Consider the following 72,089-nt stretch of genomic DNA (forward strand, 5'->3'; position numbering starts at 1 on the left):
CTCCTGTGCCGCTGCCTGACTGGCTGCAACCTTATAGGACCCCTAGTCAGGGAAGCCCCGCCCACTAATCAGGCTCAGCTTCTTTCCCAGCACAAAGCTCCTCCAAGCCTCTACACATACAGATACCACCAATACAAAACCAAACACACACACAAATACCTTCTCCTCCAACAGTACTCGCACTCAAACTCCCTGTTTACAGCTCTGTTTGCTAGCTCCTGTGCCGCTGCCTGACTGGCTGCTACCTTTATAGGACCCCTAGTCAGGGAAGCCCCGCCCCTAATCAGGGCTCAGCTTCTCTCCCAGCACAAAGCCCCTACACATACAGATACTAACAATACAAAACCAAGCACACACAAATACCTTCTCCTCCGAAAGAACTCCCACTCAAACTCCCCTGTTTACAGCTCTGTTTGCTAGCTCCTGTGCTGCTGCAGCTGTCTGTGCCACTACCTGACTGGCTGCTACCTTTATAGGACCCCTCGTCAGTGAAGCCCCGCCCCCTAATCAGGGCTCAGCTTCTGTCTCAGCACAAAGCCCCTACACACACAGATATTACCAATACAAAACCAAACACACACAAATACCTTCTACTCCAACAGTACTCCCACTCAAACTCCCCTGTTTACAGCTCTGTTTGCTAGCTCCTGTGCCGCTGTCTGACTGGCTGCTACCTTTATAGGACCCCTAGTCAGGGAAGCCCCGCCCCCTAATCAGGGCTCAGCTTCTCTCCCAGCACAAAGCCTCTACACATACAAATACTACCAATACAAATCCAAACACACACAAATACCTTCTCCTCCAACAGAACTCCCACTCAAACTCCCCTGTTTACATCTCTGTGTGCTAGCTCCTGTGCCGCTGCCTCACTGGCTGCTACCTTTATAGGACCCCTAGTCAGGGAAGCCCCGCCCCCTAATCAGGGCTCAGCTTCTCTCCCAGCACAAAGCCTCTACACATACAAATACTACCAATACAAATCGAAACACACACAAATACCTTCTCCTCCAGCAGAACTCTCACTCCAACTCCCCTGTTTACAGCTCTGTTTGCTAGCTCCTGTGCCGCTGCAGCTGTCTGTGCCGCTGCCTGACTGGCTGCTGCCTTTATAGGACCCCTAGTCAGTCAAGCCCCGCCCCCTAATCAGGGCTCAGATTCTCTCCCAGCACAAACCCCCTCCAAGCCTCTACACATACCGATAATACCAATACAAAAACACACACAAATACCTTCTCCTCCAACAGAACTCCCACTCAAACTCCCCTGTTTACAGCTCTGTTTGCTAGTTCCTGTGCCGCTGCCTGACTGGCTGCTACCTTTATAGGACCCCTAGTCAGTGAAGCCCCGCCCCCTAATCAGGACCCAGCTTCTCTCCCAGCACAAAGCCCCTCCAAGCCTCTACACATACCGATAATACCAATACAAAAACACACACAAATACCTTCTCCTCCAACAGAACTCCCACTCAAACTCCCCTGTTTACAGCTCTGTTTGCTAGCTCCTGTGCCGCTGCAGCTGTCTGTGCCGCTGCCTAATCAGGGCTCAGCTTCTCTCCCAGCACAAAGCCCCTGCACATACAGTTACTGACAATAGAAAACCAAACACACACAAATACCATCTCCTCCAAGAGAACTCCCACTCAAACTCCCCTGTTTACAGCTGTGTTTGCTAGCTCCTGTGCCGCTGCAGCTGTCTGTGCCGCTGCCTGACTGGCTGCTCCCTTTATAGGACCCCTAGTCAGTGAAGCCCCGCCCCCTAATCAGGACCCAGCTTCTCTCCCAGCACAAAGCCCCTCCAAGCCTCTACACATACCGATAATACCAATACAAAAACACACACAAATACCTTCTCCTCCAACAGAACTCCCACTCCAACTCCCCTGTTAAAAGCTCTGTTTGCTAGCTCCTGTGCCGCTGCCTGACTGGCTCCTACCTTTATAGGACGCCTAGTCAGTGAAGCCCCGCCCCCTAATCAGGGCTCAGCTTCTCTCCCAGCACAAAACCCCTTCAAACCTCTACACATACAGATACTACCAATACAAAACCAAATACACACAAATACCTTCTCCTCCAACAGAACTCCCACTCAAACTCCCCTGTTTACAGCTCCGTTTGCCAGCTCCTGTGCCGCTGCAGCTGTCTGTGCCGCTGCCTGACTGGCTGCTACCTTTATAGGACCCCTACTCAGTGAAGCCCCTCCCCCTAATCAGGGCTCAGCTTCTCTCCCAGCACAAAACCCCTTCAAACCTCTACACATACAGATACTACCAATACAAAAACACACACAAATACCTTCTCCTCCAACAGAACTCCCACTCAAACTCCCCTGTTTAGAGCTCTGTTTGCAAGCTCCTGTGCCGCTGCAGCTGTCTGTTCCGCTGCCTGACTGCCTGCTACCTTTATAGGACGCCGAGTCAGTGAAGCCCCGCCCCCTAATCAGGGCTCAGCTTCTCTCCCAGCACAAAACCCCTACACATACAGATACTACCAATACAAAACCAAACACACACACAAATACCTTCTCCTCCAGCAGAACTCCCACTCAAACTCCCCTGTTTACAGCTCTGTTTGCTAGCTCCTGTGCCGCTGCAGCTGTCTGTGCCGCTGGCTGACTGGCTGCTACCTTTATAGGACCCCTAGTCAGTGAAGCCCCGCCCCCTAATCAGGGCTCAGCTTCTTTCCCAGCACAAAGCCCCTCCAAGACTCTACACATACAGATACTACCAATACAAAACCAAATACACACAAATACCTTCTCCTCCAACAGAACTCCCACTCAAACTCCCCTGTTTACAGCTCCGTTTGCCAGCTCCTGTGCCGCTGCAGCTGTCTGTGCCGCTGCCTGACTGGCTGCTACCTTTATAGGACCCCTAGTCAGTGAAGCCCCGCCCCCTAATCAGGGCTCAGCTTCTCTCCCAGCACAAAACCCCTTCAAACCTCTACACATACAGATACTACCAATACAAAAACACACACAAATACCTTCTCCTCCAACAGAACTCCCACTCAAACTCCCCTGTTTAGAGCTCTGTTTGCAAGCTCCTGTGCCGCTGCAGCTGTCTGTTCCGCTGCCTGACTGCCTGCTACCTTTATAGGACGCCGAGTCAGTGAAGCCCCGCCCCCTAATCAGGCCTCAGCTTCTCTCCCAGCACAAAGTCCCTACACATACAGATACTACCAATACAAAACCAAACACACACACAAATACCTTCTCCTCCAACAGAACTCCCACTCAAACTCCCCTGTTTACAGCTCTGTTTGCTAGCTCCTGTGCCGCTGCAGCTGTCTGTGCCGCTGCCTGACTGGCTGCTACCTTTATAGGACCGCTAGTCAGTGAAGCCCCGCCCCCTAATCAGGGCTCAGCTTCTCTCCCAGCACAAAACCCCTTCAAACCTCTACAAATACAGATACTACCAATACAAAAACACACACAAATACCTTCTCCTCCAACAGAACTCCCACTCAAACTCCCCTGTTTAGAGCTCTGTTTGCTAGCTCCTGTGCCGCTGCAGCTCTCTGTTCCGCTGCCTGACTGGCTGCTACCTTTATAGAACCCCTAGTCAGTGAAGCCCCGCCCCCTAATCAGGGCTCAGCTTCTCTCCAAGCACAAAGCCCCGCCAAACCCCTACACATACAGATACTACCAATACAAAACCAAACACACACAAATACCATCTCCTCCAACAGAACTCCCACTCAAACTCCCCTGTTTACAGCTCTGTTTGCTAGCTCCTTTGCCGCTGCCTGACTGGCTGCTACCTTTATAGGACCCCTAGTCAGTGAAGCCCCGCTCCCTAATCAGAGCTCAGCTTCTCTCCCAGCACAAAGCCCGTACACATACAGATACTGCCAATACAAAACCGAACACACACAAATACCATCTCCTCCAAGAGAACTCCCACTCAAACTCCCCTGTTCACAGCTCTGTTTGCTAGCTCCTGTGCCACTGCAGCTGTCTGTTCCGCTGCCTGACTGGCTGCTACCTTTATAGGACCCCTAGTCAGTGAAGCCCCGCCCCCTAATCAGGGCTCAGCTTCTCTCCCAGCACAAAGCCCCTCCAAGCCTCTACACATACAGATACTACCAATACAAAAACAGACACAAATACCTTCTCCTCCATCAGAACTCCCACTCCAACTCCCCTGTTAAAAGCTCTGTTTGCTAGCTCCTGTGCCGCTGCCTGACTGGCTCCTACCTTTATAGGACGCCTAGTCAGTGAAGCCCCGCCCCCTAATCAGGGCTCAGCTTCTCTCCCAGCACAAAGCCCCTCCAAGCCTCTACACATACAGATACTACCAATACAAAAACAGACACAAATACCTTCTCCTCCATCAGAACTCCCAGTCAAACTCCCCTGTTTACAGCTCTGTTTGCTAGCTCCTGTGCCGCTGCAGCTGTCTGTGCCGCTGCCTAATCAGGGCTCAGCTTCTCTCCCAGCACAAAGCCCCTGCACATACAGTTACTGACAATAGAAAACCAAACACACACAAATACCATCTCCTCCAACAGAACTCCCACTCAAACTCCCCTGTTTACAGCTCTGTTTGCTAGGTCTTGTGCCGCTGCAGCTGTCTGTGCCGCTGCCTGACTGGCTGCTACCTTTATAGGACCCCTAGTCAGTGAAGCCCCGCCCCCTAATCAGGGCTCAGCTTCTCTCCCAGCACCTAGTCCCTCCAAGCCTCTACACATACAGACACTACCAATACAAAAACACACACAAATACCTTCTCCTCCAACAGAACTCCCACTCAAACTCCCCTGCTTACAGCTCTGTTTGCTAGCTCCTTTGCCGCTGCCTGACTGGCTGCTACCTTTATAGGACCCCTAGTCAGTGAAGCCCCGCCCCCTAATCAGAGCTCAGCTTCTCTCCCAGCACAAAGCCCGTACACATACAGATACTGCCAATACAAAACCGAACACACACAAATACCATCTCCTCCAAGAGAACTCCCACTCAAACTCCCCTGTTCACAGCTCTGTTTGCTAGCTCCTGTGCCACTGCAGCTGTCTGTTCCGCTGCCTGACTGGCTGCTACCTTTATAGGACCCCTAGTCAGTGAAGCCCCGCCCCCTAATCAGGGCTCAGCTTCTCTCCCAGCACAAAGCCCTTCCAAGGCTCTACACATACAGATACTACCAATACAAAAACAGACACAAATACCTTCTCCTCCATCAGAACTCCCAGTCAAACTCCCCTGTTTACAGCTCTGTTTGCTAGCTCCTGTGCCGCTGCAGCTGTCTGTGCCGCTGCCTAATCAGGGCTCAGCTTCTCTCCCAGCACAAAGCCCCTGCACATACAGTTACTGACAATAGAAAACCAAACACACACAAATACCATCTCCTCCAACAGAACTCCCACTCAAACTCCCCTGTTTACAGCTCTGTTTGCTAGGTCTTGTGCCGCTGCAGCTGTCTGTGCCGCTGCCTGACTGGCTGCTACCTTTATAGGACCCCTAGTCAGTGAAGCCCCGCCCCCTAATCGGGGCTCAGCTTCTCTCCCAGCACCTAGTCCCTCCAAGCCTCTACACATACAGACACTACCAATACAAAAACACACACAAATACCTTCTCCTCCAACAGAACTCCCACTCAAACTCCCCTGCTTACAGCTCTGTTTGCTAGCTCCTGTGCCGCTGCAGCTGTCTGTGCCGCTGCCTGACTGGCTGCTACCTTTATAAGACCCCTAGTCAGGGAAGCCCCGCCCCCTAATCAGGGCTCAGCTTCTCTCCCAGCACAAAGCCCCTCCAAGCCTCTACACATACAGATACTACCAAGGCAAAACCAAACACACACAAATACCTTCTCCTCCAACAGAACTCCCACACAAACTCCCCTGTTTACAGCTCTGTTTGCTAGCTCCTGTGCCGCTGCAGCTGTCTGCCGCTGCCTCACTGGCTGCTACCTTTATAGGACCCCTAGTCAGTGAAGCCCCGCCCCCTAATCAGGGCTCAGCTTTTCTCCCAGCACAAAGCCCCTCCAAGCCTCTACACATACAGATACTACCAATACAAAAAAAACACACAAATACCTTCTCCTCCAACAGAACTCCCACTCAAACTCCCCTGTTCACAGCTCTCTTTGCTAGCTCCTGTGCCGCTGCCTGACTGGCTGCGACCTTTATAGGCCCCTAGTCAGTGAAGCCCCGCCCCCTAATCAGGGCTCAGCTTCTCTCCCAGCACAAAACCCCTTCAAACCTCTACACATACAGATACTACCAATACAAAAACACACACAAATACCTTCTCCTCCAACAGAACTCCCACTCAAACTCCCCTGTTTAGAGATCTGTTTGCTAGCTCCTGTGCCGCTGCAGCTGTCTGTTCCGCTGCCTGACTGGCTGCTACCTTTATAGGACCCCTAGTCAGTGAAGCCCCGCCCCCTAATCAGGGCTCAGCTTCTCTCGAAGCACAAAGCCCCGCCAAACCCCTACACATACAGATACTACCAATACAAAACCAAACACACACACAAATACCTTCTCCTCCAACAGAACTCCCACTCAAACTCCCCTGTTTACAGCTCTGTTTGATAGCTCCTGTGCCGCTGCAGCTGTCTGTGCCGCTGCCTGACTGGCTGCTACCTTTATAGGACCCCTAGTCAGTGAAGCCCCGCCCCCTAATCAGGGCTCAGCTTCTTTCCCAGCACAAAGCCCCTCCAAGCCTCTACACATACAGATACTACCAATACAAAAACACACACAAATACCTTCTCCTCCAACAGAACTCCCACTGAAACTCCCCTGTTTAGAGCTCTGTTTGCTAGCTCCTGTGCCGCTGCAGCTCTCTGTTCCGCTGCCTGACTGGCTGCTACCTTTATAGGACGCCTAGTCAGTGAAGCCCCGCCCCCTAATCAGGGCTCAGCTTCTCTCCCAGCACAAAGCCCCTACACATACAGATACTACCAATACAAAACCAAACACACACACAAATACCTTCTCCTCCAACAGAACTCCCACTCAAACTCCCCTGTTTACAGCTCCGTTTGCCAGCTCCTGTGCCGCTGCCTGACTGGCTGCTACCTTTCTAGGACCCCTAGTCAGTGAAGCCCCGCCCCCTAATCAGGGCCCAGCTTCTCTCCCAGCACAAAGCCCCTCCAAGCCTCTACACATACCGATAATACCAATACAAAAACACACACAAATACCTTCTCCTCCAACAGAACTCCCACTCAAACTCCCCTGTTTACAGCTCTGTTTGCTAGTTCCTGTGCCGCTGCCTGACTGGCTGCTACCTTTATAGGACCCCTAGTCAGTGAAGCCCCACGCCCTAATCAGGGCCCAGCTTCTCTCCCAGCACAAAGCCCCTCCAAGCCTCTACACATACAGATACTACCAATACAAAAACAGACACGAATACCTTCTCCTCCATCAGAACTCCCACTCCAACTCCCCTGTTAAAAGCTCTGTTTGCTAGCTCCTGTGCCGCTGCCTGACTGGCTCCTACCTTTATAGGACGCCTAGTAAGTGAAGCCCCGCCCCCTAATCAGGGCTCAGCTTCTCTCCCAGCACAAAGCCCCTACACATACAGATACTACCAATACAAAACCAAACACACACACAAATACCTTCTCCTCCAACAGAACTCCCACTCAAACTCCCCTGTTTACAGCTCCGTTTGCCAGCTCCTGTGCCGCTGCAGCTGTCTGTGCCGCTGCCTGACTGGCTGCTACCTTTATAGGACCCCTAGTCAGTGAAGCCCCGCCCCCTAGTCAGGGCTCAGCTTCTCTCCCAGCACAAAACCCCTTCAAACCTCTACACATACAGATACTACCAATACAACACCAAACACACACAAATACCATCTCCTCCAACAGAACTCCCACTCAAACTCCCCTGTTTACAGCTCTGTTTGCTAGTTCCTGTGCCGCTGCCTGACTGGCTGCTACCTTTATAGGACCCCTAGTCAGTGAAGCCCCGCCCCCTAATCAGGGCCCAGCTTCTCTCCCAGCACAAAGCCCCTCCAAGCCTCTACACATACCGATAATACCAATACAGAAACACACACAAATACCTTCTCCTCCAACAGAACTCCCACTCAAACTCCCCTGTTTAGAGCTCTGTTTGCAAGCTCCTGTGCCGCTGCAGCTGTCTGTTCCGCTGCCTGACTGCCTGCTACCTTTATAGGACGCCGAGTCAGTGAAGCCCCGCCCCCTAATCAGGGCTCAGCTTCTTTCCCAGCACAAAGCCCCTCCAAGCCTCTACACATAGAGATACTACCAATACAAAACCAAATACACACAAATACCTTCTCCTCCAACAGAACTCCCACTCAAACTCCCCTGTTTACAGCTCCGTTTGCCAGCTCCTGTGCCGCTGCAGCTGTCTGTGCCGCTGCCTGACTGGCTGCTACCTTTATAGGACCCCAAGTCAGTGAAGCCCCGCCCCCTAATCAGGGCTCAGCTTCTCTCCCAGCACAAAACCCCTTCAAACCTCTACAAATACAGATACTACCAATACAAAAACACACACAAATACCTTCTCCTCCAACAGAACTCCCACTCAAACTCCCCTGTTTAGAGCTCTGTTTGCTAGCTCCTGTGCCGCTGCAGCTCTCTGTTCCGCTGCCTGACTGGCTGCTACCTTTATAGAACCCCTAGTCAGTGAAGCCCCGCCCCCTAATCAGGGCTCAGCTTCTCTCCAAGCACAAAGCCCCGCCAAACCCCTACACATACAGATACTACCAATACAAAACCAAACACACACAAATACCATCTCCTCTAACAGAACTCCCACTCAAACTCCCCTGTTTACAGCTCTGTTTGCTAGCTCCTTTGCCGCTGCCTGACTGGCTGCTACCTTTATAGGACCCCTAGTCAGTGAAGCCCCGCCCCCTAATCAGAGCTCAGCTTCTCTCCCAGCACAAAGCCCGTACACATACAGATACTGCCAATACAAAACCGAACACACACAAATACCATCTCCTCCAAGAGAACTCCCACTCAAACTCCCCTGTTCACAGCTCTGTTTGCTAGCTCCTGTGCCACTGCAGCTGTCTGTTCCGCTGCCTGACTGGCTGCTACCTTTATAGGACCCCTAGTCAGTGAAGCCCCGCCCCCTAATCAGGGCTCAGCTTCTCTCCCAGCACAAAGCCCTTCCAAGGCTCTACACATACAGATACTACCAATACAAAAACAGACACAAATACCTTCTCCTCCATCAGAACTCCCAGTCAAACTCCCCTGTTTACAGCTCTGTTTGCTAGCTCCTGTGCCGCTGCATCTGTCTGTGCCGCTGCCTAATCAGGGCTCAGCTTCTCTCCCAGCACAAAGCCCCTGCACATACAGTTACTGACAATAGAAAACCAAACACACACAAATACCATCTCCTCCAACAGAACTCCCACTCAAACTCCCCTGTTTACAGCTCTGTTTGCTAGGTCTTGTGCCGCTGCAGCTGTCTGTGCCGCTGCCTGACTGGCTGCTACCTTTATAGGACCCCTAGTCAGTGAAGCCCCGCCCCCTAATCAGGGCTCAGCTTCTCTCCCAGCACCTAGTCCCTTCAAGCCTCTACACATACAGACACTACCAATACAAAAACACACACAAATACCTTCTCCTCCAACAGAACTCCCACTCAAACTCCCCTGCTTACAGCTCTGTTTGCTAGCTCCTGTGCCGCTGCAGCTGTCTGTGCCGCTGCCTGACTGGCTGCTACCTTTATAAGACCCCTAGTCAGGGAAGCCCCGCCCCCTAATCAGGGTTCAGCTTCTCTCCCAGCACAAAGCCCCTCCAAGCCTCTACACATACAGATACTACCAAGGCAAAACCAAACACACACAAATACCTTCTCCTCCAACAGAACTCCCACACAAACTCCCCTGTTCACAGCTCTCTTTGCTAGCTCCTGTGCCGCTGCCTGACTGGCTGCGACCTTTATAGGCCCCTAGTCAGTGAAGCCCCGCCCCCTAATCAGGGCTCAGCTTCTCTCCCAGCACAAAACCCCTTCAAACCTCTACACATACAGATACTACCAATACAAAAACACACACAAATACCTTCTCCTCCAACAGAACTCCCACTCAAACTCCCCTGTTTAGAGCTCTGTTTGCTAGCTCCTGTGCCGCTGCAGCTGTCTGTTCCGCTGCCTGACTGGCTGCTACCTTTATAGGACGCCTAGTCAGTGAAGCCCCGCCCCCTAATCAGGGCTCAGCTTCTCTCCCAGCACAAAGCCCCTACACATACAGATACTACCAATACAAAACCAAACACACACACAAATACCTTCTCCTCCAACAGAACTCCCACTCAAACTCCCCTGTTTACAGCTCTGTTTGATAGCTCCTGTGCCGCTGCAGCTGTCTGTGCCGCTGCCTGACTGGCTGCTACCTTTATAGGACCCCTAGTCAGTGAAGCCCCGCCCCCTAATCAGGGCTCAGCTTCTTTCCCAGCACAAAGCCCCTCCAAGCCTCTACACATACAGATACTACCAATACAAAAACACACACAAATACCTTCTCCTCCAACAGAACTCCCACTGAAACTCCCCTGTTTAGAGCTCTGTTTGCTAGCTCCTGTGCCGCTGCAGCTCTCTGTTCCGCTGCCTGACTGGCTGCTACCTTTATAGGACCCCTAGTCAGTGAAGCCCCGCCCCCTAATCAGGGCTCAGCTTCTCTCGAAGCACAAAGCCCCGCCAAACCCCTACACATACAGATACTACCAATACAAAACCAAACACACACAAATACCATCTCCTCCAACAGAACTCCCATTCAAACTCCCCTGTTTACAGCTCTGTTTGCTAGCTCCTTTGCCGCTGCCTGACTGGCTGCTACCTTTATAGGACCCCTAGTCAGTGAAGCCCCGCCCCCTAATCAGAGCTCAGCTTCTCTCCCAGCACAAAGCCCGTACACATACAGATACTGCCAATACAAAACCGAACACACACAAATACCATCTCCTCCAAGAGAACTCCCACTCAAACTCCCCTGTTCACAGCTCTGTTTGCTAGCTCCTGTGCCGCTGCAGCTGTCTGTGCCGCTGCCTGACTGGCTTCTCCCTTTATAGGACCCCTAGTCAGTGAAGCCCCGCCCCCTAATCAGGGCTCAGCTTCTCTCCCAGCACAAAGCCCCTCCAAGCCTCTACACATACAGATACTACCAATACAAAACCAAACACACACAAATACCTTCTCCTCCAACAGAACTCCCACTCAAACTCCCCTGTTAAAAGCTCTGTTTGCTAGCTCCTGTGCCGCTGCCTGACTGGCTCCTACCTTTATAGGACGCCTAGTCAGTGAAGCCCCGCCCCCTAATCAGGGCTCAGCTTCTCTCCCAGCACAAAACCCCTTCAAACCTCTACACATACAGATACTACCAATACAAAAACACACACAAATACCTTCTCCTCCAACAGAACTCCCACTCAAACTCCCCTGTTTACAGCTCTGTTTGCTAGCTCCTGTGCCGCTGCAGCTGTCTGTTCCACTGCCTGACTGGCTGCTACCTTTATAGGACGCCTAGTTAGTGAAGCCCCGCCCCCTAATCAGGGCTCAGCTTCTCTCCCAGCACAAAGCCCCTACACATACAGATACTACCAATACAAAACCAAACACACACACAAATACCTTCTCCTCCAACAGAACTCCCACTCAAACTCCCCTGTTTACAGCTCCGTTTGCCAGCTCCTGTGCCGCTGCCTGACTGGCTGCTACCTTTCTAGGACCCCTAGTCAGTGAATCCCCGCCCCCTAATCAGGGCTCAGCTTCTCTCCCAGCACAAAACCCCTTCAAACCTCTACACATACAGATACTACCAATACAAAAACACACACAAATACCTTCTCCTCCAAGAGAACTCCCACTCAAACTCCCCTGTTTAGAGCTCTGTTTGCTAGCTCCTGTGCCACTGCAGCTGTCTGTTCCGCCGCCTGACTGGCTGCTACCTTTATGGGAACCCTAGTCAGTGATGCCCCGCCCCCTAATCAGGGCTCAGCTTCTCTCCAAGCACAAAGCCCCGCCAAACCAATACACATACAGATAATACCAATACAAAAACACACACGAATACCATCTCCTCCAACAGAACTCCCACTCAAACTCCCCTGTTTACAGCTCTGTTTGCTAGCTCCTGTGCCGCTGCAGCTGTCTGTGCCGCTGCCTGACTGGCTGCTACCTTTATAGGACCCCTAGTCAGTGAAGCCCCGCCCCCTAATCAGGGCCCAGCTTCTCTCCCAGCACAAAGCCCCTCCAAGCCTCTACACATACCGATAATACCAATACAAAAACACACACAAATACCTTCTCCTCCAACAGAACTCCCACTCAAACTCCCCTGTTTACAGCTCTGTTTGCTAGTTCCTGTGCCGCTGCCTGACTGGCTGCTACCTTTATAGGACCCCTAGTCAGTGAAGCCCCACGCCCTAATCAGGGCCCAGCTTCTCTCCCAGCACAAAGCCCCTCCAAGCCTCTACACATACAGATACTACCAATACAAAAACAGACACGAATACCTTCTCCTCCATCAGAACTCCCACTCCAACTCCCCTGTTAAAAGCTCTGTTTGCTAGCTCCTGTGCCGCTGCCTGACTGGCTCCTACCTTTATAGGACGCCTAGTAAGTGAAGCCCCGCCCCCTAATCAGGGCTCAGCTTCTCTCCCAGCACAAAGCCCCTACACATACAGATACTACCAATACAAAACCAAACACACACACAAATACCTTCTCCTCCAACAGAACTCCCACTCAAACTCCCCTGTTTACAGCTCCGTTTGCCAGCTCCTGTGCCGCTGAAGCTGTCTGTGCCGCTGCCTGACTGGCTGCTACCTTTATAGGACCCCTAGTCAGTGAAGCCCCGCCCCCTAGTCAGGGCTCAGCTTCTCTCCCAGCACAAAACCCCTTCAAACCTCTACACATACAGATACTACCAATACAAAAACACACACAAATACCTTCTCCTCCAACAGAACTCCCACTCAAACTCCCCTGTTTAGAGCTCTGTTTGCAAGCTCCTGTGCCGCTGCAGCTGTCTGTTCCGCTGCCTGACTGCCTGCTACCTTTATAGGACGCCGAGTCAGTGAAGCCCCGCCCCCTAATCAGGCCTCAGCTTCTCTCCCAGCACAAAGTCCCTACACATACAGATACTACCAATACAAAACCAAACACACACACAAATACCTTCTCCTCCAACAGAACTCCCACTCAAACTCCCCTGTTTACAGCTCTGTTTGCTAGCTCCTGTGCCGCTGCAGCTCTCTGTTCCACTGCCTGACTGGCTGCTACCTTTATAGAACCCCTAGTCAGTGAAGCCCCGCCCCCTAATCAGGGCTCAGCTTCTCTCCAAGCACAAAGCCCCGCCAAACCCCTACACATACAGATACTACCAATACAAAACCAAACACACACAAATACCATCTCCTCCAACAGAACTCCCACTCAAACTCCCCTGTTTACAGCTCTGTTTGCTAGCTCCTTTGCCGCTGCCTGACTGGCTGCTACCTTTATAGGACCCCTAGTCAGTGAAGCCCCGCTCCCTAATCAGAGCTCAGCTTCTCTCCCAGCACAAAGCCCGTACACATACAGATACTGCCAATACAAAACCGAACACACACAAATACCATCTCCTCCAAGAGAACTCCCACTCAAACTCCCCTGTTCACAGCTCTGTTTGCTAGCTCCTGTGCCACTGCAGCTGTCTGTTCCGCTGCCTGACTGGCTGCTACCTTTATAGGACCCCTAGTCAGTGAAGCCCCGCCCCCTAATCAGGGCTCAGCTTCTCTCCCAGCACAAAGCCCCTCCAAGCCTCTACACATACAGATACTACCAATACAAAAACAGACACAAATACCTTCTCCTCCATCAGAACTCCCACTCCAACTCCCCTGTTAAAAGCTCTGTTTGCTAGCTCCTGTGCCGCTGCCTGACTGGCTCCTACCTTTATAGGACGCCTAGTCAGTGAAGCCCCGCCCCCTAATCAGGGCTCAGCTTCTCTCCCAGCACAAAGCCCCTCCAAGCCTCTACACATACAGATACTACCAATACAAAAACAGACACAAATACCTTCTCCTCCATCAGAACTCCCAGTCAAACTCCCCTGTTTACAGCTCTGTTTGCTAGCTCCTGTGCCGCTGCAGCTGTCTGTGCCGCTGCCTGACTGGCTGCTACCTTTATAAGACCCCTAGTCAGGGAAGCCCCGCCCCCTAATCAGGGCTCAGCTTCTCTCCCAGCACAAAGCCCCTCCAAGCCTCTACACATACAGATACTACCAAGGCAAAACCAAACACACACAAATACCTTCTCCTCCAACAGAACTCCCACACAAACTCCCCTGTTTACAGCTCTGTTTGCTAGCTCCTGTGCCGCTGCAGCTGTCTGCCGCTGCCTCACTGGCTGCTACCTTTATAGGACCCCTAGTCAGTGAAGCCCCGCCCCCTAATCAGGGCTCAGCTTTTCTCCCAGCACAAAGCCCCTCCAAGCCTCTACACATACAGATACTACCAATACAAAAAAAACACACAAATACCTTCTCCTCCAACAGAACTCCCACTCAAACTCCCCTGTTCACAGCTCTCTTTGCTAGCTCCTGTGCCGCTGCCTGACTGGCTGCGACCTTTATAGGCCCCTAGTCAGTGAAGCCCCGCCCCCTAATCAGGGCTCAGCTTCTCTCCCAGCACAAAACCCCTTCAAACCTCTACACATACAGATACTACCAATACAAAAACACACACAAATACCTTCTCCTCCAACAGAACTCCCACTCAAACTCCCCTGTTTAGAGATCTGTTTGCTAGCTCCTGTGCCGCTGCAGCTGTCTGTTCCGCTGCCTGACTGGCTGCTACCTTTATAGGACCCCTAGTCAGTGAAGCCCCGCCCCCTAATCAGGGCTCAGCTTCTCTCGAAGCACAAAGCCCCGCCAAACCCCTACACATACAGATACTACCAATACAAAACCAAACACACACACAAATACCTTCTCCTCCAACAGAACTCCCACTCAAACTCCCCTGTTTACAGCTCTGTTTGATAGCTCCTGTGCCGCTGCAGCTGTCTGTGCCGCTGCCTGACTGGCTGCTACCTTTATAGGACCCCTAGTCAGTGAAGCCCCGCCCCCTAATCAGGGCTCAGCTTCTTTCCCAGCACAAAGCCCCTCCAAGCCTCTACACATACAGATACTACCAATACAAAAACACACACAAATACCTTCTCCTCCAACAGAACTCCCACTGAAACTCCCCTGTTTAGAGCTCTGTTTGCTAGCTCCTGTGCCGCTGCAGCTCTCTGTTCCGCTGCCTGACTGGCTGCTACCTTTATAGGACGCCTAGTCAGTGAAGCCCCGCCCCCTAATCAGGGCTCAGCTTCTCTCCCAGCACAAAGCCCCTACACATACAGATACTACCAATACAAAACCAAACACACACACAAATACCTTCTCCTCCAACAGAACTCCCACTCAAACTCCCCTGTTTACAGCTCCGTTTGCCAGCTCCTGTGCCGCTGCCTGACTGGCTGCTACCTTTCTAGGACCCCTAGTCAGTGAATCCCCGCCCCCTAATCAGGGCTCAGCTTCTCTCCCAGCACAAAACCCCTTCAAACCTCTACACATACAGATACTACCAATACAAAAACACACACAAATACCTTCTCCTCCAAGAGAACTCCCACTCAAACTCCCCTGTTTACAGCTCTGTTTGCTAGCTCCTGTGCCGCTGCAGCTGTCTGTGCCGCTGCCTGACTGGCTGCTACCTTTATAGGACCCCTAGTCAGTGAAGCCCCGCCCCCTAATCAGGGCCCAGCTTCTCTCCCAGCACAAAGCCCCTCCAAGCCTCTACACATACCGATAATACCAATACAAAAACACACACAAATACCTTCTCCTCCAACAGAACTCCCACTCAAACTCCCCTGTTTACAGCTCTGTTTGCTAGTTCCTGTGCCGCTGCCTGACTGGCTGCTACCTTTATAGGACCCCTAGTCAGTGAAGCCCCACGCCCTAATCAGGGCCCAGCTTCTCTCCCAGCACAAAGCCCCTCCAAGCCTCTACACATACAGATACTACCAATACAAAAACAGACACGAATACCTTCTCCTCCATCAGAACTCCCACTCCAACTCCCCTGTTAAAAGCTCTGTTTGCTAGCTCCTGTGCCGCTGCCTGACTGGCTCCTACCTTTATAGGACGCCTAGTAAGTGAAGCCCCGCCCCCTAATCAGGGCTCAGCTTCTCTCCCAGCACAAAGCCCCTACACATACAGATACTACCAATACAAAACCAAACACACACACAAATACCTTCTCCTCCAACAGAACTCCCACTCAAACTCCCCTGTTTACAGCTCCGTTTGCCAGCTCCTGTGCCGCTGCAGCTGTCTGTGCCGCTGCCTGACTGGCTGCTACCTTTATAGGACCCCTAGTCAGTGAAGCCCCGCCCCCTAGTCAGGGCTCAGCTTCTCTCCCAGCACAAAACCCCTTCAAACCTCTACACATACAGATACTACCAATACAACACCAAACACACACAAATACCATCTCCTCCAACAGAACTCCCACTCAAACTCCCCTGTTTACAGCTCTGTTTGCTAGTTCCTGTGCCGCTGCCTGACTGGCTGCTACCTTTATAGGACCCCTAGTCAGTGAAGCCCCGCCCCCTAATCAGGGCCCAGCTTCTCTCCCAGCACAAAGCCCCTCCAAGCCTCTACACATACCGATAATACCAATACAGAAACACACACAAATACCTTCTCCTCCAACAGAACTCCCACTCAAACTCCCCTGTTTAGAGCTCTGTTTGCAAGCTCCTGTGCCGCTGCAGCTGTCTGTTCCGCTGCCTGACTGCCTGCTACCTTTATAGGACGCCGAGTCAGTGAAGCCCCGCCCCCTAATCAGGGCTCAGCTTCTTTCCCAGCACAAAGCCCCTCCAAGCCTCTACACATAGAGATACTACCAATACAAAACCAAATACACACAAATACCTTCTCCTCCAACAGAACTCCCACTCAAACTCCCCTGTTTACAGCTCCGTTTGCCAGCTCCTGTGCCGCTGCAGCTGTCTGTGCCGCTGCCTGACTGGCTGCTACCTTTATAGGACCCCAAGTCAGTGAAGCCCCGCCCCCTAATCAGGGCTCAGCTTCTCTCCCAGCACAAAACCCCTTCAAACCTCTACAAATACAGATACTACCAATACAAAAACACACACAAATACCTTCTCCTCCAACAGAACTCCCACTCAAACTCCCCTGTTTAGAGCTCTGTTTGCTAGCTCCTGTGCCGCTGCAGCTCTCTGTTCCGCTGCCTGACTGGCTGCTACCTTTATAGAACCCCTAGTCAGTGAAGCCCCGCCCCCTAATCAGGGCTCAGCTTCTCTCCAAGCACAAAGCCCCGCCAAACCCCTACACATACAGATACTACCAATACAAAACCAAACACACACAAATACCATCTCCTCTAACAGAACTCCCACTCAAACTCCCCTGTTTACAGCTCTGTTTGCTAGCTCCTTTGCCGCTGCCTGACTGGCTGCTACCTTTATAGGACCCCTAGTCAGTGAAGCCCCGCCCCCTAATCAGAGCTCAGCTTCTCTCCCAGCACAAAGCCCGTACACATACAGATACTGCCAATACAAAACCGAACACACACAAATACCATCTCCTCCAAGAGAACTCCCACTCAAACTCCCCTGTTCACAGCTCTGTTTGCTAGCTCCTGTGCCACTGCAGCTGTCTGTTCCGCTGCCTGACTGGCTGCTACCTTTATAGGACCCCTAGTCAGTGAAGCCCCGCCCCCTAATCAGGGCTCAGCTTCTCTCCCAGCACAAAGCCCTTCCAAGGCTCTACACATACAGATACTACCAATACAAAAACAGACACAAATACCTTCTCCTCCATCAGAACTCCCAGTCAAACTCCCCTGTTTACAGCTCTGTTTGCTAGCTCCTGTGCCGCTGCATCTGTCTGTGCCGCTGCCTAATCAGGGCTCAGCTTCTCTCCCAGCACAAAGCCCCTGCACATACAGTTACTGACAATAGAAAACCAAACACACACAAATACCATCTCCTCCAACAGAACTCCCACTCAAACTCCCCTGTTTACAGCTCTGTTTGCTAGGTCTTGTGCCGCTGCAGCTGTCTGTGCCGCTGCCTGACTGGCTGCTACCTTTATAGGACCCCTAGTCAGTGAAGCCCCGCCCCCTAATCAGGGCTCAGCTTCTCTCCCAGCACCTAGTCCCTTCAAGCCTCTACACATACAGACACTACCAATACAAAAACACACACAAATACCTTCTCCTCCAACAGAACTCCCACTCAAACTCCCCTGCTTACAGCTCTGTTTGCTAGCTCCTGTGCCGCTGCAGCTGTCTGTGCCGCTGCCTGACTGGCTGCTACCTTTATAAGACCCCTAGTCAGGGAAGCCCCGCCCCCTAATCAGGGTTCAGCTTCTCTCCCAGCACAAAGCCCCTCCAAGCCTCTACACATACAGATACTACCAAGGCAAAACCAAACACACACAAATACCTTCTCCTCCAACAGAACTCCCACACAAACTCCCCTGTTCACAGCTCTCTTTGCTAGCTCCTGTGCCGCTGCCTGACTGGCTGCGACCTTTATAGGCCCCTAGTCAGTGAAGCCCCGCCCCCTAATCAGGGCTCAGCTTCTCTCCCAGCACAAAACCCCTTCAAACCTCTACACATACAGATACTACCAATACAAAAACACACACAAATACCTTCTCCTCCAACAGAACTCCCACTCAAACTCCCCTGTTTAGAGCTCTGTTTGCTAGCTCCTGTGCCGCTGCAGCTGTCTGTTCCGCTGCCTGACTGGCTGCTACCTTTATAGGACGCCTAGTCAGTGAAGCCCCGCCCCCTAATCAGGGCTCAGCTTCTCTCCCAGCACAAAGCCCCTACACATACAGATACTACCAATACAAAACCAAACACACACACAAATACCTTCTCCTCCAACAGAACTCCCACTCAAACTCCCCTGTTTACAGCTCTGTTTGATAGCTCCTGTGCCGCTGCAGCTGTCTGTGCCGCTGCCTGACTGGCTGCTACCTTTATAGGACCCCTAGTCAGTGAAGCCCCGCCCCCTAATCAGGGCTCAGCTTCTTTCCCAGCACAAAGCCCCTCCAAGCCTCTACACATACAGATACTACCAATACAAAAACACACACAAATACCTTCTCCTCCAACAGAACTCCCACTGAAACTCCCCTGTTTAGAGCTCTGTTTGCTAGCTCCTGTGCCGCTGCAGCTCTCTGTTCCGCTGCCTGACTGGCTGCTACCTTTATAGGACCCCTAGTCAGTGAAGCCCCGCCCCCTAATCAGGGCTCAGCTTCTCTCGAAGCACAAAGCCCCGCCAAACCCCTACACATACAGATACTACCAATACAAAACCAAACACACACAAATACCATCTCCTCCAACAGAACTCCCATTCAAACTCCCCTGTTTACAGCTCTGTTTGCTAGCTCCTTTGCCGCTGCCTGACTGGCTGCTACCTTTATAGGACCCCTAGTCAGTGAAGCCCCGCCCCCTAATCAGAGCTCAGCTTCTCTCCCAGCACAAAGCCCGTACACATACAGATACTGCCAATACAAAACCGAACACACACAAATACCATCTCCTCCAAGAGAACTCCCACTCAAACTCCCCTGTTCACAGCTCTGTTTGCTAGCTCCTGTGCCGCTGCAGCTGTCTGTGCCGCTGCCTGACTGGCTTCTCCCTTTATAGGACCCCTAGTCAGTGAAGCCCCGCCCCCTAATCAGGGCTCAGCTTCTCTCCCAGCACAAAGCCCCTCCAAGCCTCTACACATACAGATACTACCAATACAAAACCAAACACACACAAATACCTTCTCCTCCAACAGAACTCCCACTCAAACTCCCCTGTTAAAAGCTCTGTTTGCTAGCTCCTGTGCCGCTGCCTGACTGGCTCCTACCTTTATAGGACGCCTAGTCAGTGAAGCCCCGCCCCCTAATCAGGGCTCAGCTTCTCTCCCAGCACAAAACCCCTTCAAACCTCTACACATACAGATACTACCAATACAAAAACACACACAAATACCTTCTCCTCCAACAGAACTCCCACTCAAACTCCCCTGTTTACAGCTCTGTTTGCTAGCTCCTGTGCCGCTGCAGCTGTCTGTTCCACTGCCTGACTGGCTGCTACCTTTATAGGACGCCTAGTTAGTGAAGCCCCGCCCCCTAATCAGGGCTCAGCTTCTCTCCCAGCACAAAGCCCCTACACATACAGATACTACCAATACAAAACCAAACACACACACAAATACCTTCTCCTCCAACAGAACTCCCACTCAAACTCCCCTGTTTACAGCTCCGTTTGCCAGCTCCTGTGCCGCTGCCTGACTGGCTGCTACCTTTCTAGGACCCCTAGTCAGTGAATCCCCGCCCCCTAATCAGGGCTCAGCTTCTCTCCCAGCACAAAACCCCTTCAAACCTCTACACATACAGATACTACCAATACAAAAACACACACAAATACCTTCTCCTCCAAGAGAACTCCCACTCAAACTCCCCTGTTTAGAGCTCTGTTTGCTAGCTCCTGTGCCACTGCAGCTGTCTGTTCCGCCGCCTGACTGGCTGCTACCTTTATGGGAACCCTAGTCAGTGATGCCCCGCCCCCTAATCAGGGCTCAGCTTCTCTCCAAGCACAAAGCCCCGCCAAACCAATACACATACAGATAATACCAATACAAAAACACACACGAATACCATCTCCTCCAACAGAACTCCCACTCAAACTCCCCTGTTTACAGCTCTGTTTGCTAGCTCCTGTGCCGCTGCAGCTGTCTGTGCCGCTGCCTGACTGGCTGCTACCTTTATAGGACCCCTAGTCAGTGAAGCCCCGCCCCCTAATCAGGGCCCAGCTTCTCTCCCAGCACAAAGCCCCTCCAAGCCTCTACACATACCGATAATACCAATACAAAAACACACACAAATACCTTCTCCTCCAACAGAACTCCCACTCAAACTCCCCTGTTTACAGCTCTGTTTGCTAGTTCCTGTGCCGCTGCCTGACTGGCTGCTACCTTTATAGGACCCCTAGTCAGTGAAGCCCCACGCCCTAATCAGGGCCCAGCTTCTCTCCCAGCACAAAGCCCCTCCAAGCCTCTACACATACAGATACTACCAATACAAAAACAGACACGAATACCTTCTCCTCCATCAGAACTCCCACTCCAACTCCCCTGTTAAAAGCTCTGTTTGCTAGCTCCTGTGCCGCTGCCTGACTGGCTCCTACCTTTATAGGACGCCTAGTAAGTGAAGCCCCGCCCCCTAATCAGGGCTCAGCTTCTCTCCCAGCACAAAGCCCCTACACATACAGATACTACCAATACAAAACCAAACACACACACAAATACCTTCTCCTCCAACAGAACTCCCACTCAAACTCCCCTGTTTACAGCTCCGTTTGCCAGCTCCTGTGCCGCTGAAGCTGTCTGTGCCGCTGCCTGACTGGCTGCTACCTTTATAGGACCCCTAGTCAGTGAAGCCCCGCCCCCTAGTCAGGGCTCAGCTTCTCTCCCAGCACAAAACCCCTTCAAACCTCTACACATACAGATACTACCAATACAAAAACACACACAAATACCTTCTCCTCCAACAGAACTCCCACTCAAACTCCCCTGTTTAGAGCTCTGTTTGCAAGCTCCTGTGCCGCTGCAGCTGTCTGTTCCGCTGCCTGACTGCCTGCTACCTTTATAGGACGCCGAGTCAGTGAAGCCCCGCCCCCTAATCAGGCCTCAGCTTCTCTCCCAGCACAAAGTCCCTACACATACAGATACTACCAATACAAAACCAAACACACACACAAATACCTTCTCCTCCAACAGAACTCCCACTCAAACTCCCCTGTTTACAGCTCTGTTTGCTAGCTCCTGTGCCGCTGCAGCTCTCTGTTCCACTGCCTGACTGGCTGCTACCTTTATAGAACCCCTAGTCAGTGAAGCCCCGCCCCCTAATCAGGGCTCAGCTTCTCTCCAAGCACAAAGCCCCGCCAAACCCCTACACATACAGATACTACCAATACAAAACCAAACACACACAAATACCATCTCCTCCAACAGAACTCCCACTCAAACTCCCCTGTTTACAGCTCTGTTTGCTAGCTCCTTTGCCGCTGCCTGACTGGCTGCTACCTTTATAGGACCCCTAGTCAGTGAAGCCCCGCTCCCTAATCAGAGCTCAGCTTCTCTCCCAGCACAAAGCCCGTACACATACAGATACTGCCAATACAAAACCGAACACACACAAATACCATCTCCTCCAAGAGAACTCCCACTCAAACTCCCCTGTTCACAGCTCTGTTTGCTAGCTCCTGTGCCACTGCAGCTGTCTGTTCCGCTGCCTGACTGGCTGCTACCTTTATAGGACCCCTAGTCAGTGAAGCCCCGCCCCCTAATCAGGGCTCAGCTTCTCTCCCAGCACAAAGCCCCTCCAAGCCTCTACACATACAGATACTACCAATACAAAAACAGACACAAATACCTTCTCCTCCATCAGAACTCCCACTCCAACTCCCCTGTTAAAAGCTCTGTTTGCTAGCTCCTGTGCCGCTGCCTGACTGGCTCCTACCTTTATAGGACGCCTAGTCAGTGAAGCCCCGCCCCCTAATCAGGGCTCAGCTTCTCTCCCAGCACAAAGCCCCTCCAAGCCTCTACACATACAGATACTACCAATACAAAAACAGACACAAATACCTTCTCCTCCATCAGAACTCCCAGTCAAACTCCCCTGTTTACAGCTCTGTTTGCTAGCTCCTGTGCCGCTGCAGCTGTCTGTGCCGCTGCCTAATCAGGGCTCAGCTTCTCTCCCAGCACAAAGCCCCTGCACATACAGTTACTGACAATAGAAAACCAAACACACACAAATACCATCTCCTCCAACAGAACTCCCACTCAAACTCCCCTGTTTACAGCTCTGTTTGCTAGGTCTTGTGCCGCTGCAGCTGTCTGTGCCGCTGCCTGACTGGCTGCTACCTTTATAGGACCCCTAGTCAGTGAAGCCCCGCCCCCTAATCAGGGCTCAGCTTCTCTCCCAGCACCTAGTCCCTCCAAGCCTCTACACATACAGACACTACCAATACAAAAACACACACAAATACCTTCTCCTCCAACAGAACTCCCACTCAAACTCCCCTGCTTACAGCTCTGTTTGCTAGCTCCTGTGCCGCTGCAGCTGTCTGTGCCGCTGCCTGACTGGCTGCTACCTTTATAAGACCCCTAGTCAGGGAAGCCCCGCCCCCTAATCAGGGCTCAACTTCTCTCCCAGCACAAAGCCCCTCCAAGCCTCTACACATACAGATACTACCAAGGCAAAACCAAACACACACAAATACCTTCTCCTCCAACAGAACTCCCACACAAACTCCCCTGTTTACAGCTCTGTTTGCTAGCTCCTGTGCCGCTGCAGCTGTCTGCCGCTGCCTCACTGGCTGCTACCTTTATAGGACCCCTATTCAGTGAAGCCCCGCCCCCTAATCAGGGCTCAGCTTTTCTCCCAGCACAAAGCCCCTCCAAGCCTCTACACATACAGATACTACCAATACAAAAAAAACACACAAATACCTTCTCCTCCAACAGAACTCCCACTCAAACTCCCCTGTTCACAGCTCTCTTTGCTAGCTCCTGTGCCGCTGCCTGACTGGCTGCGACCTTTATAGGCCCCTAGTCAGTGAAGCCCCGCCCCCTAATCAGGGCTCAGCTTCTCTCCCAGCACAAAACCCCTTCAAACCTCTACACATACAGATACTACCAATACAAAAACACACACAAATACCTTCTCCTCCAACAGAACTCCCACTCAAACTCCCCTGTTTAGAGCTCTGTTTGCTAGCTCCTGTGCCGCTGCAGCTGTCTGTTCCGCTGCCTGACTGGCTGCTACCTTTATAGGACCCCTAGTCAGTGAAGCCCCGCCCCCTAATCAGGGCTCAGCTTCTCTCGAAGCACAAAGCCCCGCCAAACCCCTACACATACAGATACTACCAATACAAAACCAAACACACACAAATACCATCTCCTCCAACAGAACTCCCATTCAAACTCCCCTGTTTACAGCTCTGTTTGCTAGCTCCTTTGCCGCTGCCTGACTGGCTGCTAATTTTATAGGACCCCTAGTCAGGGAAGCCCCGCCCCCTAATCAGGGCTCAGCTTCTCTCCCAGCACAAAGCCCCTGCACATACAGATACTGACAATACATATCCAAACACACACAAATACCTTCTCCTCCAACAGAACTCCCACTCAAATTCCCCTCTTTACAGCTCTGTTTGCTAGGTCTTGTGCCGCTGCAGCTGTCTGTGCCGCTGCCTGACTGGCTGCTACCTTTATAAGACCCCTAGTCAGGGAAGCCCCGCCCCCTAATCAGGGCCAAGCTTCTCTCCCAGCACAAAGCCCCTCCAAGCCTCTACACATACAGATACTACCAATACAAAAACAGACACAAATACCTTCTCCTCCATCAGAACTCCCACTCCAACTCCCCTGTTAAAAGCTCTGTTTGCTAGCTCCTGTGCCGCTGCCTGACTGGCTCCTACCTTGATAGGACGCCTAGTCAGTGAAGCCCCGCCCCCTAATCAGGGCTCAGCTTCTCTCCCAGCACAAAACCCCTCCAAGCCTCTACACATACAGATACTACCAATACAAAAACACACACAAATACCTTCTCCTCCAACAGAACTCCCACTCAAACTCCCCTGTTTACAGCTCTGTTTGCTAGTTCCTGTGCCGCTGCCTGACTGGCTGCTACCTTTATAGGACCCCTAGTCAGTGAAGCCCCACCCCCTAATCAGGGCCCAGCTTCTCTCCCAGCACAAAGCCCCTCCAAGCCTCTACACATACAGATACTACCAATACAAAAACAGACACGAATACCTTCTCCTCCATCAGAACTCCCACTCAAACTCCCCTGTTTACAGCTCCGTTTGCCAGCTCCTGTGCCGCTGCAGCTGTCTGTGCCGCTGCCTGACTGGCTGCTACCTTTATAGGACCCCAAGTCAGTGAAGCCCCGCCCCCTAATCAGGGCTCAGCTTCTCTCCCAGCACAAAGCCCCTACACATACAGATACTACCAATACAAAACCAAACACACACACAAATACCTTCTCCTCCAACAGAACTCCCACTCAAATTCCCCTCTTTACAGCTCTGTTTGATAGCTCCTGTGCCACTGCAGCTGTCTGTTCCGCCGCCTGACTGGCTGCTACCTTTATGGGAACCCTAGTCAGTGAAGCCCCGCCCCCTAGTCAGGGCTCAGCTTCTCTCCCAGCACAAAGCCCCTCCAAGCCTCTACACATACCGATAATACCAATACAGAAACACAAACAAATACCTTCTCCTCCAACAGAACTCCCACTCAAACTCCCATGTTTAGAGCTCTGTTTGCTAGCTCCTGTGCCGCTGCAGCTGTCTGTGCCGCTGCCTGACTGGCTGCTACCTTTATAGGACCCCTAGTCAGTGAAGCCCCGCCCCCTAATCAGGGCTCAGCTTCTTTCCCAGCACAAAGCCCCTCCAAGCCTCTACACATAGAGATACTACCAATACAAAACCAAATACACACAAATACCTTCTCCTCCAACAGAACTCCCACTCAAACTCCCCTGTTTACAGCTCCGTTTGCCAGCTCCTGTGCCGCTGCAGCTGTCTGTGCCGCTGCCTAACTGGCTGCTACCTTTATAGGACCCCAAGTCAGTGAAGCCCCGCCCCCTAATCAGGGCTCAGCTTCTCTCCCAGCACAAAACCCCTTCAAACCTCTACAAATACAGATACTACCAATGCAAAAACACACACAAATACCTTCTCCTCCAACAGAACTCCCACTCAAACTCCCCTGTTTAGAGCTCTGTTTGCTAGCTCCTGTGCCGCTGCAGCTCTCTGTTCCGCTGCCTGACTGGCTGCTACCTTTATAGAACCCCTAGTCAGTGAAGCCCCGCCCCCTAATCAGGGCTCAGCTTCTCTCCAAGCACAAAGCCCCGCCAAACCCCTACACATACAGATACTACCAATACAAAACCAAACACACACAAATACCATCTCCTCTAACAGAACTCCCACTCAAACTCCCCTGTTTACAGCTCTGTTTGCTAGCTCCTTTGCCGCTGCCTGACTGGCTGCTACCTTTATAGGACCCCTAGTCAGTGAAGCCCCGCCCCCTAATCAGAGCTCAGCTTCTCTCCCAGCACAAAGCCCGTACACATACAGATACTGCCAATACAAAACCGAACACACACAAATACCATCTCCTCCAAGAGAACTCCCACTCAAACTCCCCTGTTCACAGCTCTGTTTGCTAGCTCCTGTGCCACTGCAGCTGTCTGTTCCGCTGCCTGACTGGCTGCTACCTTTATAGGACCCCTAGTCAGTGAAGCCCCGCCCCCTAATCAGGGCTCAGCTTCTCTCCCAGCACAAAGCCCTTCCAAGGCTCTACACATACAGATACTACCAATACAAAAACAGACACAAATACCTTCTCCTCCATCAGAACTCCCAGTCAAACTCCCCTGTTTACAGCTCTGTTTGCTAGCTCCTGTGCCGCTGCATCTGTCTGTGCCGCTGCCTAATCAGGGCTCAGCTTCTCTCCCAGCACAAAGCCCCTGCACATACAGTTACTGACAATAGAAAACCAAACACACACAAATACCATCTCCTCCAACAGAACTCCCACTCAAACTCCCCTGTTTACAGCCCTGTTTGCTAGGTCTTGTGCCGCTGCAGCTGTCTGTGCCGCTGCCTGACTGGCTGCTACCTTTATAGGACCCCTAGTCAGTGAAGCCCCGCCCCCTAATCAGGGCTCAGCTTCTCTCCCAGCACCTAGTCCCTTCAAGCCTCTACACATACAGACACTACCAATACAAAAACACACACAAATACCTTCTCCTCCAACAGAACTCCCACTCAAACTCCCCTGCTTACAGCTCTGTTTGCTAGCTCCTGTGCCGCTGCAGCTGTCTGTGCCGCTGCCTGACTGGCTGCTACCTTTATAAGACCCCTAGTCAGGGAAGCCCCGCCCCCTAATCAGGGCTCAGCTTCTCTCCCAGCACAAAGCCCCTCCAAGCCTCTACACATACAGATACTACCAAGGCAAAACCAAACACACACAAATACCTTCTCCTCCAACAGAACTCCCACACAAACTCCCCTGTTCACAGCTCTCTTTGCTAGCTCCTGTGCCGCTGCCTGACTGGCTGCGACCTTTATAGGCCCCTATTCAGTGAAGCCCCGCCCCCTAATCAGGGCTCAGCTTCTCTCCCAGCACAAAACCCCTTCAAACCTCTACACATACAGATACTACCAATACAAAAACACACACAAATACCTTCTCCTCCAACAGAACTCCCACTCAAACTCCCCTGTTTACAGCTCTGTTTGATAGCTCCTGTGCCGCTGCAGCTGTCTGTGCCGCTGCCTGACTGGCTGCTACCTTTATAGGACCCCTAGTCAGTGAAGCCCCGCCCCCTAATCAGGGCTCAGCTTCTCTCGAAGCACAAAGCCCCGCCAAACCCCTACACATACAGATACTACCAATACAAAACCAAACACACACAAATACCATCTCCTCCAACAGAACTCCCATTCAAACTCCCCTGTTTACAGCTCTGTTTGCTAGCTCCTTTGCCGCTGCCTGACTGGCTGCTACCTTTATAGGACCCCTAGTCAGTGAAGCCCCGCCCCCTAATCAGAGCTCAGCTTCTCTCCCAGCACAAAGCCCGTACACATACAGATACTGCCAATACAAAACCGAACACACACAAATACCATCTCCTCCAAGAGAACTCCCACTCAAACTCCCCTGTTCACAGCTCTGTTTGCTAGCTCCTGTGCCGCTGCAGCTGTCTGTTCCGCTGCCTGACTGGCTGCTACCTTTATAGGACGCCTAGTCAGTGAAGCCCCGCCCCCTAATCAGGGCTCAGCTTCTCTCCCAGCACAAAGCCCCTACACATACAGATACTACCAATACAAAACCAAACACACACACAAATACCTTCTCCTCCAACAGAACTCCCACTCAAACTCCCCTGTTTACAGCTCCGTTTGCCAGCTCCTGTGCCGCTGCCTGACTGGCTGCTACCTTTCTAGGACCCCTAGTCAGTGAATCCCCGCCCCCTAATCAGGGCTCAGCTTCTCTCCCAGCACAAAACCCCTTCAAACCTCTACACATACAGATACTACCAATACAAAAACACACACAAATACCTTCTCCTCCAAGAGAACTCCCACTCAAACTCCCCTGTTTAGAGCTCTGTTTGCTAGCTCCTGTGCCACTGCAGCTGTCTGTTCCGCCGCCTGACTGGCTGCTACCTTTATGGGAACCCTAGTCAGTGATGCCCCGCCCCCTAATCAGGGCTCAGCTTCTCTCCAAGCACAAAGCCCCGCCAAACCAATACACATACAGATAATACCAATACAACACGAAACACACACGAATACCATCTCCTCCAACAGAACTCCCACTCAAACTCCCCTGTTTACAGCTCTGTTTGCTAGCTCCTTTGCCGCTGCCTGACTGGCTGCTAATTTTATAGGACCCCTAGTCAGGGAAGCCCCGCCCCCTAATCAGGGCTCAGCTTCTCTCCCAGCACAAAGCCCCTGCACATACAGATACTGACAATACATATCCAAACACACACAAATACCTTCTCCTCCAACAGAACTCCCACTCAAATTCCCCTCTTTACAGCTCTGTTTGCTAGGTCTTGTGCCGCTGCAGCTGTCTGTGCCGCTGCCTGACTGGCTGCTACCTTTATAAGACCCCTAGTCAGGGAAGCCCCGCCCCCTAATCAGGGCCAAGCTTCTCTCCCAGCACAAAGCCCCTCCAAGCCTCTACACATACAGATACTACCAATACAAAAACAGACACAAATACCTTCTCCTCCATCAGAACTCCCACTCCAACTCCCCTGTTAAAAGCTCTGTTTGCTAGCTCCTGTGCCGCTGCCTGACTGGCTCCTACCTTGATAGGACGCCTAGTCAGTGAAGCCCCGCCCCCTAATCAGGGCTCAGCTTCTCTCCCAGCACAAAACCCCTCCAAGCCTCTACACATACAGATACTACCAATACAAAAACACACACAAATACCTTCTCCTCCAACAGAACTCCCACTCAAACTCCCCTGTTTACAGCTCTGTTTGCTAGTTCCTGTGCCGCTGCCTGACTGGCTGCTACCTTTATAGGACCCCTAGTCAGTGAAGCCCCACCCCCTAATCAGGGCCCAGCTTCTCTCCCAGCACAAAGCCCCTCCAAGCCTCTACACATACAGATACTACCAATACAAAAACAGACACGAATACCTTCTCCTCCATCAGAACTCCCACTCAAACTCCCCTGTTTACAGCTCCGTTTGCCAGCTCCTGTGCCGCTGCAGCTGTCTGTGCCGCTGCCTGACTGGCTGCTACCTTTATAGGACCCCAAGTCAGTGAAGCCCCGCCCCCTAATCAGGGCTCAGCTTCTCTCCCAGCACAAAGACCCTACACATACAGATACTACCAATACAAAACCAAACACACACACAAATACCTTCTCCTCCAACAGAACTCCCACTCAAATTCCCCTCTTTACAGCTCTGTTTGATAGCTCCTGTGCCACTGCAGCTGTCTGTTCCGCCGCCTGACTGGCTGCTACCTTTATGGGAACCCTAGTCAGTGAAGCCCCGCCCCCTAGTCAGGGCTCAGCTTCTCTCCCAGCACAAAGCCCCTCCAAGCCTCTACACATACCGATAATACCAATACAGAAACACACACAAATACCTTCTCCTCCAACAGAACTCCCACTCAAACTCCCATGTTTAGAGCTCTGTTTGCAAGCTCCTGTGCCGCTGCAGCTGTCTGTTCCGCTGCCTGACTGCCTGCTACCTTTATAGGACGCCGAGTCAGTGAAGCCCCGCCCCCTAATCAGGGCTCAGCTTCTCTCCCAGCACAAAGCCCCTACACATACAGATACTACCAATACAAAACCAAACACACACACAAATACCTTCTCCTCCAACAGAACTCCCACTCAAACTCCCCTGTTTACATCTCTGTTTGCTAGCTCCTGTGCCGCTGCAGCTGTCTGTGCCGCTGCCTGACTGGCTGCTACCTTTATAGGACCCCTAGTCAGTGAAGCCCCGCCCCCTAATCAGGGCTCAGCTTCTTTCCCAGCACAAAGCCCCTCCAAGCCTCTACACATAGAGATACTACCAATACAAAACCAAATACACACAAATACCTTCTCCTCCAACAGAACTCCCACTCAAACTCCCCTGTTTACAGCTCCGTTTGCCAGCTCCTGTGCCGCTGCAGCTGTCTGTGCCGCTGCCTGACTGGCTGCTACCTTTATAGGACCCCAAGTCAGTGAAGCCCCGCCCCCTAATCAGGGCTCAGCTTCTCTCCCAGCACAAAACCCCTTCAAACCTCTACAAATACAGATACTACCAATACAAAAACACACACAAATACCTTCTCCTCCAACAGAACTCCCACTCAAACTCCCCTGTTTAGAGCTCTGTTTGCTAGCTCCTGTGCCGCTGCAGCTCTCTGTTCCGCTGCCTGACTGGCTGCTACCTTTATAGAACCCCTAGTCAGTGAAGCCCCGCCCCCTAATCAGGGCTCAGCTTCTCTCCAAGCACAAAGCCCCGCCAAACCCCTACACATACAGATACTACCAATACAAAACCAAACACACACAAATACCATCTCCTCTAACAGAACTCCCACTCAAACTCCCCTGTTTACAGCTCTGTTTGCTAGCTCCTTTGCCGCTGCCTGACTGGCTGCTACCTTTATAGGACCCCTAGTCAGTGAAGCCCCGCCCCCTAATCAGAGCTCAGCTTCTCTCCCAGCACAAAGCCCGTACACATACAGATACTGCCAATACAAAACCGAACACACACAAATACCATCTCCTCCAAGAGAACTCCCACTCAAACTCCCCTGTTCACAGCTCTGTTTGCTAGCTCCTGTGCCACTGCAGCTGTCTGTTCCGCTGCCTGACTGGCTGCTACCTTTATAGGACCCCTAGTCAGTGAAGCCCCGCCCCCTAATCAGGGCTCAGCTTCTCTCCCAGCACAAAGCCCTTCCAAGGCTCTACACATACAGATACTACCAATACAAAAACAGACACAAATACCTTCTCCTCCATCAGAACTCCCAGTCAAACTCCCCTGTTTACAGCTCTGTTTGCTAGCTCCTGTGCCGCTGCATCTGTCTGTGCCGCTGCCTAATCAGGGCTCAGCTTCTCTCCCAGCACAAAGCCCCTGCACATACAGTTACTGACAATAGAAAACCAAACACACACAAATACCATCTCCTCCAACAGAACTCCCACTCAAACTCCCCTGTTTACAGCTCTGTTTGCTAGGTCTTGTGCCGCTGCAGCTGTCTGTGCCGCTGTCTGACTGGCTGCTACCTTTATAGGACCCCTAGTCAGTGAAGCCCCGCCCCCTAATCAGGGCTCAGCTTCTCTCCCAGCACCTAGTCCCTTCAAGCCTCTACACATACAGACACTACCAATACAAAAACACACACAAATACCTTCTCCTCCAACAGAACTCCCACTCAAACTCCCCTGCTTACAGCTCTGTTTGCTAGCTCCTGTGCCGCTGCAGCTGTCTGTGCCGCTGCCTGACTGGCTGCTACCTTTATAAGACCCCTAGTCAGGGAAGCCCCGCCCCCTAATCAGGGCTCAGCTTCTCTCCCAGCACAAAGCCCCTCCAAGCCTCTACACATACAGATACTACCAAGGCAAAACCAAACACACACAAATACCTTCTCCTCCAACAGAACTCCCACACAAACTCCCCTGTTCACAGCTCTCTTTGCTAGCTCCTGTGCCGCTGCCTGACTGGCTGCGACCTTTATAGGCCCCTATTCAGTGAAGCCCCGCCCCCTAATCAGGGCTCAGCTTCTCTCCCAGCACAAAACCCCTTCAAACCTCTACACATACAGATACTACCAATACAAAAACACACACAAATACCTTCTCCTCCAACAGAACTCCCACTCAAACTCCCCTGTTTAGAGCTCTGTTTGCTAGCTCCTGTGCCGCTGCAGCTGTCTGTTCCGCTGCCTGACTGGCTGCTACCTTTATAGGACGCCTAGTCAGTGAAGCCCCGCCCCCTAATCAGGGCTCAGCTTCTCTCCCAGCACAAAGCCCCTACACATACAGATACTACCAATACAAAACCAAACACACACACAAATACCTTCTCCTCCAACAGAACTCCCACTCAAACTCCCCTGTTTACAGCTCTGTTTGATAGCTCCTGTGCCGCTGCAGCTGTCTGTGCCGCTGCCTGACTGGCTGCTACCTTTATAGGACCCCTAGTCAGTGAAGCCCCGCCCCCTAATCAGGGCTCAGCTTCTCTCGAAGCACAAAGCCCCGCCAAACCCCTACACATACAGATACTACCAATACAAAACCAAACACACACAAATACCATCTCCTCCAACAGAACTCCCATTCAAACTCCCCTGTTTACAGCTCTGTTTGCTAGCTCCTTTGCCGCTGCCTGACTGGCTGCTACCTTTATAGGACCCCTAGTCAGTGAAGCCCCGCCCCCTAATCAGGGCTCAGCTTCTCTCCCAGCACAAAACCCCTTCAAACCTCTACACATACAGATACTACCAATACAAAAACACACACAAATACCTTCTCCTCCAACAGAACTCCCACTCAAACTCCCCTGTTTACAGCTCTGTTTGCTAGCTCCTGTGCCGCTGCAGCTGTCTGTTCCGCTGCCTGACTGGCTGCTACCTTTATAGGACGCCTAGTCAGTGAAGCCCCGCCCCCTAATCAGGGCTCAGCTTCTCTCCCAGCACAAAGCCCCTACACATACAGATACTACCAATACAAAACCAAACACACACACAAATACCTTCTCCTCCAACAGAACTCCCACTCAAACTCCCCTGTTTACAGCTCCGTTTGCCAGCTCCTGTGCCGCTGCCTGACTGGCTGCTACCTTTCTAGGACCCCTAGTCAGTGAATCCCCGCCCCCTAATCAGGGCTCAGCTTCTCTCCCAGCACAAAACCCCTTCAAACCTCTACACATACAGATACTACCAATACAAAAACACACACAAATACCTTCTCCTCCAAGAGAACTCCCACTCAAACTCCCCTGTTTAGAGCTCTGTTTGCTAGCTCCTGTGCCACTGCAGCTGTCTGTTCCGCCGCCTGACTGGCTGCTACCTTTATGGGAACCCTAGTCAGTGATGCCCCGCCCCCTAATCAGGGCTCAGCTTCTCTCCAAGCACAAAGCCCCGCCAAACCAATACACATACAGATAATACCAATACAACACGAAACACACACGAATACCATCTCCTCCAACAGAACTCCCACTCAAACTCCCCTGTTTACAGCTCTGTTTGCTAGCTCCTGTGCCGCTGCAGCTGTCTGTGCCGCTGCCTGACTGGCTGCTACCTTTATAGGACCCCTAGTCAGTGAAGCCCCGCCCCCTAATCAGGGCCCAGCTTCTCTCCCAGCACAAAGCCCCTCCAAGCCTCTACACATACCGATAATACCAATACAAAAACACACACAAATACCTTCTCCTCCAACAGAACTCTCACTCAAACTCCCCTGTTTACAGCTCTGTTTGCTAGTTCCTGTGCCGCTGCCTGACTGGCTGCTACCTTTATAGGACCCCTAGTCAGTGAAGCCCCACGCCCTAATCAGGGCCCAGCTTCTCTCCCAGCACAAAGCCCCTCCAAGCCTCTACACATACAGATACTACCAATACAAAAACAGACACGAATACCTTCTCCTCCATCAGAACTCCCACTCCAACTCCCCTGTTAAAAGCTCTGTTTGCTAGCTCCTGTGCCGCTGCCTGACTGGCTCCTACCTTTATAGGACGCCTAGTAAGTGAAGCCCCGCCCCCTAATCAGGGCTCAGCTTCTCTCCCAGCACAAAGCCCCTACACATACAGATACTACCAATACAAAACCAAACACACACACAAATACCTTCTCCTCCAACAGAACTCCCACTCAAACTCCCCTGTTTACAGCTCCGTTTGCCAGCTCCTGTGCCGCTGCAGCTGTCTGTGCCGCTGCCTGACTGGCTGCTACCTTTATAGGACCCCTAGTCAGTGAAGCCCCGCCCCCTAGTCAGGGCTCAGCTTCTCTCCCAGCACAAAACCCCTTCAAACCTCTACACATACAGATACTACCAATACAAAAACACACACAAATACCTTCTCCTCCAACAGAACTCCCACTCAAACTCCCCTGTTTAGAGCTCTGTTTGCTAGCTCCTGTGCCGCTGCAGCTGTCTGTTCCGCTGCCTGACTGGCTGCTACCTTTATAGGACCCCTAGTCAGTGAAGCCCCGCCCCCTAATCAGGGCTCAGCTTCTCTCCAAGCACAAAGCCCCGCCAAACCCCTACACATACAGATACTACCAATACAACACCAAACACACACAAATACCATCTCCTCCAACAGAACTCCCACTCAAATTCCCCTGTTTACAGCTCTGTTTGCTAGCTCCTGTGCCGCTGCAGCTGTCTGTGCCGCTGCCTGACTGGCTGCTACCTTTATAGGACCCCTAGTCAGTGAAGCCCCGCCCCCTAATCAGGGCCCAGCTTCTCTCCGAGCACAAAGCCCCTCCAAGCCTCTACACATACCGATAATACCAATACAAAAACACACACAAATACCTTCTCCTCCAACAGAACTCCCACTCAAACTCCCCTGTTTACAGCTCTGTTTGCTAGTTCCTGTGCCGCTGCCTGACTGGCTGCTACCTTTATAGGACCCCTAGTCAGTGAAGCCCCGCCCCCTAATCAGGGCCGAGCTTCTCTCCCAGCACAAAGCCCCTCCAAGCCTCTACACATACCGATAATACCAATACAAAAACACACACAAATACCTTCTCCTCCAACAGAACTCCCACTCAAACTCCCCTGTTTACAGCTCTGTTTGCTAGTTCCTGTGCCGCTGCCTGACTGGCTGCTACCTTTATAGGACCCCTAGTCAGTGAAGCCCCGCCCCCTAATCAGGGCCCAGCTTCTCTCCCAGCACAAAGCCCCTCCAAGCCTCTACACATACCGATAATACCAATACAAAAACACACACAAATACCTTCTCCTCCAACAGAACTCCCACTCAAACTCCCCTGTTTACAGCTCTGTTTGCTAGCTCCTGTGCCGCTGCAGCTGTCTGTGCCGCTGCCTAATCAGGGCTCAGCTTCTCTCCCAGCACAAAGCCCCTGCACATACAGTTCCTGACAATAGAAAACCAAACACACACAAATACCATCTCCTCCAACAGAACTCCCACGCAAACTCCCCTGTTTACAGCTCTGTTTGCTAGCTCCTGTGCCGCTGCAGCTGTCTGTTCCGCTGCCTGACTGCCTGCTACCTTTATAGGACGCCTAGTCAGTGAAGCCCCGCCCCCTAATCAGGGCTCAGCTTCTCTCCCAGCACAAAGCCCCTACACATACAGATACTACCAATACAAAACCAAACACACACACAAATACCTGCTCCTCCAACAGAACTCCCACTCAAACTCCCCTGTTTACAGCTCTGTTTGCTAGCTCCTGTGCCGCTGCAGCTGTCTGTGCCGCTGCCTGACTGGCTGCTCCCTTTATAGGACCCCTAGTCAGTGAAGCCCCGCCCCCTAATCAGGGCTCAGGTTCTTTCCCAGCACAAAGCCCCTCCAAGCCTCTACACATACAGATACTACCAATACAAAACCAAACACACACAAATACCTTCTCCTCCAACAGAACTCCCACTCAAACTCCCCTGTTTACAGCTCCGTTTGCTAGCTCCTGTGCCGCTCCAGCTCTCTGTTCCGCTGCCTGACTGGCTGCTACCTTTATAGGACCCCTAGTCAGTGAAGCCCCGCCCCCTAATCAGGGCTCAGCTTCTCTCCCAGCACAAAGCCCCTACACATACAGATACCACCAATACAAAACCAAACACACACAAATACCTTCTCCTCCAACAGAACTCCCACTCAAACTCCCCTGTTCACAGCTCTGTTTGATAGCTCCTGTGCCGCTGCCTGACTGGCTGCAAGCTTTATAGGACCCCTAGTCAGGGAAGCTCCGCCCCCTAATCAGGGCTCATCTTCTCTCCCAGCACAAAGCCCCTACACATACAGATACTACCAATACAAAACCAAACACACACAAATACCTTCTCCTCCAACAGAACTCCCACTCAAACTCCCCTGTTCACAGCTCTGTTTGATAGCTCCTGTGCCGCTGCCTGACTGGCTGCAAGCTTTATAGGACCCCTAGTCAGTGAAGCCCCGCCCCCTAATCACGGCTCAGCTTCTCTCCCAGCACAAAGCCCCTACACATAGAGATACCACCAATACAAAACCAAACACACATAAATACCTTCTACTCCAACAGAACTCCCACTCAAACTCCCCTGTTCACAGCTCTGTTTGATAGCTCCTGTGCCGCTGCCTGACTGGCTGCAAGCTTTATAGGACCCCTAGTCAGGGAAGCCCCGCCCCCTAATCAGGGCTCATCTTCTCTCCCAGCACAAAGCCCCTACACATACAGATACTACCAATACAAAACCAAACACACACAAATACCTTCTCCTCCAACAGAACTCCCACTCAAACTCCCCTGTTTACAGCTCTGTTTGCTAGCTCCTGTGCCGCTGCCTGACTGGCTGCAACCTTTATAGGACCCCTAGACAGGGAAGCCCCGGCCACTAATCAGGGCTCAGCTTCTCTCCCAGCACGAAGCCCCTCCAAGCCTCTACACATACAGATACCACCAATACAAAACCAAACACACACACAAATACCTTTTCCTCCAACAGAACTCCCACTCAAACTCCCCTGTTTACACCTCTGTTTGTTAGCTCCTGTGCCGCTGCAGCTGTCTGTGCCGCTCCCTGATTGGCTGCTACCTTTATAGGACCCCTAATCAGTGAAGCCCCGCCTCCTAATCACGGCTCAGCTTCTCTCCCAGCACAAAGCCCGTACACATACAGATACTACCAATACAAAACCAAACACACACAAATACCTTCTCCTCCAACAGAACTCCCACTCAAACTCCCCTGTTTACAGCTCCGTTTGCTAGCTCCTGTGCCGCTGCAGCTCTCTGTTCCGCTGCCTGACTGGCTGCTACCTTTATAGGACCCCTAGTCAGTGAAGCCCCGCCCCCTAATCAGGGCTCAGCTTCTCTCCCAGCACAAAGCCCCTACACATACAGATACCACCAATACAAAACCAAACACACACAAATACCTTCTCCTCCAACAGAACTCCCACTCAAACTCCCCTGTTCACAGCTCTGTTTGATAGCTCCTGTGCCGCTGCCTGACTGGCTGCAAGCTTTATAGGACCCCTAGTCAGGGAAGCCCCGCCCCCTAATCAGGGCTCATCTTCTCTCCCAGCACAAAGCCCCTACACATACAGATACTACCAATACAAAACCAAACACACACAAATACCTTCTCCTCCAACAGAACTCCCACTCAAACTCCCCTGTTCACAGCTCTGTTTGATAGCTCCTGTGCCGCTGCCTGACTGGCTGCAAGCTTTATAGGACCCCTAGTCAGTGAAGCCCCGCCCCCTAATCAGGGCCCAGCTTCTCTCCCAGCACAAAGCCCCTCCAAGCCTCTACACATACCGATAATACCAATACAAAAACACACACAAATACCTTCTCCTCCAACAGAACTCCCACTCAAACTCCCCTGTTTACAGCTCTGTTTGCTAGTTCCTGTGCCGCTGCCTGACTGGCTGCTACCTTTATAGGACCCCTAGTCAGTGAAGCCCCGCCCCCTAATCAGGGCCCAGCTTCTCTCCCAGCACAAAGCCCCTCCAAGCCTCTACACATACCGATAATACCAATACAAAAACACACACAAATACTTTCTCCTCCAACAGAACTCCCACTCAAACTCCCCTGTTTACAGCTCTGTTTGCTAGCTCCTGTGCCGCTGCAGCTGTCTGTGCCGCTGCCTAATCAGGGCTCAGCTTCTCTCCCAGCACAAAGCCCCTGCACATACAGTTACTGACAATAGAAAACCAAACACACACAAATACCATCTCCTCCAACAGAACTCCCACGCAAACTCCCCTGTTTACAGCTCTGTTTGCTAGCTCCTGTGCCGCTGCAGCTGTCTGTTCCGCTGCCTGACTGCCTGCTACCTTTATAGGACGCCTAGTCAGTGAAGCCCCGCCCCCTAATCAGGGCTCAGCTTCTCTCCCAGCACAAAGCCCCTACACATACAGATACTACCAATACAAAACCAAACACACACACAAATACCTGCTCCTCCAACAGAACTCCCACTCAAACTCCCCTGTTTACAGCTCTGTTTGCTAGCTCCTGTGCCGCTGCAGCTGTCTGTGCCGCTGCCTGACTGGCTGCTCCCTTTATAGGACCCCTAGTCAGTGAAGCCCCGCCCCCTAATCAGGGCTCAGGTTCTTTCCCAGCACAAAGCCCCTCCAAGCCTCTACACATACAGATACTACCAATACAAAACCAAACACACACAAATACCTTCTCCTCCAACAGAACTCCCACTCAAACTCCCCTGTTTACAGCTCCGTTTGCCAGCTCCTGTGCCGCTGCAGCTGTCTGTGCCGCTGCCTGACTGGCTGCTACCTTTCTAGGACCCCTAGTCAGTGAAGCCCCGCCCCCTAATCAGGGCTCATCTTCTCTCCCAGCACAAAACCCCTTCAAACCTCTACACATACAGATACTACCAATACAAAAACACACACAAATACCTTCTCCTCCAACAGAACTCCCACTCAAACTCCCCTGTTTAGAGCTCTGTTTGCTAGCTCCTGTGCCGCTGCAGCTCTCTGTTCCGCTGCCTGACTGGCTGCTACCTTTATAGGACCCCTAGTCAGTGAAGCCCCGCCCCCTAATCACGGCTCAGCTTCTCTCCCAGCACAAAGCCCCTACACATACAGATACCACCAATACAAAACCAAACACACATAAATACCTTCTACTCCAACAGAACTCCCACTCAAACTCCCCTGTTCACAGCTCTGTTTGATAGCTCCTGTGCCGCTGCCTGACTGGCTGCAACCTTTATAGGACCCCTAGACAGGGAAGCCCCGGCCACTAATCAGGGCTCAGCTTCTCTCCCAGCACGAAGCCCCTCCAAGCCTCTACACATACAGATACCACCAATACAAAACCAAACACACACACAAATACCTTTTCCTCCAACAGAACTCCCACTCAAACTCCCCTGTTTACACCTCTGTTTGTTAGCTCCTGTGCCGCTGCAGCTGTCTGTGCCGCTCCCTGATTGGCTGCTACCTTTATAGGACCCCTAATCAGTGAAGCCCCGCCTCCTAATCACGGCTCAGCTTCTCTCCCAGCACAAAGCCCGTACACATACAGATACTACCAATACAAAACCAAACACACACAAATACCTTCTCCTCCAACAGAACTCCCACTCAAACTCCCCTGTTTACAGCTCTGTTTGCTAGCTCCTGTGCCGCTGCCTGAGTGGCTGCTACCTTTATAGGACCCCTAGTCAGGGAAGCCCCGCCCCCTAATCAGGGCTCAGCTTCTCTCCCAGCACAAAGCCCCTACACATACAGATACCACCAATACAAAACCAAACACCCACAAATACCTTCCCCTCCAACAGAACTCCCACTCCAACTCCCCTGTTTACAGCTCTGTTTGCTAGCTCCTGTGCCGCTGCAGCTGTCAGTGCCGCTGCCTGACTGACTGCTACCTTTATAGGACCCCTAGTCAGTCAAGCCCCGCCCCCTAATCAGGGCTCAGCTTCTCTTCCAGCACAAAGCCCCTACACATACAGATACTGCCAATACAAAACCAAACACACACAAACACCTTCTCCTCCAACAGAACTCCCACTCAAACTCCCCTGTTTACAGCTCTGTTTGCTAGCTCCTGTGCCGCTGCCTGACTGGCTGCTACCTTTATAGAACCCCTAGTCAGGGAAGCCCTGCCCCGTAATCAGGGCTCAGCTTCTCTCCCAGGACAAAGCCCCTACACATACAGATACCACCAATACAAAACCAAACACACACAAATACCTTCTCCTCCAACAGAACTCCCACTCAAACTCCCCTGTTTACAGCTCTGTTGGCTAGCTCCTGTGCCGCTGCCTGACTGGCTGCAACCTTTATAGGACCCCTAGACAGGGAAGCCACGCCCACTAATCAGGGCTCAGCTTCTCTCCGAGCACAAAGCCCCTCCAAGCCTCTACACATACAGATACCACCAATACAAAACCAAACACACACACAAATACCTTTTCCTCCAACAGAACTCCCACTCAAACTCCCCTGTTTACACCTCTGTTTGTTAGCTCCTGTGCCGCTGCAGCTGTCTGTGCCGCTCCCTGATTGGCTGCTACCTTTATAGGACCCCTAGTCAGGGAAGCCCCGCCCCCTAATCACGGCTCAGCTTCTCTCCCAGCACAAAGCCCCTACACATACAGATACTACCAATACAAAACCAAACACACAAAAATACCTTCTCCTCCAACAGAACTCCCACTCAAACTCCCCTGTTTACAGCTCTGTTTGCTAGCTCCTGTGCCGCTGCCTGACTGGCTGCTACCTTTATAGGACCCCTAGTCAGGGAAGCCCCGCCCCCTAATCAGGGCTCAGCTTCTCTCCCAGCACAAAGACCCTGCACATACAGATACTACCAATACAAAACCAAACACCCACAAATACCTTCTCCTCCAACGGAACTCCCACTCAAACTCCCCTGTTTACAGCTCTGTTTGCTAGCTCCTGTGCCGCTGCCTGACTGGCTGCTACCTTTATAGGACCCCTAGTCAGTCAAGCCCCGCCCCCTAATCAGGGCTCAGCTTCTCTCCCAGCACAAAGCCCCTACACATACAGATACTGCCAATACAAGACCAAACACACACAAATACCTTCTCTCCAACAGAACTCCCACTCAAACTCCCCTGTTTACAGCTCTGTTTGCTAGCTCCTGTGCCGCTGCAGCTGTCAGTGCCGCTGCCTGACTGACTGCTACCTTTATAGGACCCCTAGTCAGTCAAGCCCCGCCCCCTAATCAGGGCTCAGCTTCTCTCCCAGCACAAAGCCCCTACACATACAGATACTGCCAATACAAAACCAAAAACAGAACTCCCACTCAAACTCCCCTGTTTACAGCTCTGTTTGCTAGCTCCTGTGCCGCTGCAGCTGTCAGTGCCGCTGCCTGACTGACTGCTACCTTTATAGGACCCCTAGTCAGTCAAGCCCCGCCCCCTAAGCAGGGCTCAGCTTCTCTCCCAGCACAAAGCCCCTACACATACAGATACTGCCAATACAAAACCAAACACACACAAATAAATTCTCCTCCAACAGAACTCCCACTCAAACTCCCCTGTTTACAGCTCTGTTTGCTAGCTCCTGTGCCGCTGCCTGACTCGCTGCTACCTTTATAGGACGCCTAGTCAGGGAAGCCCCGCCCCCTAATCAGGGCTCAGCTTCTGTCTCAGCACAAAGCCCCTACACACACACATACTACTAATACAAAACGAAACACACACAAATACCTTCTACTCCAACAGTACTCCCACTCAAACTCCCCTGTTTACAGCTCTGTTTGATAGCTCCTGTGCCGCTGCCTGACTGGCTGCAACCTTTATAGGACCCCTAGTCAGGGAAGCCCTGCCCCCTAATCAGGGCTCAGCTTCTCTCCCAGCACAAAGCCCCTACACATACAGATACTACCAATACAAAACCAAACACCCACAAATACCTTCTCCTCCAACGGAACTCCCACTCAAACTCCCCTGTTTACAGCTCTGTTTGCTAGCTCCTGTGCCGCTGCCTGACTGGCTGCTACCTTTATAGGACCCCTAGTCAGTCAAGCCCCGCCCCCTAAGCAGGGCTCAGCTTCTCTCCCAGCACAAAGCCCCTACACATACAGATACTGCCAATACAAAACCAAACACACACAAATAAATTCTCCTCCAACAGAACTCCCACTCAAACTCCCCTGTTTACAGCTCTGTTTGCTAGCTCCTGTGCCGCTGCCTGACTCGCTGCTACCTTTATAGGACGCCTAGTCAGGGAAGCCCCGCCCCCTAATCAGGGCTCAGCTTCTGTCTCAGCACAAAGCCCCTACACACACACATACTACTAATACAAAACCAAACACACACAAATACCTTCTACTCCAACAGTACTCCCACTCAAACTCCCCTGTTTACAGCTCTGTTTGATAGCTCCTGTGCCGCTGCCTGACTGGCTGCAACCTTTATAGGACCCCTAGTCAGGGAAGCCCTGCCCCCTAATCAGGGCTCAGCTTCTCTCCCAGCACAAAGCCCCTACACATACAGATACTACCAATACAAAACCAAACACACACAAATACCTTCTCCTCCAACAGAACTCCCACTCAAACCCCCTGTTTACAGCTCTGTTTGCTAGCTCCTGTGCCGCTGCAGCTGTCTGTGCCGCTGCCTGACTGGCTGCTACATTTATAGGACCCCTAGTCAGTGAAGCCCCGCCCCCTAATCAGGGCTCAGCTTCTCTCCCAGCACAAAGCCCCTACACACACAGATACTAACAATGCAAAACCAAACACACACAAATACCTTCTCCTCCAACAGAACTCCCACTCAAACTCCCCTGTTTACAGCTCTGTTTGATAGCTCCTGTGCCGCTGCAGCTGTCTGTGCGGCTGCCTGACTGGCTGCTACCTTTATAGGACCCCTAGTCAGGGAAGCCCCGCCCACTAATCAGGGCTCAGCTTCTCTCCCAGCACAAAGCCCCTCCAAGCCTCTACATATCCAGATACTACCAATACAAAAACACACACAAATACCTTCTCCTCCAAGAGAACTCCCACTCAAACTCCCCTGTTCACAGCTCTGTTTGCTAGCTCCTGTGCCGCTGCCTGACTTCCTGCTACCTTTATAGGACCCCTAGTCAGGGAAGCCCCGCCCCCTAATCAGGGCTCAGATTCTCTTCCAGCACAAAGCCCCTACACATACAGATACTAACAATACAAAACCAAACACACACAAATACCTTCTCCTCCAAAAGAACTCCCACTCAAACTCCCCTGTTTACAGCTCTGTTTGCTAGCTCCTGTGCTGCTGCAGCTGTCTGTGCCGCTACCTGACTGGCTGCTACCTTTATAGGACCCCTAGTCAGTGAAGCCCCGCCCTCCAATGAGGGCTCAGCTTCTGTCTCAGGACAAAGCCCCTACACACACAGATACTACCAATACAAAACCAAACACACACAAATACCTTCTACTCCGACAGTACTCCCACTCAAACTCCCCTGTTTACAGCTCTGTTTGATAGCTCCTGTGCCGCTGCCTGACTGGCTGCAACCTTTATAGGACCCCTAGTCAGGGAAGCCCCGCCCCCTAATCAGGGCTCAGCTTCTCTCCCAGCACAAAGCCCCTACACATACAGATACCACCAATACAAAACCAAACACACACAAATACCTTCTCCTCCAACAGAACTCCCACTCAAACCCCCCTGTTTACAGCTCTGTTTGCTAGCTCCTGTGCCGCTGCAGCTGTCTGTGCCACTGTCTGACTGGCTGCTACCTTTATAGGACCCCTAGTCAGTGAAGCCCCGCCCCCTAATCAGGGTTCAGCTTCTGTCCCAGCACAGAGCCCCTACACACACAGATACTACCAATACAAAACCAAACACACACAAATACCTTCTACTCCAACAGAACTTCCACTCAAACTCCCCTGTTTACAGCTCTGTTTGATAGCTCCTGTGCCGCTGCCTGACTGGCTGCAACCTTATAGGACCCCTAGTCAGGGAAGCCCCGCCCACTAATCAGGGCTCAGCTTCTATCCCAGCACAAAGCCCCTCCAAGCCTCTACACATACAGATACCACCAATACAAAACCAAACACACACACAAATACCTTTTCCTCCAACAGAACTCCCACTCAAACTCCCCTGTTTACAGCTCTGTTTGCTAGCTCCTGAGCCGCTGCCTGACTGGCTGCTACCTTTATAGGACCCCTAGTCAGGGAAGCCCCGCCCCTAATCAGGGCTCAGCTTCTCTCCCAGCACAAAGCCTCTACACATACAGATACTACCAATACAAAACCAAACACCCACAAATACCTACTCCTCCAACAGAACTCCCACTCAAACTCCCCTGTTTACAGCTCTGTTTGCTAGCTCCTGTGCCGCTGCAGCTGTCTGTGCTGCTGCCTGACTGGCTGCTACCTTTATAGGACCCCTAGTCAGGGAAGCCCCGCCGCCTAATCAGGGCTCAGCTTCTCTCCCAGCACAAAGCCCCTCCAAGCCTCTAAACATACAGATACCACCAATACAAAACCAAACACACACAAATACCTTCTCCTCCAACAGAACTCCCACTCAAACTCCCCGGCTTACAGCTCTGTTTGCTAGCTCCTGTGCCGCTGCAGCTGTCTGTGCCGCTGCCTGACTGGCTGCTACCTTTATAGGACCCCTAGTCAGTCAAGCCCCGCCCCCTAATCAGGGCTCAGTTTCTTTCCCAGCACAAAGCCCCTACACACAAAGATACTACCAATACAAAACCAAACACACACAAATACCTTCTCCTCCAAAAGAACTCCCACTCAAACTCCCCTGTTTACAGCTCTGTTTGATAGCTCCTGTGCCGCTGCCTGACTGGCTGCAACCTTTATAGGACCCCTAGTCAGGAAAGCCCCGCCCCCTAATCAGGGCTCAGCTTCTCTCCCAGCACAAAGCCCCTCCAAGCCTCTACACATACAGATACCACCAATACAAAACCAAACACACACACAAATACCTTTTCCTCCAACAGAACTCCCACTCAAACTCCCCTGTTTACACCTCTGTTTGTTAGCTCCTGTGCCGCTGCAGCTGTCTGTGCCGCTCCCTGATTGGCTGCTACCTTTATAGGACCCCTAGTCAGTGAAGCCCCGCCTCCTAATCACGGCTCAGCTTCTCTCCCAGCACAAAGCCCGTACACATACAGATACTACCAATACAAAACCAAACACACACAAATACCTTCTCCTACAACAGAACTCCCACTCAAACTCCCCTGTTTACTGCTCTGTTTGCTAGCTCCTGTGCCGCTGCCTGACTCGCTGCTACCTTTATAGGACCCCTAGTCAGGGAAGCCCCGCCCCCTAATCACGGCTCAGCTTGTCTCCCAGCACAAAGCCCCTACACATACAGATACTACCAATACAAAACCAAACACACACAAATACCTTCTCCTCCAACAGAACTCCCACTCAAACTCCCCTGTTTACAGCTCTGTTTGCTAGCTCCTGTGCCGCTGCCTGACTGGCTGCTACCTTTATAGGACCCCTAGTCAGGGAAGCCCCGCCCCCTAATCAGGGCTCAGCTTCTCTCCCAGCACAAAGACCCTGCACATACAGATACTACCAATACAAAACCAAACACCCACAAATACCTTCTCCTCCAACGGAACTCCCACTCAAACTCCCCTGTTTACAGCTCTGTTTGCTAGCTCCTGTGCCGCTGCCTGACTGGCTGCTACCTTTATAGGACCCCTAGTCAGTCAAGCCCCGCCCCCTAATCAGGGCTCAGCTTCTCTCCCAGCACAAAGCCCCTACACATACAGATACTGCCAATACAAAACCAAACACACACAAATACCTTCTCCTCCAACAGAACTCCCACTCAAACTCCCCTGTTTACAGCTCTGTTTGCTAGCTCCTGTGCCGCTGCCTGACTCGCTGCTACCTTTATAGGACCCCTAGTCAGGGAAGCCCCGCCCCCTAATCACGGCTCAGCTTCTCTCCCAGCACAAAGCCCCTACACATACAGATACTACCAATACAAAACCAAACACACACAAATACCTTCTCCTCCAACAGAACTCCCACTCAAACTCCCCTGTTTACAGCTCTGTTTGCTAGCTCCTGTGCCGCTGCCTGACTGGCTGCTACCTTTATAGGACCCCTAGTCAGTGAAGCCCCGCCCCCTAATCAGGGCTCAGCTTCTGTCTCAGCACAAAGCCCCTACACACACACATACTACTAATACAAAACCAAACACACACAAATACCTTCTACTCCAACAGTACTCCCACTCAAACTCCCCTGTTTACAGCTCTGTTTGCTAGCTCCTGTGCCGCTGCCTGACTGGCTGCAACCTTTATAGGACCCCTAGTCAGGGAAGCCCTGCCCCCTAATCAGGGCTCAGCTTCTCTCCCAGCACAAAGCCCCTACACATACAGATACTACCAATACAAAACCAAACACACACAAATACCTTCTCCTCCAACAGAACTCCCACTCAAACCCCCTGTTTACAGCTCTGTTTGCTAGCTCCTGTGCCGCTGCAGCTGTCTGTGCCGCTGCCTGACTGGCTGCTACATTTATAGGACCCCTAGTCAGTGAAGCCCCGCCCCCTAATCAGGGCTCAGCTTCTCTCCCAGCACAAAGCCCCTACACACACAGATACTAACAATGCAAAACCAAACACACACAAATACCTTCTCCTCCAACAGAACTCCCACTCAAACTCCCCTGTTTACAGCTCTGTTTGATAGCTCCTGTGCCGCTGCAGCTGTCTGTGTGGCTGCCTGACTGGCTGCTACCTTTATAGGACCCCTAGTCAGGGAAGCCCCGCCCACTAATCAGGGCTCAGCTTCTCTCCCAGCACAAAGCCCCTCCAAGCCTCTACACATCCAGATACTACCAATACAAAACCAAACACACACAAATACCTTCTCCTCCAACAGAACTCCCACTCAAACTCCCCTGTTTACAGCTCTGTTTGCTAGCTCCTGTGCCGCTGCCTGACTGGCTGCTACCTTTATAGGACCCCTAGTCAGTCAAGCCCCGCCCCCTAATCAGGGCTCAGCTTCTGTCCCAGCACAAAGCCCCTACACACACAGATACTACCAATACAAAACCAAACACACACAAATACCTTCTACTCCAACAGTACTCCCACTCAAACTCCCCTGTTCACAGCTCTGTTTGCTAGCTCCTGTGCCGCTGCCTGACTGGCTGCTACCTTTATAGGACCCCTAGTCAGGGAAGCCCCGCCCCCTAATCAGGGCTCAGATTCTCTCCCAGCACAAAGCCCCTACACATACAGATACTAACAATACAAAACCAAACACACACAAATACCTTCTCCTCCAAAAGAACTCCCACTCAAACTCCCCTGTTTACAGCTCTGTTTGCTAGCTCCTGTGCTGCTGCAGCTGTCTGTGCCGCTACCTGACTGGCTGCTACCTTTATAGGACCCCTAGTCAGTGAAGCCCCGCCCCCCAATGAGGGCTCAGCTTCTGTCTCAGGACAAAGCCCCTACACACACAGATACTACCAATACAAAACCAAACACACACAAATACCTTCTACTCCGACAGTACTCCCACTCAAACTCCCCTGTTTACAGCTCTGTTTGATAGCTCCTGTGCCGCTGCCTGACTGGCTGCAACCTTTATAGGACCCCTAGTCAGGGAAGCCCCGCCCCCTAATCAGGGCTCAGCTTCTCTCCCAGCACAAAGCCCCTCCAAGCCTCTAAACATACAGATACCACCAATACAAAACCAAACACACACAAATACCTTCTCCTCCAACAGAACTCCCACTCAAACTCCCCTGTTTACAGCTCTGTTTGCTAGCTCCTGTGCCGCTGCAGCTGTCTGTGCCGCTGCCTGACTGGCTGCTACATTTATAGGAACCCTTGTCAGTGAAGCCCCGCCCCCTAATCAGGGCTCAACTTCTCTCCCAGCACAAAGCCCCTACACATACAGATACTAAGAATACAAAACCAAACACACACAAATACCTTCTCCTCCCACTCAAACTCCCCTGTTTACAGGTCTGTTTGCTAGCTCCTGTGCCGCTGCCTGACTGGCTGCAACCTTATAGGACCCCTAGTCAGGGAAGCCCCGCCCACTATTCAGGGCTCAGCTTCTTTCCCAGCACAAAGCCCCTCGAAGCCTCTACACATACAGATACCACCAATACAAAACCAAACACACACACAAATACCTTCTCCTCCAACGGAACTCCCACTCAAACTCCCCTGTTTACAGCTCTGTTTGCTAGCTCCTGTGCCGCTGCCTGACTGGCTGCTACCTTTATAGGACCCCTAGTCAGTCAAGCCCCGCCCCCTAATCAGGGCTCAGCTTCTCTCCCAGCACAAAGCCCCTACACATACAGATACTGCCAATACAAGACCAAACACACAAAAATACCTTCTCTCCAACAGAACTCCCACTCAAACTCCCCTGTTTACAGCTCTGTTTGCTAGCTCCTGTGCCGCTGCAGCTGTCAGTGCCGCTGCCTGACTGACTGCTACCTTTATAGGACCCCTAGTCAGTCAAGCCCCGCCCCCTAATCAGGGCTCAGCTTCTCTCCCAGCACAAAGCCCCTACACATACAGATACTGCCAATACAAGACCAAACACACACAAATACCTTCTCTCCAACAGAACTCCCACTCAAACTCCCCTGTTTACAGCTCTGTTTGCTAGCTCCTGTGCCGCTGCAGCTGTCAGTGCCGCTGCCTGACTGACTGCTACCTTTATAGGACCCCTAGTCAGTCAAGCCCCGCCCCCTAATCAGGGCTCAGCTTCTCTCCCAGCACAAAGCCCCTACACATACAGATACTGCCAATACAAAACCAAAAACAGAACTCCCACTCAAACTCCCCTGTTTACAGCTCTGTTTGCTAGCTCCTGTGCCGCTGCAGCTGTCAGTGCCGCTGCCTGACTGACTGCTACCTTTATAGGACCCCTAGTCAGTCAAGCCCCGCCCCCTAAGCAGGGCTCAGCTTCTCTCCCAGCACAAAGCCCCTACACATACAGATACTGCCAATACAAAACCAAACACACACAAATAAATTCTCCTCCAACAGAACTCCCACTCAAACTCCCCTGTTTACAGCTCTGTTTGCTAGCTCCTGTGCCGCTGCCTGACTCGCTGCTACCTTTATAGGACGCCTAGTCAGGGAAGCCCCGCCCCCTAATCAGGGCTCAGCTTCTGTCTCAGCACAAAGCCCCTACACACACACATACTACTAATACAAAACGAAACACACACAAATACCTTCTACTCCAACAGTACTCCCACTCAAACTCCCCTGTTTACAGCTCTGTTTGATAGCTCCTGTGCCGCTGCCTGACTGGCTGCAACCTTTATAGGACCCCTAGTCAGGGAAGCCCTGCCCCCTAATCAGGGCTCAGCTTCTCTCCCAGCACAAAGCCCCTACACATACAGATACTACCAATACAAAACCAAACACCCACAAATACCTTCTCCTCCAACGGAACTCCCACTCAAACTCCCCTGTTTACAGCTCTGTTTGCTAGCTCCTGTGCCGCTGCCTGACTGGCTGCTACCTTTATAGGACCCCTAGTCAGTCAAGCCCCGCCCCCTAAGCAGGGCTCAGCTTCTCTCCCAGCACAAAGCCCCTACACATACAGATACTGCCAATACAAAACCAAACACACACAAATAAATTCTCCTCCAACAGAACTCCCACTCAAACTCCCCTGTTTACAGCTCTGTTTGCTAGCTCCTGTGCCGCTGCCTGACTCGCTGCTACCTTTATAGGACGCCTAGTCAGGGAAGCCCCGCCCCCTAATCAGGGCTCAGCTTCTGTCTCAGCACAAAGCCCCTACACACACACATACTACTAATACAAAACCAAACACACACAAATACCTTCTACTCCAACAGTACTCCCACTCAAACTCCCCTGTTTACAGCTCTGTTTGATAGCTCCTGTGCCGCTGCCTGACTGGCTGCAACCTTTATAGGACCCCTAGTCAGGGAAGCCCTGCCCCCTAATCAGGGCTCAGCTTCTCTCCCAGCACAAAGCCCCTACACATACAGATACTACCAATACAAAACCAAACACACACAAATACCTTCTCCTCCAACAGAACTCCCACTCAAACCCCCTGTTTACAGCTCTGTTTGCTAGCTCCTGTGCCGCTGCAGCTGTCTGTGCCGCTGCCTGACTGGCTGCTACATTTATAGGACCCCTAGTCAGTGAAGCCCCGCCCCCTAATCAGGGCTCAGCTTCTCTCCCAGCACAAAGCCCCTACACACACAGATACTAACAATGCAAAACCAAACACACACAAATACCTTCTCCTCCAACAGAACTCCCACTCAAACTCCCCTGTTTACAGCTCTGTTTGATAGCTCCTGTGCCGCTGCAGCTGTCTGTGCGGCTGCCTGACTGGCTGCTACCTTTATAGGACCCCTAGTCAGGGAAGCCCCGCCCACTAATCAGGGCTCAGCTTCTCTCCCAGCACAAAGCCCCTCCAAGCCTCTACATATCCAGATACTACCAATACAAAAACACACACAAATACCTTCTCCTCCAAGAGAACTCCCACTCAAACTCCCCTGTTCACAGCTCTGTTTGCTAGCTCCTGTGCCGCTGCCTGACTTCCTGCTACCTTTATAGGACCCCTAGTCAGGGAAGCCCCGCCCCCTAATCAGGGCTCAGATTCTCTTCCAGCACAAAGCCCCTACACATACAGATACTAACAATACAAAACCAAACACACACAAATACCTTCTCCTCCAAAAGAACTCCCACTCAAACTCCCCTGTTTACAGCTCTGTTTGCTAGCTCCTGTGCTGCTGCAGCTGTCTGTGCCGCTACCTGACTGGCTGCTACCTTTATAGGACCCCTAGTCAGTGAAGCCCCGCCCTCCAATGAGGGCTCAGCTTCTGTCTCAGGACAAAGCCCCTACACACACAGATACTACCAATACAAAACCAAACACACACAAATACCTTCTACTCCGACAGTACTCCCACTCAAACTCCCCTGTTTACAGCTCTGTTTGATAGCTCCTGTGCCGCTGCCTGACTGGCTGCAACCTTTATAGGACCCCTAGTCAGGGAAGCCCCGCCCCCTAATCAGGGCTCAGCTTCTCTCCCAGCACAAAGCCCCTACACATACAGATACCACCAATACAAAACCAAACACACACAAATACCTTCTCCTCCAACAGAACTCCCACTCAAACCCCCCTGTTTACAGCTCTGTTTGCTAGCTCCTGTGCCGCTGCAGCTGTCTGTGCCACTGTCTGACTGGCTGCTACCTTTATAGGACCCCTAGTCAGTGAAGCCCCGCCCCCTAATCAGGGTTCAGCTTCTGTCCCAGCACAGAGCCCCTACACACACAGATACTACCAATACAAAACCAAACACACACAAATACCTTCTACTCCAACAGAACTTCCACTCAAACTCCCCTGTTTACAGCTCTGTTTGATAGCTCCTGTGCCGCTGCCTGACTGGCTGCAACCTTATAGGACCCCTAGTCAGGGAAGCCCCGCCCACTAATCAGGGCTCAGCTTCTATCCCAGCACAAAGCCCCTCCAAGCCTCTACACATACAGATACCACCAATACAAAACCAAACACACACACAAATACCTTTTCGTCCAACAGAACTCCCACTCAAACTCCCCTGTTTACAGCTCTGTTTGCTAGCTCCTGAGCCGCTGCCTGACTGGCTGCTACCTTTATAGGACCCCTAGTCAGGGAAGCCCCGCCCCTAATCAGGGCTCAGCTTCTCTCCCAGCACAAAGCCTCTACACATACAGATACTACCAATACAAAACCAAACACCCACAAATACCTACTCCTCCAACAGAACTCCCACTCAAACTCCCCTGTTTACAGCTCTGTTTGCTAGCTCCTGTGCCGCTGCAGCTGTCTGTGCTGCTGCCTGACTGGCTGCTACCTTTATAGGACCCCTAGTCAGGGAAGCCCCGCCGCCTAATCAGGGCTCAGCTTCTCTCCCAGCACAAAGCCCCTCCAAGCCTCTAAACATACAGATACCACCAATACAAAACCAAACACACACAAATACCTTCTCCTCCAACAGAACTCCCACTCAAACTCCCCGGCTTACAGCTCTGTTTGCTAGCTCCTGTGCCGCTGCAGCTGTCTGTGCCGCTGCCTGACTGGCTGCTACCTTTATAGGACCCCTAGTCAGTCAAGCCCCGCCCCCTAATCAGGGCTCAGTTTCTTTCCCAGCACAAAGCCCCTACACACAAAGATACTACCAATACAAAACCAAACACACACAAATACCTTCTCCTCCAAAAGAACTCCCACTCAAACTCCCCTGTTTACAGCTCTGTTTGATAGCTCCTGTGCCGCTGCCTGACTGGCTGCAACCTTTATAGGACCCCTAGTCAGGAAAGCCCCGCCCCCTAATCAGGGCTCAGCTTCTCTCCCAGCACAAAGCCCCTCCAAGCCTCTACACATACAGATACCACCAATACAAAACCAAACACACACACAAATACCTTTTCCTCCAACAGAACTCCCACTCAAACTCCCCTGTTTACACCTCTGTTTGTTAGCTCCTGTGCCGCTGCAGCTGTCTGTGCCGCTCCCTGATTGGCTGCTACCTTTATAGGACCCCTAGTCAGTGAAGCCCCGCCTCCTAATCACGGCTCAGCTTCTCTCCCAGCACAAAGCCCGTACACATACAGATACTACCAATACAAAACCAAACACACACAAATACCTTCTCCTACAACAGAACTCCCACTCAAACTCCCCTGTTTACTGCTCTGTTTGCTAGCTCCTGTGCCGCTGCCTGACTCGCTGCTACCTTTATAGGACCCCTAGTCAGGGAAGCCCCGCCCCCTAATCACGGCTCAGCTTGTCTCCCAGCACAAAGCCCCTACACATACAGATACTACCAATACAAAACCAAACACACACAAATACCTTCTCCTCCAACAGAACTCCCACTCAAACTCCCCTGTTTACAGCTCTGTTTGCTAGCTCCTGTGCCGCTGCCTGACTGGCTGCTACCTTTATAGGACCCCTAGTCAGGGAAGCCCCGCCCCCTAATCAGGGCTCAGCTTCTCTCCCAGCACAAAGACCCTGCACATACAGATACTACCAATACAAAACCAAACACCCACAAATACCTTCTCCTCCAACGGAACTCCCACTCAAACTCCCCTGTTTACAGCTCTGTTTGCTAGCTCCTGTGCCGCTGCCTGACTGGCTGCTACCTTTATAGGACCCCTAGTCAGTCAAGCCCCGCCCCCTAATCAGGGCTCAGCTTCTCTCCCAGCACAAAGCCCCTACACATACAGATACTGCCAATACAAAACCAAACACACACAAATACCTTCTCCTCCAACAGAACTCCCACTCAAACTCCCCTGTTTACAGCTCTGTTTGCTAGCTCCTGTGCCGCTGCCTGACTCGCTGCTACCTTTATAGGACCCCTAGTCAGGGAAGCCCCGCCCCCTAATCACGGCTCAGCTTCTCTCCCAGCACAAAGCCCCTACACATACAGATACTACCAATACAAAACCAAACACACACAAATACCTTCTCCTCCAACAGAACTCCCACTCAAACTCCCCTGTTTACAGCTCTGTTTGCTAGCTCCTGTGCCGCTGCCTGACTGGCTGCTACCTTTATAGGACCCCTAGTCAGTGAAGCCCCGCCCCCTAATCAGGGCTCAGCTTCTGTCTCAGCACAAAGCCCCTACACACACACATACTACTAATACAAAACCAAACACACACAAATACCTTCTACTCCAACAGTACTCCCACTCAAACTCCCCTGTTTACAGCTCTGTTTGCTAGCTCCTGTGCCGCTGCCTGACTGGCTGCAACCTTTATAGGACCCCTAGTCAGGGAAGCCCTGCCCCCTAATCAGGGCTCAGCTTCTCTCCCAGCACAAAGCCCCTACACATACAGATACTACCAATACAAAACCAAACACACACAAATACCTTCTCCTCCAACAGAACTCCCACTCAAACCCCCTGTTTACAGCTCTGTTTGCTAGCTCCTGTGCCGCTGCAGCTGTCTGTGCCGCTGCCTGACTGGCTGCTACATTTATAGGACCCCTAGTCAGTGAAGCCCCGCCCCCTAATCAGGGCTCAGCTTCTCTCCCAGCACAAAGCCCCTACACACACAGATACTAACAATGCAAAACCAAACACACACAAATACCTTCTCCTCCAACAGAACTCCCACTCAAACTCCCCTGTTTACAGCTCTGTTTGATAGCTCCTGTGCCGCTGCAGCTGTCTGTGTGGCTGCCTGACTGGCTGCTACCTTTATAGGACCCCTAGTCAGGGAAGCCCCGCCCACTAATCAGGGCTCAGCTTCTCTCCCAGCACAAAGCCCCTCCAAGCCTCTACACATCCAGATACTACCAATACAAAACCAAACACACACAAATACCTTCTCCTCCAACAGAACTCCCACTCAAACTCCCCTGTTTACAGCTCTGTTTGCTAGCTCCTGTGCCGCTGCCTGACTGGCTGCTACCTTTATAGGACCCCTAGTCAGTCAAGCCCCGCCCCCTAATCAGGGCTCAGCTTCTGTCCCAGCACAAAGCCCCTACACACACAGATACTACCAATACAAAACCAAACACACACAAATACCTTCTACTCCAACAGTACTCCCACTCAAACTCCCCTGTTCACAGCTCTGTTTGCTAGCTCCTGTGCCGCTGCCTGACTGGCTGCTACCTTTAAAGGACCCCTAGTCAGGGAAGCCCCGCCCCCTAATCAGGGCTCAGATTCTCTCCCAGCACAAAGCCCCTACACATACAGATACTAACAATACAAAACCAAACACACACAAATACCTTCTCCTCCAAAAGAACTCCCACTCAAACTCCCCTGTTTACAGCTCTGTTTGCTAGCTCCTGTGCTGCTGCAGCTGTCTGTGCCGCTACCTGACTGGCTGCTACCTTTATAGGACCCCTAGTCAGTGAAGCCCCGCCCCCCAATGAGGGCTCAGCTTCTGTCTCAGGACAAAGCCCCTACACACACAGATACTACCAATACAAAACCAAACACACACAAATACCTTCTACTCCGACAGTACTCCCACTCAAACTCCCCTGTTTACAGCTCTGTTTGATAGCTCCTGTGCCGCTGCCTGACTGGCTGCAACCTTTATAGGACCCCTAGTCAGGGAAGCCCCGCCCCCTAATCAGGGCTCAGCTTCTCTCCCAGCACAAAGCCCCTCCAAGCCTCTAAACATACAGATACCACCAATACAAAACCAAACACACACAAATACCTTCTCCTCCAACAGAACTCCCACTCAAACTCCCCTGTTTACAGCTCTGTTTGCTAGCTCCTGTGCCGCTGCAGCTGTCTGTGCCGCTGCCTGACTGGCTGCTACCTTTATAGGACCCCTAGTCAGTCAAGCTCCGCCCCCTAATCAGGGCTCAGTTTCTTTCCCAGCACAAAGCCCCTACACACAAAGATACTACCAATACAAAACCAAACACACACAAATACCTTCTCCTCCAAAAGAACTCCCACTCAAACTCCCCTGTTTACAGCTCTGTTTGATAGCTCCTGTGCCGCTGCCTGACTGGCTACAACCTTTATAGGACCCCTAGTCAGGAAAGCCCCGCCCCCTAATCAGGGCTCAGCTTCTCTCCCAGCACAAAGCCCCTACACATACAGATACTACCAATACAAAACCAAACACACACAAATACCTTCTCTTCCAACAGAACTCCCACTCAAACCCCCTGTTTACAGCTCTGTTTGCTAGCTCCTGTGCCGCTGCAGCTGTCTGTGCCGCTGCCTGACTGGCTGCTACATTTATAGGAACCCTTGTCAGTGAAGCCCCGCCCCCTAATCAGGGCTCAACTTCTCTCCCAGCACAAAGCCCCTACACATACAGATACTAAGAATACAAAACCAAACACACACAAATACCTTCTCCTCCCACTCAAACTCCCCTGTTTACAGGTCTGTTTGCTAGCTCCTGTGCCGCTGCCTGACTGGCTGCAACCTTATAGGACCCCTAGTCAGGGAAGCCCCGCCCACTATTCAGGGCTCAGCTTCTTTCCCAGCACAAAGCCCCTCGAAGCCTCTACACATACAGATACCACCAATACAAAACCAAACACACACACAAATACCTTTTCCTCCAACAGAACTCCCACTCAAACTCCCCTGTTTACAGCTCTGTTTGCTAGCTCCTGTGCCGCTGCCTGACTGGCTGCTACCTTTATAGGACCCCTCGTCAGGGAAGCCCCGCCCCCTGATCAGGGCTCAGCTTCTCTCCCAGCACAAAGCCCCTACACATACAGATACTACCAATACAAAACCAAACACACACAAATACCTTCTCCTCCAACAGAACTCCCACTCAAACTCCCCTGTTTACAGCTCTGTTTGATAGCTCCTGTGCCGCTGCCTGACTGGCTGCAACCTTATAGGACCCCTAGTCAGGGAAGCCCCGCCCACTAATAAGGGCTCAGCTTCTCTCCCAGCACAAAGCCCCTCCAAGCCTCTACACATACAGATACTACCAATACAAAACCAAACACACACAAATACCTTCTCCTCCAACAGAACTCCCACTCAAACTCCCCTGTTTACAGCTCTGTTTGCTAGCTCCTGTGCCGCTGCCTGACTGGCTGCTACCTTTATAGGACCCCTCGTCAGGGAAGCCCCGCCCCCTAATCAGGGCTCAGCTTCTCTCCCAGCACAAAGCCCCTACACATACAGATATTAACAATACAAAACCAAACACACACAAATACCTTCTCCTCCAACAGAACTCCCACTCAAACTCCCCTGTTTACAGCTCTGTTTGCGAGCTCCTGTGCCGCTGCAGCTGTCTGTGCGGCTGCCTGACTGGCTGCTACCTTTATAGGACCCCTAGTCAGGGAAGCCCCGCCCACTAATCAGGGCTCAGCTTCTCTCCCAGCACAAAGCCCCTCCAAGCCTCTACACATACAGATACTACCAATACAAAACCAAACACACACAAATACCTTCTCCTCCAACAGAACTCCCACTCAAACTCCCCTGTTTACAGCTCTGTTTGCTAGCTCCTGTGCCGCTGCCTGACTGGCTGCTACCTTTATAGGACCCCTAGTCAGTCAAGCCCCGCCCCCTAATCAGGGCTCAGCTTCTCTCCCAGCACAAAGCCCCTACACATACAGATACTAACAATACAAAACCAAACACACACAAATACCTTCTCCTCCAAAAGAACTCCCACTCAAACTCCCCTGTTTACAGCTCTGTTTGCTAGCTCCTGTGCTGCTGCAGCTATCTGTGCCGCTACCTGACTGGCTGCTACCTTTATAGGATCCCCTAGTCAGTGAACCCCGCCCCCCAATGAGGGCTCAGCTTCTGTCTCAGCACAAAGCCCCTACACACACAGATACTACCAAGACAAAACCAAACACACACAAATACCTTCTACTCCGACAGTACTCCCACTCAAACTCCCCTGTTTACAGCTCTGTTTGATAGCTCCTGTGCCGCTGCCTGACTGGCTGCAACCTTTATAGGACCCCTAGTCAGGGAAGCCCCGCCCCCTAATCAGGGCTCAGCTTCTCTCCCAGCACAAAGAGCCTACACATACAGATACTAACAATACAAAACCAAACACACACAAATACCTTCTACTGCAACAGAACTCCCACTCGAACTCCGCTGTTTACAGCTCTGTTTGTAGCTCCTGTGCCGCTGAATGACTGGCTGCTACCTTTATAGGACCCCTAGTCAGGGAAGCCCCGCCCCCTAATCAGGGCTCAGCTTCTCTCCCAGCACAAAGAGCCTACACATACAGATAGTAACAATACAAAACCAAACACACACAAATACCTTCTCCTCCAACAGAACTCCCACTCAAACTCCCCTGTTTACAGCTCTGTTTGATAGCTCCTGCGCCGCTGCCTGACTGGCTGCTACCTTTATAGGACCCCTCGTCAGGGAAGCCCCGCCCCCTAATCAGGGCTCAGCTTCTCTCCCAGGACAAAGCCCCTACACATACAGATACCACCAATACAAAACCAAACACACACAGATACCTTCTCCTCCAACAGAACTCCCACTCAAACTCCCCTGTTTACAGCTCTGTTTGCGAGCTCCTGTGCCGCTGCAGCTGTCTGTGCCGCTGCCTGACTGGCTGATACCTTTATAGGGCCCCTAGTCAGGGAAGCCCCGCCCCCTAATCAGGGCTCAGCTTCTCTCCCAGCACAAAGCCCATACACATACAGATACTGCCAATACAAAACCAAACACACACAAATACCTTCTCCTCCAACAGAACTCCCACTCCAACTCCCCTGTTTACAGCTCTGTTTGCTAGCTCCTGTGCCGCTGCAGCTGTCTGTGCCGCTGCCTGACTGGCTGATACCTTTCTAGGACCCCTAGTAAGTGAAGCCCCGCCCCCTAATCACGGCTCAGCTTCTCTCCCAGCACAAAGCCCCTTCACATACAGATACTACCAATACAAAACCAAACACACACGAATACCTTCTCCTCCAACAGAACTCCCACTCGAACTCTCCTGTTTACAGCTCTGTTTGTAGCTCCTGTGCCGCTGCCTGACTGGCTGCAACCTTTATAGGACCCCTAGTCAGGGAAGCCCCGCCCCCTAATCTGGGCTCAGCTTCTTTCCCAGCACAAAGCCCCTCCAAGCCTCTACACATACAGATACTACCAATACAAAACCAAACACACACACAAATACCTTCTCCTCCAACAGAACTCCCACTCAAACCCGCCTGTTTACAGCTCTGTTTGCTAGCTCCTGTGCCGCTGCAGCTGTCTGTGCCGCTGCCTGACTGGCTGCGACCTTTATAGGACCGCTAGTCAGTGAAGCCCCGCCCCCTAATCACGGCTCAGCTTCTGTCCTAGCACAAAGCCCCTCCAAGCCTCTACACATACAGATACTACCAATACAAAACCAAACACACACAAATACCTTCTACTCCAACAGAACTCCCACTCAAACTCCCCTGTTTACAGCTCTGTTTGATAGCTCCTGTGCCGCTGCCTGACTGGCTGCAACCTTATAGGACCCCTAGTCAGGGAAGCCCCGCCCACTAATCAGGGCTCAGCTTCTTTCCCAGCACAAAGCCCCTCCAAGCCTCTACACATACAGATACCACCAATACAAAACCAAACACACACACAAATACCTTTTCCTCCAACAGAACTCCCACTCAAACTCCCCTGTTTACAGCTCTGTTTGCTAGCTCCTGTGCCGCTGCCTGACTGGCTGCTACCTTTATAGGACCCCTAGTCAGGGAAGCCCCGCCCCCTAATCAGGGCTCAGCTTCTCTCCCAGCACAAAGCCCCTACACATACAGATACTAACAATACAAAACCAAACACACACAAATACCTTCTCCTCCAACAGAACTCCCACTCAAACTCCCCTGTTTACAGCTCTGTTTGCTAGCTCCTGTGCCGCTGCAGCTGTCTGTGCGGCTGCCTGACTGGCTGCTACCTTTATAGGATCCGTAGTCAGGGAAGCCCCGCCCACTAATCAGGGCTCAGCTTCTCTCCCAGCACAAAGCCCCTCCAAGCCTCTACACATACAGATACCACCAATACAAAACCAAACACACACACAAATACCTTTTCCTCCAACAGAACTCCCACTCAAACTCCCCTGTTTACATCTCTGTGTGCTAGCTCCTGTGCCGCTGCCTGACTGGCTGCTACCTTTATAGGACCCCTAGTCAGGGAAGCCCCGCCCCCTAATCAGGGCTCAGCTTCTCTCCCAGCACAAAGCCCCAAAACATACAGACACTACCAATACAAAAGCAAACACACACACAAATACCTTCTCCGCCAACAGAACTCCCACTCAAACTCCCCTGTTTACATCTCTGTGTGCTAGCTCCTGTGCCGCTGCCTGACTGGCTGCTACCTTTATAGGACCCCTCGTCAGGGAAGCCCCGCCCCCTAATCAGGGCTCAGCTTCTCTCCCAGCACAAAGCCCCTACACATACAGATACTAACAATACAAAACCAAACACACACAAATACCTTCTACTCCGACAGTACTCCCACTCAAACTCCCCTGTTTACAGCTCTGTTTGATAGCTCCTGTGCCGCTGCCTGACTGTCTGCAACCTTTATAGGACCCCTAGTAAGGGAAGCCCCGCCCCCTAATCAGGGCTCAGCTTCTCTCCCAGCACAAAGCCCCTACACATACAGATACCACCAATACAAAACCAAACACACAAATACCTTCTCCTCCAACAGAACTCCCACTCAAACTATCCTGTTTACAGCTCTGTTTGCTAGCTCCTGTGCCGCTGCAGCTGTCTGTGCGGCTGCCTGACTGGCTGCTACCTTTATAGGACCCCTAGTCAGGGAAGCCCCGCCCACTAATCAGGGCTCAGCTTCTCTCCCAGCACAAAGCCCCTCCAAGCCCCTACACATACAGATACCACCAATACAAAACCAAACACACACAAATACCTTCTCCTCCAACAGAACTCCCACTCAAACTATCCTGTTTACAGCTCTGTTTGCTAGCTCCTGTGCCGCTGCAGCTGTCTGTGCCGCTGCCTGACTGGCTGATACCTTTCTAGGACCCCTGGTAAGTGAAGCCCCGCCCCCTAATCACGGCTCAGCTTCTCTCCCAGCACAAAGCCCCTTCACATACAGATACTAACAATACAAAACCAAACACACACAAATACCTTCTCCTCCAAAAGAACTCCCACTCAAACTCCCCTGTTTACAGCTCTGTTTGCTAGCTCCTGTGCTGCTGCAGCTGTCTGTGCCGCTACCTGACTGGCTGCTACGTTTATAGGACCCCTAGTCAGTGAAGCCCCGCCCCCCAATCAGGGCTCAGCTTCTCACCCAGCACAAAGCCCCGACACATACAAATACCAATACAAAACCAAACACACACAAATACCTTCTCCTCCAACAGAACTCCCACTCAAACCCCCCTGTTTACAGCTCTGTTTGCTAGCTCCTGTGCCGCTGCAGCTGTCTGTGCCGCTGCCTGACTGGCTGCTACCTTTATAGGACCGCTAGTCAGTCAAGCCCCGCCCCCTAATCAGGGGTCAGCTTCTCTCCCAGCACAAAGCCCCTACACATACAGATACTACCAATACAAAACCAAACACACACAAATACCTTCTCCTCCAACAGAACTCCCACTCAAACTCCCCTGTTTACAGCTCTGTTTGCTAGCTCCTGTGCCGCTGCAGCAGTCTGTGCCGATGCCTGACTGGCTGCTACCTTTATAGGACCCCTAGTCAGTGAAGCCCCGCCCCCTAATCAGGGCTCAGCTACTCTCCCAGCACAAAGCCCCTACACATACAGATACTAACAATACAAAACCAAACACACACAAATACCTTCTCCTCCCACTCAAACTCCCCGTTTACAGCTCTGTTTGATAGCTCCTGTGCCGCTGCCTGACTGGCTGCAACCTTATAAGACCCCTAGTCAGGGAAGCCCCGCCCACTAATCAGGGCTCAGCTTCTTTCCCAGCACAAAGCTCCTGCAAGCCTCTACACATACAGATACCACCAATACAAAACCAAACACACACACAAATTCCTTTTCCTCCAGCAGAACTCCCACTCAAACTCCCCTGTTTACAGCTCTGTTTGATAGCTCCTGTGCCGCTGCCTGACTGGCTGCAACCTTATAGGACCCCTAGTCAGGGAAGCCCCGGCCACTTATCAGAGCTCAGCTTCTTTCCCAGCACAAAGCCCCTCCAAGCCTCTACACATACAGATACCACCAATACAAAACCAAACACACACAAATACCTTCTCCTCCAACAGAACTCCCACTCAAACTCCCCTGTTTACAGCTCTGTTTGCTAGCTCCTGTGCCGCTGCCTGACTGGCTGCTACCTTTATAGGACCCCTAGTCAGGGAAGCCCCGCCCCCTAATCAGGGCTCAGCTTCTGTCTCAGCACAAAGCCCCTACACACACACATACTACCAATACAAAACCAAACACACACAAATACCTTCTCCTCCCACTCAAACTCCCCGTTTACAGCTCTGTTTGATAGCTCCTGTGCCGCTGCCTGACTGGCTGCAACCTTATAAGACCCCTAGTCAGTGAAGCCCCGCCCCCTAATCAGGGCTCAGCTTCTGTCTCAGCACAAAGCCCCTACACACACACATACTACCAATACAAAACCAAACACACACAAATACCTTCTCCTCCAACAGAACTCCCACTCAAACTCCCCTGTTTACAGCTCTGTTTGATAGCTCCTGTGCCGCTGCCTGACTGGCTGCAACCTTATAGGACCCCTAGTCAGGGAAGCCCCGGCCACTTATCAGAGCTCAGCTTCTTTCCCAGCACAAAGCCCCTCCAAGCCTCTACACATACAGATACCACCAATACAAAACCAAACACACACAAATACCTTCTCCTCCAACAGAACTCCCACTCAAACTCCCCTGTTTACAGCTCTGTTTGCTAGCTCCTGTGCCGCTGCCTGACTGGCTGCTACCTTTATAGGACCCCTAGTCAGGGAAGCCCCGCCCCCTAATCAGGGCTCAGCTTCTCTCCCAGCACAAAGCCCCTACACATACAGATACTAACAATACAAAACCAAACACACACAAATACCTTCTCCTCCAACAGAACTCCCACTCAAACTCCCCTGTTTACAGCTCTGTTTGCTATCTCCTGTGCCGCTGCAGCTGTCTGTGCGGCTGCCTGACTGGCTGCTACCTTTATAGGACCCCTAGTCAGGGAAGCCCCGCCCACTAATCAGGGCTCAGCTTCTCTCCCAGCACAAAGCCCCTCCAAGCCTCTACACATACAGATACTACCAATACAAAACCAAACACACACAAATACATTCTCCTCCAAGAGAACTCCCACTCAGACTCCCCTGTTTACAGCTCTGTTTGCTAGCTCCTGTGCCGCTGCAGCTGTCTGTGCCGCTGCCTGACTGGCTGCTACCTTTATAGGACCCCTAGCCAGGGAAGCCCCGCCCCCTAATCAGGGCTCAGCTTCTCTCCCAGGACAAAGCCCCTACACATACAGATACCACCAATACAAAACCAAACACACACAAATACCTTCTCCTCCAACAGAACTCCCACTCAAACTCCCCTGTTTACAGCTCTGTTTGCTAGCTCCTGTGCCGCTGCCTGACTGGCTGCTACCTTTATAGGACCCCTAGTAAGTGAAGCCCCGCCCCCTAATCACGGCTCAGCTTCTCTCCCAGCACAAAGCCCCTTCACATACAGATACCACCAATACAAAACCAAACACACACACAAATACCTTTTCCTCCAACAGAACTCCCACTCAAACTCCCCTGTATACAGCTCTGTTTGCTAGCTCCTGTGCCGCTGCAGCTGTCTGTGCCGCTGCCTGACTGGCTGCTACCTTTATAGGACCCCTAGTCAGTCAAGCCCCGCCCCCTAATCAGGGCTCAGTTTCTTTCCCAGCACAAAGCCCCTACACATACAGATACTAACAATACAAAACCAAACACACACAAATACCTTCTCCTCCAAAAGAACTCCCACTCAAACTCCCCTGTTTACAGCTCTGTTTGATAGCTCCTGTGCCGCTGCCCGACTGGCTGCAACCTTTATAGGACCCCTAGTCAGGGAAGCCCCGCCCCCTAATCAGGGCTCATCTTCTCTCCCAGCACAACGCCCCTACACATACAGATACTACCAATACAAAACCAAACACACACAAATACCTTCTCCTCCCACTCAAACTCCCCTGTTTACAGGTCTGTTTGCTAGCTTCTGTGCCGCTGCAGCTCTCTGTGCCGCTGCCTGCTACCTTTATAGGACCCCTAGTCAGTGAAGCCCCGCCCCCTAATCAGGGTTCAGCTTCTGCCCCAGCACAAAGCCCCTACACACACAGATACTACCAATACAAAACCAAACACACACAAATACCTTCTACTCCAACAGAACTCCCACTGAAACTCCCCTGTTTACAGCTCTGTTTGATAGCTCCTGTGCCGCTGCCTGACTAGCTGCAACCTTATAGGACCCCTACTCAGGGAAGCCCCGCCCACTAATCAGGGCTCAGCTTCTCTCCCAGCACAAAGCCCCTCCAAGCCTCTACACATACAGGTACTACCAATACAAAACCAAACACACACAAATACCTTCTCCTCCAACAGAACTCCCACTCAAACTCCCCTGTTTACAGCTCTGTTTGCTAGCTCCTGTGCCGCTGCCTGACTGGCTGCTACCTTTATAGGACCCCTAGTCAGGGAAGCCCCGCCCCCTAATCAGGGCTCAGCTTCTCTCCCAGCACAAAGCCCCTACACATACAGATACTAACAATACAAAACCAAACACACACAAATACCTTCTCCTCCAACAGAACTCCCACTCAAACTCCCCTGTTTACAGCTCTGTTTGGTAGCTCCTGTGCCGCTGCAGCTGTCTGTGCGGCTGCCTGACTGGCTGCAACCTTTATAGGACCCCTAGTCAGGGAAGCCCCGCCCACTAATCAGGGCTCAGCTTCTCTCCCAGCACAAAGCCCCTCCAAGCCTCTACACATACAGGTACTACCAATACAAAACCAAACACACACAAATACCTTCTCCTCCAACAGAACTCCCACTCAAACTCCCCTGTTTACAGCTCTGTTTGCTAGCTCCTGTGCCGCTGCCTGACTGGCTGCTACCTTTATAGGACCCCTAGTCAGGGAAGCCCCGCCCCCTAATCAGGGCTCAGCTTCTCTCCCAGCACAAAGCCCCTACACATACAGATACTAACAATACAAAACCAAACACACACAAATACCTTCTCCTCCAACAGAACTCCCACTCAAACTCCCCTGTTTACAGCTCTGTTTGCTAGCTCCTGTGCCGCTGCAGCTGTCTGTGCGGCTGCCTGACTGTCTGCTACCTTTATAGGACCCCTAGTCAGGGAAGCCCCGCCCACTAATCAGGGCTCAGCTTCTCTCCCAGCACAAAGCCCCTCCAAGCCTCTACACATACAGATACTACCAATACAAAACCAAACACACACAAATACCTTCTCCTCCAACAGAACTCCCACTCAAACTCCCCTGTTTACAGCTCTGTTTGCTAGCTCCTGTGCCGCTGCCTGACTGGCTGCTACCTTTATAGGACCCCTAGTCAGGGAAGCCCCGCCCCCTAATCAGGGCTCAGCTTCTCTCCCAGCACAAAGCCCCTACACATACAGATACTAACAATACAAAACCAAACACACACAAATACCTTCTCCTCCAACAGAACTCCCACTCAAACTCCCCTGTTTACAGCTCTGTTTGGTAGCTCATGTGCCGCTGCAGCTGTCTGTGCGGCTGCCTGACTGGCTGCTACCTTTATAGGACCCCTAATCAGGGAAGCCCCGCCCCCTAATCAGGGCTCAGCTTCTCTCCCAGCACAAAGCCCCTCCAAGCCTCTACACATACAGGTACTACCAATACAAAACCAAACACACACAAATACCTTCTCCTCCAACAGAACTCCCACTCAAACTCCCCTGTTTACAGCTCTGTTTGCGAGCTCCTGTGCCGCTGCCTGACTGGCTGCTACCTTTATAGGACCCCTAGCAAGGGAAGCCCCGCCCCCTAATCAGGGCTCAGCTTCTCTCCCAGGACAAAGCCCCTACACATACAGATACCACCAATACAAAACCAAACACACACAAATACCTTCTCCTCCAACAGAACTCCCACTCAAACTCCCCTGCTTACAGCTCTGTTTGCTAGCTCCTGTGCCGCTGCAGCTGTCTGTGCCGCTGCCTGACTGGCTGATACCTTTCTAGGACCCCTAGTAAGTGAAGCCCCGCCCCCTAATCACGGCTCAGCTTCTCTCCCAGCACAAAGCCCCTTCACATAAAGATACTACCAATACAAAACCAAACACACACGAATACCTTCTCCTCCAACAGAACTCCCACTCGAACTCCCCTGTTTACAGCTCTGTTTGTAGCTCCTGTGCCGCTGCCTGACTGGCTGCTACCTTTATAGGACCCCTAGTTAGGGAAGCCCCGCCCCCTAATCAGGGCTCAGCTTCTTTCCCAGCACAAAGCCCCTCCAAGCCTCTACACATACAGATACTACCAATACAAAACCAAACACACACACAAATACCTTCTCCTCCAACAGAACTCCCACTCAAACCCGCCTGTTTACAGCTCTGTTTGCTAGCTCCTGTGCCGCTGCAGCTGTCTTTGCCGCTGCCTGACTGGCTGATACCTTTATAGGACCCCTAGTCAGTGAAGCCCCGCCCCCTAATCAGGGCTCAGCTTCTGTCCCAGCACAAAGCCCCTACACACACAGATACTACCAATACAAAACCAAAGACACACAAATACCTTCTACTCCAACAGTACTCCCACTCAAACTCCCCTGTTTACAGCTCTGTTTGATAGCTCCTGTGCCGCTGCAGCTGTCTTTGCCGCTGCCTGACTGGCTGATACCTTTATAGGACCCCTAGTCAGTGAAGCCCCGCCCCTAATCACGGCTCAGCTTCTCTCCCAGCACAAAGCCCCTACACATACAGATACTACCAATACAAAAACACACACAAATACCTTCTCCTCCAAAAGAACTCCCACTCAAACTCCCCTGTTTACAGCTCTGTTTGCTAGCTCCTGTGCCGCTGCCTGACTGGCTGCTACCTTTATAGGACCCCTAGTCAGGGAAGCCCCGCCCCCAAATCAGGGCTCAGCTTCTCTCCCAGCACAAAGCCCCTACACATACAGATACTAACAATACAAAACCAAACACACACAAATACCTTCTCCTCCAACAGAACTCCCACTCAAACTCCCCTGTTTACAGCTCTGTTTGATAGCTCCTGTGCCGCTGCAGCTGTCTGTGTCGCTGCCTGATTGCCTGCTACGTTTATAGGACCCCTAGTCAGGGAAGCCCCGCCCACTAATCAGGGCTCAGCTTCTTTCCCAGCACAAAGCCCCTACACATACAGATACCACCAATACAAAACCAAACACACACAAATACCTTCTCCTTCAACAGAACTCCCACTCAAACTCCCCTGTTTACAGCTCTGTTTGCTAGCTCCTGTGCCGCTGCCTGACTGGCTGCTACCTTTATAGGACCCCTAGTCAGGGAAGCCCCGCCCCCTAATCAGGGCTCAGCTTCTCTCCCAGCACAAAGCCTCTACACATACAAATACTACCAATACAAATCCAAACACACAAATACCTTCTCCTCCAACAGAACTCCCACTCAAACTCCCCTGTTTACATCTCTGTGTGCTAGCTCCTGTGCCGCTGCCTGACTGGCTGCTACCTTTATAGGACCCCTAGTCAGGGAAGCCCCGCCCCCTAATCAGGGCTCACCTTCTCTCCCAGCACAAAGCCTCTACACATACAAATACTACCAATACAAATCCAAACACACACAAATACCTTCTCCTCCAACAGAACTCTCACTCCAACTCCCCTGTTTACAGCTCTGTTTGCTAGCTCCTGTGCCTCTGCAGCTGTCTGTGCCGCTGCCTGACTGGCTGCTACCTTTATAGGACCCCTAGTCAGTCAAGCCCCGCCCCCTAATCAGGCCTCAGCTTCTCTCCCAGCACAAAGCCCCTACACATACAGATACTATCAATACAAAACCAAACACACACAAATACCTTCTTCTCCAACAGAACTCCCACTCAAACTCCCCTGTTTACAGCTCTGTTTGCTAGCTCCTGTGCCGCTGCCTGACTGGCTGCTACCTTTATAGGACCCCTAGTCAGGGAAGCCCCGCCCCCTAATCAGGGCTCAGCTTCTGTCCCAGCACAAAGCCCCTACACATACAGATACTAACAATACAAAACCAAACACACACAAATACCTTCTCCTCCAAGAGAACTCTCACTCCAACTCCCCTGTTTAGAGCTCTGTTTGCTAGCTCCTGTGCCGCTGCAGCTGTCTGTGCCGCTGCCTGACTGGCTGATACCTTTCTAGGACCCCTAGTAAGTGAAGCCCCGTCCCCTAATCACGGCTCAGCTTCTCTCCCAGCACAAAGCCCCTTCACATACAGATACTAACAATACAAAACCAAACACACACAAATACCTTCTCCTCCAAAAGAACTCCCACTCAAACTCCCCTGTTTACAGCTCTGTTTGCTAGCTCCTGTGCTGCTGCAGCTGTCTGTGCCGCTACCTGACTGGCTGCTACCTTTATAGGACCCCTAGTCAGTGAAGCCCCGCCCCCCAATCAGGGCTCAGCTTCTGTCTCAGCACAAAGCCCCTACACACACAGATACTACCAATACAAAACCAAACACACACAAATACCTTCTACTCCGACAGTACTCCCACTCAAACTCCCCTGTTTACAGCTCTGTTTGATAGCTCCTGTGCCGCTGCCTGACTGGCTGCAACCTTTATAGGACCCCTACTCAGGGAAGCCCCGCCCCCTAATCAGGGCTCAGCTTCTCTCCCAGCACAAAGCCCCTACACATACAGATACTAACAATACAAAACCAAACACACACAAATACCTTCTCCTCCAACAGAACTCCCACTCAAACTCCCCTGTTTACAGCTCTGTTTGCTAGCTCCTGTGCCGCTGCAGCTGTCTGTGCGGCTGCCTGACTGGCTGCTACCTTTATAGGACCCCTAGTCAGGGAAGCCCCGCCCACTAATCAGGGCTCAGCTTCTCTCCCAGCACAAAGCCCCTCCAAGCCTCTACACATACAGATACTACCAATACAAAACCAAACACACACAAATACCTTCTCCTCCAACAGAACTCCCACTCAAACTCCCCTGTTTACAGCTCTGTTTGATAGCTCCTGTGCCGCTGCCTGACTGGCTGCAATCTTATAGGACCCCTAATCAGGGAAGCCCCGCCCCTAATCAGGGCTCAGCTTCTTTCCCAGCACAAAGCCCCTCCAAGCCTCTACACATACAGATACCACCAATACAAAACCAAACACACACACAAATACCTTTTCCTCCAGCAGAACTCCCACTCAAACTCCCCTGTTTACAGCTCTATTTGCTTGCTCCTGTGCCGCTGCCTGACTGGCTGCTACCTTTATAGGACCCCTAGTCAGTCAAGCCCCGCCCCCTAATCAGGGCTCAGTTTCTCTCCCAGCACAAAGCCCCTACACATACAGATACTACCAATACAAAACCAAAAACACACAAATACCTTCTCCTCCAACAGAACTCCCACTCAAACTCCACTGTTTACAGCTCTGTTTGCTAGCTCCTGTGCCGCTGCAGCTGTCTGTGCCGCTGCCTGACTGGCTGATACCTTTATAGGACCCCTAGTCAGTGAAGCCCCGCCCCCTAATCACGGTTCAGCTTCTGTCCTAGCACAAAGCCCCTACACACACAGATACTACCAATACAAAACCAAACACACACAAATACCTTCTACTCCAACAGAACTCCCACTCAAACTCCCCTGTTTACAGCTCTGTTTGCTAGCTCCTGTGCCGCTGCAGCTGTCTGTGCGGCTGCCTGACTGGCTGCTACCTTTATAGGATCCCTAGTCAGGGAAGCCCCGCCCACTAATCAGGGCTCAGCTTCTCTCCCAGCACAAAGCCCCTCCAAGCCCCTACACACACAGATACTACCAATACAAAACCAAACACACACAAATACCTTCTACTCCAACAGAACTCCCACTCAAACTCCCCTGTTTACAGCTCTGTTTGCTAGCTCCTGTGCCGCTGCAGCTGTCTGTGCGGCTGCCTGACTGGCTGCTACCTTTATAGGACCCCTAGTCAGGGAAGCCCCGCCCCCTAATCAGGGCTCATCTTCTCTCCCAGCACAAAGCCCCAAAACATACAGATACTACCAATACAAAACCAAACACACACACAAATACCTTCTCCACCAACAGAACTCCCACTCAAACTCCCCTGTTTACATCTCTGTGTGCTAGCTCCTGTGCCGCTGCCTGACTGGCTGCTACCTTTATAGGACCCCTAGTCAGGGAAGTCCCGCCCCCTAATCAGGGCTCAGCTTCTCTCCCAGCACAAAGTCCCTACACATACAGATACTAACAATACAAAACCAAACATACACAAATACCTTCTCCTCCCACTCAAACTCCCCTGTTTACAGCTCTGTTTGCTAGCTCCTGTGCCGCTGCAGCTGTCTGTGCCGCTGCCTGACTGGCTGCTACCTTTATAGGACCCCTAGTCAGTGAAGCCCCGCCCCCTAATCAGGGCTCAGCTTCTGTCCTAGCACAAAGCCCCTACACACACAGATACTACCAATACAAAACCAAACACACACAAATACCTTCTACTCCAACAGAACTCCCACTCAAACTCCCCTGTTTACAGCTCTGTTTGCTAGCTCCTGTGCCGCTGCTTGACTGGCTGCTACCTTTATAGGACCCCTCGTCAGTCAAGCCCCGCCCCCTAATCACGGTTCAGCTTCTGTCCTAGCACAAAGCCCCTACACACACAGATACTACCAATACAAAACCAAACACACAAATACCTTCTACTCCAACAGAACTCCCACTCAAACTCCCCTGTTTACAGCTCTGTTTGCTAGCTCCTGTGCCGCTGCAGCTGTCTGTGCGGCTGCCTGACTGGCTGCTACCTTTATAGGATCCCTAGTCAGGGAAGCGCCGCCCACTAATCAGAGCTCAGCTTCTCTCCCAGCACAAAGCCCCTCCAAGCCCCTACACACACAGATACTACCAATACAAAACCAAACACACACAAATACCTTCTACTCCAACAGAACTCCCACTCCAACTCCCCTGTTTACAGCTCTGTTTGCTAGCTCCTGTGCCGCTGCAGCTGTCTGTGCGGCTGCCTGACTGGCTGCTACCTTTATAGGACTCCTAGTCAGTCAAGCCCCGCCCCCTAATCAGGGCTCAGCTTCTGTCCCAGCACAAAGCCCCTACACACGCAGATACTACCAATACAAAACCAAACCCACACAAATACCTTCTACTCCGACAGTACTCCCACTCAAACTCCCCTGTTTACAGCTCTGTTTGATAGCTCCTGTGCCGCTGCCTGACTGGCTGCAACCTTTATAGGACCCCTAGTCAGGGAAGCTCCGCCCCCTAATAGGGCTCAGCTTCTCTCCCAGCACAAAGCCCCTACACATACAGATACTAACAATACAAAACCAAACACACACAAATACCTTCTCCTCCCACTCAAACTCCCCGTTTACAGCTCTGTTTGCTAGCTCCTGTGCCGCTGCAGCTCTCTGTGCTGCTGCCTGACTGACTGCTACCTTTTTAGGACCCCTAGTCAGTGAAGCCCCGCCCCCTAATCAGGGCTCAGCTTCTGTCCCAGCACAAAGCCCCTACACACACAGATACTACCAATACAAATCCAAACACACACAAATACCTACCACTCCAACAGAACTCCCACTCAAACTCCCCTGTTTACAGCTCTGTTTGATAGCTCCTGTGCCGCTGCCTGACTGGTTGCAACCTTTATAGGATCCCTAGCCAGGGAAGCCCCGCCCCCTAATCAGGGCTCAGCTTCTCTCCCAGGACAAAGCCCCTACACATACAGATACCACCAATACAAAACCAAACACACACAAATGCCTTCTCCTCCAACAGAACTCCCACTCAAACTCCCCTGTTTACAGCTCTGTTTGCTAGCTCCTGTGCCGCTGCAGCTGTCTGTGCCGCTGCCTGACTGGCTGATACCTTTATAGGACCCCTAGTCAGGGAAGCCCCGCCCCCTAATCAGGGCTCAGCTTCTCTCCCAGCACAAAGCCCATACACATACAGATACTAACAATACAAAACCAAACACACACAAATACCTTCTCCTCCAACAGAACTCCCACTCAAACTCCCCTGTTTACAGCTCTGTTTGCTAGCTCCTGTGCCGCTGCAGCTGTCTGTGCCGCTGCCTGACTGGCTGATACCTTTCTAGGACCCCTAGTAAGTGAAGCCCCGCCCCCTAATCACGGCTCAGCTTCTCTCCCAGCACAAAGCCCCTTCACATGCAGATACTACCAATACAAAACCAAACACACACGAATACCTTCTCCTCCAACAGAACTCCCACTCGAACTCCCCTGTTTACAGCTCTGTTTGTAGCTCCTGTGCCGCTGCCTGACTGGCTGCTACCTTTATAGGACCCCTAGTCAGGGAAGCCCCGCCCCCTAATCAGGGCTCAGCTTCTTTCCCAGCACAAAGCCCGTCCAAGCCTCTACATATACAGATACTACCAATACAAAACCAAACACACACAAATACCTTCTCCTCCAACAGAACTCCCACTCAAACCCGCCTGTTTACAGCTCTGTTTGCTAGCTCCTGTGCCGCTGCAGCTGTCTGTGCCGCTGCCTGACTGGCTGCGACCTTTATAGGACCCCTAGTCAGTCAAGCCCCGCCCCCTAATCAGGGCTCAGCTTCTGTCCCAGCACAAAGCCCCTACACACACAGATACTACCAATACAAAACCAAACACACACAAATACCTTCTACTCCAACAGTACTCCCACTCAAACTCCCCTGTTTACAGCTCTGTTTGATAGCTCCTGTGCCGCTGCAGCT

Source organism: Lepidochelys olivacea (genome assembly GCF_965140295.1).
Source record: "Lepidochelys olivacea isolate rLepOli2 genome assembly, chromosome: 27".
In the NCBI taxonomy this organism is placed as follows: domain Eukaryota; kingdom Metazoa; phylum Chordata; order Testudines; family Cheloniidae; genus Lepidochelys; species Lepidochelys olivacea.